Source organism: Lactuca saligna, chromosome 4 (genome assembly GCF_052625555.1).
Source record: "Lactuca saligna cultivar CGN05327 chromosome 4, ASM5262555v1, whole genome shotgun sequence".
Lineage (NCBI taxonomy): Eukaryota > Viridiplantae > Streptophyta > Magnoliopsida > Asterales > Asteraceae > Lactuca > Lactuca saligna.
The window spans coordinates 125,788,126-125,860,214 of NC_136420.1; positions in this window are offsets into that span (position 1 = coordinate 125,788,126).

Genomic DNA, 72,089 nt, shown 5'->3' on the forward strand with positions numbered 1-72,089 from the left:
AAACCTATGGCCCGACATGGGCCAAAACCTCCACAATGGTCCTTGGTGAGTATGCCCAGCATACTACCTATGTACGCCTGACATAGGCTCAATCCCTATACACACGACATATTTAGAAGTATGCCTAGCGTACTGGTTAGTTCCTCATTCTCATTCTCATGGCTCAATCCCTTAAGACCTTAACATCTAAATCTACTTCAAGATAAGGTCTTAATCCATAAAGTTGGAAGATTTAAACCCTTGTATGACTTCAATAGGTTCAATCCTTATATATAACATTCTACTTTCATCAAATAAGCATTAGCTCATGTAAGGTTGATCTACAACCATCAAGATGCAAACTTTATGAACTAGTAAGCTCAAAAACACCAAAAGGAACAACTCAAACCTTCTGGAGTAGCATTTACTCACAAGAACTCATTAATGGGACATAAGATGCTTAAATCTCAAGAAATCCTATATCTAAGCATAGAATAATCATGGTAAAGACATTATACCTCCAAGAAGCCGAGAAGGATGAATAAACGCGAGATCTAGTGCCTTGGATCTAGTGGCTATAACTAGATTAATGCTCCTTCACCATGATTCTTCTTATTCAAGATGTTCCAAACACACACACCATAACACACACAAGGGTCAACTCTCTCTAAAATGATTTAGTTTTTCGAAATAATTCTTTTGGGGACAATGAAGGATGATAATAAGAGAACCTTGGGGCATAAGGTTGCTTAAATAGGGTCTAAAACCTAAAATTTTATGGTTCTCATTATCTATAGTTACACCCTATGTAGTATATATACACCCATCATAATAAGATGAATCTCCCCGATCACTTAAGCTCAGTACGCCCAACATACACCCTAGATGCCCAATGTGCTGGACTAAATCCATATTCTTCTTATCTTCTGATAGTCATAACCCTTCATCTTAAATCCATTTTCGTCGTTCATTATATCCAGGAAAGGTCTCAAAGAGTTATACAACTCTATCTGGTTAAATTTGGCTTAACGAAAGTTGATCTCAAAACCATAATCCTTGCGTGTAGTTTAACACCTATCCTTTGCCAGTTCACCCTTGGTTCCCACTCACGATTCAATTTCTTAGATTTGACAACCAAACTTGAAAACCTTCAATAATGCCTAAAATTTACTTTCTCGAAGCCACAAATTATTTACATGATTGATTTATGGCCCACGAGTCCCAAATCAAAGATAAATCTAAAACAGGTTGTTACGACTCTCCCTCACTTAAAGTAGATTTCGTCCTCTAAATCGTTCCTTATTGCTTCTGCTGTCTTAATTGTCAAATCTCTTCCTACCTCTATCAGAGCCCGTTCTTAACAAAAATCACACCTCTTGGAAAAGAAATGAACCTTATCACTTTGTCTTTAGCAATCAAAAGAAAACACAACTTCTCTTCAGAAAAAAACGTGGAACCCTAAATAATGCATATCTTCTTAACATGAAAAAATTATCACATCCTACATCCATAAAAACATAAATTCACAATTGAAGTCAAACGGAATTCTTCCGACCCTGAATTATTTTGCTGACGACTAGAAAGATAGAGTCCTTATCTTTTCATCACAACCAGATCATTTCATTTAAAATCAAGGCAACTTCTCAATGCAAGTATCACCACCCCTAGGTTCCAGACCAAAATATAACACACATTCTAATAACCAAGGGTTTGTATATTCGATCTACCTGAGATCTCATGACTCCATGCTGATATTCTACTAAAATGGATTGTTGAATTCCTAACATGGTACTAAGACTGACAACCTGATGCATGGTTATGAATCGAGACTCCACCCGAGAGTCTAACTGATAAAAGTTACCTTAGTCTATTCACCAATATGGTTCCAAAAGTCCTCAAGGGATGACATAATTGACCTACATAGGAACAAAAGCTATTCCACTGCATTCTAGGTGAATGCGACCATCCCAATTGTGGTCTCACATCATGACCGACCATAAATCAGCCTACATCCTCTGTTGATCTCCTGAATTTTGCAGTCCTCCCACAGTCTCTCAACTTATCTTGTCATGGTCTAATCTGTGACATCCCCAATTTCTCGGCCAGAAAAGACCGATTTGTTTATGCATTGTTTTATAAATCAGAGTAATCGTTTAAAGAAAACCGTTGCGGAATTTGTTCTCAAAACAAGATATGATAAATAATTATCAAAACATTTCTCAAAGAGAATGTATTTTCATTAAATAATAAAACCTCGGGATGTCATGTTCCGATATAGACACATAAGCATAAAAAAAACATATATTCATTTACTCTAGTGATTTACATCTCCTTTAATCTGTCAGTGCAAAGCAGCTTCGTATTGATACCTGTGATACAATTAAACGGAGTGGGTCAGGCTTGGGAGCCTGGTGAGTATATAGGATTTTCAACCCACAATAATATAATTGTTATATTCAATCATCAAACAATCAACCCAATTACCCATCCCTATTATATTCTTTTAATCTTCCCTAAAGCTATTATCCTAAGGGTCATCTCCTAAATCATATTTACCGCTCATCTCCTTACATCTTATATCCTTATATGCTTGTTCCTAAGAACTTTTCCTAAGGATCATCGCCTACATTGCATAGACAATACTAATTCGGGGATCACTCCCTCAATATATGTCAAGTAAGGGTTAGGGTATCGTCGCATGATTACGCAGCCACAACATCGCCTGGACTCGTAAATCATAATAAGGGTTCGATTATCATCGCATGAATACGTAGCCACAACATCGCCTGGACTCGTAATTCATAGTAAGGGTTAGTCTATCATCGGATGAATACGTAGCCACAATATCGCCTGGACTCGTAATTCATAGTAAGGGTTAGAGTATCATCGCATGAATAAGTAGCCACAACATCGCCTGGACTCGTAATTCATAGTTAGGGTTAGAGTATCATCGAATGAATACGTACCCGCAACATCGCTTGGACTCGTAATTCATCACCTACAGGTTATGAGCCTGCTGGTGTTTCCACAGGGTCATCTAGAATAGTCCGTGGTCGCCATCTATACTCTGGTAGACGACTACATCACCAAATTGCCACATCACCGATCAAGCTTGTAACAACCCGAAATTTCCATATCATCTCTTGTAACTCTTTCGTAGTACAATTTACGCAACCAAACGTCATTTCCAAATTCGATTTCCGATCTTCCGTTTAATTAATTCATTAACTAGTATGTATTTAAAATGACTTAATGGGTGTCTTAATACATTTAGAAATCATTTTTACACCCAACTTTAGTGATCGGAATATTTCTAGAATTTACCGTATCGGGTTACGACAACTCAATCGGGTACGACCAAAAGCCTCGTCTAACGCCGGTATCGGGTAGAATTCCACCGTGTCCAAAACATAGACACTATATAAAGTGTTTTAAGACTCCATTTGAAGCCTTTGACCAATTTCTCATTAAACACTCCCAACCTCTCTCCTCATCCATAATCAAAGGTCCAAAACAAAGATTTAAGGCTTCCAATCAAAGAGGTAACACCCCTAACTTGTTATTCAACCTCTTTAGCCTTCAAATTGATGTTTAAATTATGTTTTGGGACCAAGAACATGAGTTTACGGCCAAGGATCAAGCTTGGGCCGTAAACTCCTAAAAATGGGGTTTTTGAGCCAAATTACCCTTCCAAATCATAGTTGGGACTTAGATATGACTTTAAGGCTTGCTAATTGGAAATTGAAACACATTAAACATGAATTATATGGGAAAAACAAGAATTTATGGCCAAGACACCTTCTTGGGCCGTAAACTCCTCTTAAATGAGGATTAAGTGCTTTAAACATGTCCAAATGCCTTGAAACTCAACCAATGGCCTTGTGGTAAAATCTAGATGCATCTAAAAATAGTTTAAGGGTTTGAAACACATCAAAAATGTCATTTATAGGAGTTTACGGCCTAGGAACATACCCTTGGCCATAAACTCATAAAACTTGTTAAATGATGCATCAAATTCACTCTAATGGCTTGCGTAAATTTCTAGAATCACATGTGATTGTTTTAAGCATCAAAAACTAAGTTTTCATGAGTATAGGAGAGTTTACGGCCATAGAACATGCCTTTAGGCCGTAAACTCCTAAAGGTATGTTTAATGGTGTTCTAAATTCATAACAAGGCTTGGAAAATTAACTAGAATCACATGTGATTGTCCTTTGTAGTTTAAAACCATTTTTCTTGGCCATGGGTGAGTTTACGGCTGTAAACCCCAAGTGGGTGGCTGTAAACTCCCTTTTAAGTGTTATAATTCCATGCAATCCATTCCAAGGAATTTTAGAAATCCATTCCAACTATCCCCAGGTCCATTTAAGCCATTAAACACTCAAAATCACACCCACATGAGTTTATGGCCGTAAACTCATGTATGTGTGTGTTTTCTGGCTGTAAACTCCTTAAAATGTTTACTCTTGGGGAGTAAACTCAAGTCCCAAGTCCCTAGTGCCATTTCACGTCCGAAGATGTCACCCGGGTCACTCCAAACGCTCGTTTTGAGGTGTTTAACCTTGTTGGAGTGTAATGTTCCATATGATTAGTGAATGTATCCCTAATTGAATATACATGGACATTATTTCATTTTACATAGGGACATCATGAGTAATCAAACCCCAAACCAACCTCTAGTATCCGAAACTTACGCATTCCCGAGTCCGGTGAGTTCATACCCCTACCCTTTTTCACTGTTTTCACTGTTTTCAGGGGGGAACACAAGCAAAGTACAAGGGAATTCTTGTACTCAAAACATGCTTTCAAATGTGTGTCTCATATTTATTATGCTTTTACTACTGATTACCACAACTGATAATCATTTGAACATGCAGATCACGTAACATATATTTGTGAAATAGGTCTTTAAACTGTTATGTTTTACATATATTTCACAAATGGTTTTTTCCACATTTTATCAGTTAAAGCATGACATTAGACATTTGAATATAATACCTGTACACTGTTTTGTCCCCGGTAACACTCCACACATATACGCGAGTGGAGGACTATCATATTATTACTAGTAAATTTGTTAATCCTGTATGATTGGAGACACGTCCTCGGCGAACACTCCACAGAGATACGCAATTGGAGGACTACACCCGTAACCAGAATCTCTGGTATTTAGAGAGCATGACTTGAGTGTATAGATCTATACGGGGCTGACTACCCCACACCTGGCTGCTAGCTACAGCCGAACCGAAATGGTTCAAGGGTGACGAAAGTCATAAGTGTGTGGACTACTTATTGCCACATGTGGACTACTTATTGCCACATGTTTCAGTCTATCGTATGGTTATGGAACTCGCAATTAGGATAACAGAGATTTACTTATAGTAATAATGAACCACTTTATACATATTTTACATCTTTCACCTACGGTAACTAACATTCAGGAAAGTATGGGACTTTCCTGCGGAAAACATGGAACCTAACCACGTTTACATCTTGTACATCTTTTACATCATTCACATTAGAAACCAACATGCAGGAAAGCATGGGGCTTTCCTGGGTAACACCTACATAACTAGAAAGTGTAACAAACTGTGTAACATTACATCATTTACATTTGGTAATATACAATAAGGAAAGTATGGGACTTTCCTGGGAATACACGATAGGTAAACAGAACAGTTTAACAAGCCGGAGAATCAAACTATACATTTTCACATGAGCAGACATGTTTTCAGTGTACAAACTTACTATGCATTACATTTGTGAAACAATAACCAACTTTTAAGAAAATACGGGATTTTCTTGGTAAACATAACATTTCAGAAACAGAAAGGAAAATTGAAACATTTTCACAAACAAAAACCGCTTATGAACTCACCAGCTTTATGCTGATTTTCAAATCGCTTGTGTTCTCAGGTCAGCGTTAGAACAGGTACCCGAAGACCCTTTTTGCTTGAAGACAGAGTACATGAAGACCCGTTTCATTTTGTTTATATATATACTATGTATCACAACTGTACAAACTTTACTTTTGAAACAACTGTAAAACTTTTCTTATGTAATGTAATGGTTGTTTTACTTTACTTACTATGTGCATTGGAATTGATACTCAACGTGGAGTCAACCCTAAAAATGTTTCCACCTTCGGTTTTCAGGGTGTGACAGATTGGTATCAGAGCCCTTGTTTATAGTGAATGATGTATACCAAACCTTACATGGTATAAAACTATAAACACCAAAGGGCCTAAGTGCTCTGAATTAAAAGTATCTTCAAACTACAAGTATTTTCAAAAGTATACAAGTATACCGAACCGTCGTCATCCGTAACCGCAAGTGGAACAGAACATAAGTAATTGGGTGTTGTGTACTATGGTTAAACCTGGGTAGTTATGTAGTCGTGTCTAGGGTCAATATAGCCTGGCCAACTATATTCATTCGAGACACGACCAACATGTGCTTGGGAGTGACTGTGGTATGCGGCATGCCTAAAACTTACCCTAATATTCCAAACATCGAACCATTGTCATAATTAATTCATGAAATACTATGGGAGTATTTCCCGATCCAATCCTCTATAGAAATCCTTATTCGAGTAGCTATCTTTGATTATTATTAGCGATAAATTATCTGTTTTGATAACTCTTTCCTGCTTTATCGCTTATTCGAATCATATAACTGCCATATCTATCAATTCAATGTAGAGGACTTACCATCCTCTCTTTCTTGATCTTATTACATCAAGATGCCTCCCCGAAAGAGACCCAGCTCAAAGAACAACAACAATCCTTCTTCGCCACGACCTCCTCCCCAATTTGACCTAGCATCACTCCAGACGGTCATGACAGCTGCAATGGTGGCAGCCATGTCACAAATGAACCCTAGTGGTTCAGGAAGTGGTCCTCAATCTCAAAACCCCGAGGTTAGCCAGGGACACCAAAGAGGGGGTTCCTATAAGGATTTCATGAACGCAAAACCAACATCCTTCAATGGCGCTGGGGGTGTCATTTCCTTATCGCGATGGTTCGAGAAAATCGAGTCCATCTTCAAAATCTGTGCTTGCGCGGAATCTGATAAGGTTAAATTCGCGGCCTGTACCTTCGTTGATAAAGCCTTGACTTGGTGGAATGGCCGAGTCAAATCTCTAACCTTACCCGTAGCCAATGCCATGGACTGGGAAACCATGATGGAACTCCTTATAGCCGAGTACTGCCCCATTGGGGTGAAATGCAGAAACTAGAGCACGAGCTCTGGAACCTGAAGATGAAAAGTTCTGACATTGCTGCATACACTTCCCGATTTGATGATCTCGCACTTCTCTGCCCGGGATTAGTCACTCCTGAGAAAAAAAAGATCGAAAGGTTCGTTTGGGGGCTATCCCAACCGACAAAGAGTCATGTTTTGGCTGCTCGTCCGGATACCTATGATAGTGCCAAGACTTTAGCTCAAACTTTGATTGATCACAGCGACGACGTTAAAGAAATCACTACCATTTCTGAGCCGACTCAAAAGAGTGGTGAAAAGAGAAAACTCTGGAAGAAGAAGAAGGGTCAATCTTCTCAAGGATCTTCCAAGAAACAGCAGACGATAGCAGTCCATGCTGCTACTACTCCTGTTGCTGCTGCTTCTGTCGTGGGATCCACAGCTCCAATTCCTACCAGTAAATATGCTGGTAACCTTCCTCTGTGTGACAAGTGTAAATACATCATCATCCTGGTCCCTGCCGAGAACTATCCTGTACCAACTGTGGTAAGAAAGGGCACACAGTACGATTCTGCAAAACTCCTACCCAATCAGCCAACCAATCATCTGGAGCAGGTGTTAGTCAAGCATGCTACAACTATGGAGAAGTTGGACACTTTAAAAGGAACTGTCCCAAGAAGTCAACTGCTGATAATACCGGAAGGGTTCTAACCATGGGACGGGAGGAAGCAGTTGCTGATCCCACTGTTGTTTCGGGTACGTTCCTTCTCGACAACTCATATGCTAGTATTCTTTTTGATTCGGGTGTTGAAAGGAGTTTTGTTAGTCATGCATTCAAACATAATCTAAAACGTAATCCCCAACCACTAACTGAAACGTTTACCGTCGAGATGGCTAACGGTGAGAAACAAAGCGCTAACGATGTATTCATAGGCTGTACGCTTACCCTAAACGACCACTCATTTCCTATAGATCTCATGCCCGTTTACATTAAGAGCTTTGATGTTATCATTGGCATGGATTGGTTGAGTCCCAATCATGCTGATATCCTTTGTTACAAAAAAGCCATCCGTCTCAACCTTCCTTCGGATCAAACTCTCATAATCTATGGCGATAAACCCAGTTCCAATCTTCGTATCATTTCTTGCATCAAAGCTCGAAAGCTCCTTCGAAAGGAGTGCATTGCATTCTTAGCTCATGTGATCAACGAGAAACAAGAAGTTAGAGACCTCGCGAGCATCCCCGAAGTCTGTAACTTTCCTGATGTGTTTCCCGAAGAGCTTCCAGGAATCCCTCCCGAACGTCAGGTCGAGTTCCGTATTGACCTATTTCCTGGAGCTACCCCTATAGCAAAGTCTCCGTATCGATTAGCTCCAGCAGAAATGCAGGAGTTATCCAGTCAACTCAATGAGTTGCTTAGTAAAGGATTCATTAGACCGAGTTCCTCACCTTGGGGAGCTCCGATACTGTTTATCAAGAAGAAAGATGGATCCTTTCGAATGTGTATTGACTACCGCAAGCTCAACAAGCTGACCGTTAAGAACCGATATCCTCTTCCACGAATTGATGACCTCTTCGATCAACTCTAGGGAGCCATCTACTTTTCAAAGATAGACCTACGATCAGGGTAGCATCAGTTACGAGTCCAGGAAAATGATGTTTCCAAAACAGCTTTTAGGACTCGGTATGGACACTACGAGTTCGTAGTGATGCCCTTTGGTCTAACCAATGCTCCGGCTGTGTTCGTGAACCTGATGAACCAGGTGTGCCGTCCCTTCTTAGATAAGTTCGTCATCGTTTTCATTGATGACATCCTCGTCTACTCCCGAAGCGAAGAAGACCACAAGCAACACTTGAGGTTAGTGTTCGAGACCCTTAAATCCGAAAAGCTATACGCGAAATTCTCCAAGTATGAATTCTGGATACGGAAGGTAACTTTCCTCGGTCACGTAGTAAGCGAGGAGGGTATTCACGTAGATCCTTCCAAGATTAAAGCGATAGAGAATTGGTCGGCACCGAAGACACCCACAAAAATTCGTCAATTTTTGGGTCTCGCTGGCTACTATCGGAGATTCATTCATAATTTTTCCAAAATCGCCAAACCTTTAACCACTCTAACACAGAAAGGTGTACCCTTTTGTTGGAGTGATAAACAAGAAACTGCATTCCAAACGTTGAAGAAAGCCTTATGCAGCGCGCCTGTTCTGTCTTTGCTCGAAGGAACAGAGGACTTCGTTGTCTACTGCGATGCGTCTAATCAAGGTTTAGGATGTGTGCTTATGCAAAGAGGAAAGGTGATTGCCTATGCCTCAAGACAACTGAAAGCACACGAGGTAAACTATGCCACACATGATTTGGAACTAGGAGCCGTAGTCTTTGCATTGAAAATTTGGAGACATTATCTTTACGGAACCAAGTGCACGATCTTCACTGATCACAAGAGGCTGCAGCACATCTTTAATCAGAAAGACTTGAACATGAGGCAACGAAGATGGGTAGAACTACTTAGTGATTATGAGTGTGAAATCCGTTACCACCCCGGCAAGGCCAATGTGGTAGCAGATGCCCTTAGCCGAAAGGATAGTGCAGACCACAAAGTGAAGAACCAGACGATGTCCATCCATTCCAACTTACCCATGCAAATCCGAGAAGCCCAGTTAATAGCCCTCAAACCCGAGAACATGTCAAATGAAACCTTGAGAGGAATGGAAAAGAAACTTGAGATCAGAGGTGACAGAGTTTACTGTTTCATGGATCGAATCTGGATTCCCAAATCCGGAGGATTCAGGGAAATAGTCATGGAGGAAGCACACAGAACAAAATACTCTATTCACCCAGGTTCGGACAAGATGTATCTGGATCTCAAGAAGCAATACTGGTGGCCAAACATGAAAGCTGAAATAGCTACCTTCGTGGGCAAGTGTCTTACTTGCACCAAAGTCAAAGTTGAACATCAGAAACCCTCAGGTCTGCTCCAACAGCCCGAGATCCCCGAGTGGAAATGGGAGATGATTACCATGGACTTCATCACCAAACTGCCCAAGTGTTCTAGTGGGTACGATACCATTTGGGTAATCGTCGATTGTTTGACAAAATCCGCTCACTTCATTCCGATCAAAGAATCATACAAGATGGAAAGACTCGCGCGAATCTACATCCAGGAGGTAGTACGGATACACGGTGTACCTGTATCCATTATCTCTGATCGAGATAGTAGATTTACCTCCAGATTCTGGCAATCTCTTCAGAAATCCCTCGGAACGAAACTAGATATGAGCACGGCGTATCATCCTCAAACCGATGAACAGAGTGAGAGAACAATCCAAATCCTGGAGGACATGCTTAGGGCATGTGTCATTGACTTTGGAAAGTCGTGGGGCACACATCTATCCTTGATCGAATTCTCATACAACAACAGTTACCACACCAGCATTAGGGCTGCTCTATTTGAGGCCCTATATGGTCGTAAGTGCAGATCCCCTCTGTGCTGGGCCGAGGTGGGGGACACACAGTTAGCCAGGAGTCGAGTCCCCGACAATGCTCTCACTGGTCTTGAAATCATCCGCAAAACCACCGAAAAGATCATTCAAATCCGTAACCGACTGAAAGCCTCACGAGATCGCCAAAAGAGTTACACTGATAATCGTCGGAAACCACTAGAATTCCAGGTTGGAGACCGTGTACTGTTGAAGGTCTCGCCCTGGAAAGGCACTGTACGCTTTGGTAATCGTGGGAAACTTAATCCAAGGTACATTGGACCATTCGAGATCCTCTCCAGGATCGGTCCAGTTGCCTATAAACTTAGTTTACCTCGCGAACTCAGTAACATTCATCCTGTCTTCCATGTTTCAAATCTCAAAAAGTGTCTATCCGATGAAACCCTAATGATTCCCATAGACGAGATCGAGATCAATGAAAACCTCAACTTTGTGGAGGAACCAATCGAAATCATGGACCGAGAAGTCAAACGTACAAAACAAAGTCGCATCCCGTTAGTGAAGGTTTGATGGAATGCCATGCGGGGACCGGAATTCACGTGGGAATGAGAAGATTCAATGAAACAGAAGTATCCACAACTCTTTCCAGATCCATGATTTGTATCTTGTCTTGTGTTTTAAACTTTGAATTTCGGGACGGAATTCCCTTTAACGGGGGGATAATGTAACAACCCGAAATTTCCGTATCATCTCTTGTAACTCTTTCGTAGTACAATTTACGCAACCAAACGTCATTTCCAAATTCGATTTCCGATCTTCCGTTTAATTAATTCATTAACTGGTATGTATTTAAAATGACTTAATGGGCGTCTTAATACATTTAGAAATCATTTTAACACCCAACTTTAGTGATCGGAATATTTCTAGAATTTACCGTATCGGGTTACGACAACTCAATCGGGTACGACCAAAAGCCTCGTCTAACGTCGGTATCGGGTAGAATTCCACCGTGTCCAAAACTTAGACACTATATAAAGTGTTTTAAGACTCCATTTGAAGCCTTTGGCCAATTTCTCATTAAACACTCCCAACCTCTCTCCTCATCCATAATCAAAGGTCCAAAACAAAGATTTAAGGCTTCCAATCAAAGAGGTAGCACCCCTAACTTGTTATTCAACCTCTTTAGCCTTCAAATTGATGTTTAAATTATGTTTTGGGACCAAGAACATGAGTTTACGGCCAAGGATCAAGCTTGGGCCGTAAACTCCTAAAAATGGGGTTTTGAGCCAAATTACCCTTCCAAATCATAGTTGGGACTTAGATATGACTTTAAGGCTTGCTAATTAGGACTTGAAACACATTAAACATGAATTATATGGGACAAACAAGAGTTTACGGCCAAGACACCTTCTTGGGCCGTAAACTCCTCTTAAATGAGGATTAAGTGCCTTTAAACATATCCACATGCCTTGAAACTCAACCAATGGCCTTGTGGTAAAATCTAGATGCATCTAAAAATAGTTTAAGGGTTTGAAACACATCAAAAATGTCATTTATAGGAGTTTACGGCCTAGGAACATACCCTTGGCCGTACACTCATAAAACTTGTTAAATGATGCATCAAATTCACTCTAATGGCTTGCATAAATTTCTAGAATCACATGTGATTGTTTGAAGCATCAAAAACTAAGTTTTCATGAGTATAGGAGAGTTTACGGCCATAAAACATGCCTCTAGGCCGTAAACTCCTAAAAGTATGTTTAATGGTGTTCTAAATTCATAACAAGGCTTGGAAAATTAACTAGAATCACATGTGATTGTCCTTTTTAGTTTAAAACAATATTTCTTGGCCATGGGTGAGTTTACGGCCGTAAACTCCAAGTGGGTGGCCGTAAACTCCCTTTTAAGTGTTATAATTCCATTTAATCCATTCGAAGGCATTTTAGAAATCCATTCCAACTATCCCCATGTCCATTTAAGCCATTAAACACTCAAAATCACACCCACATGAGTTTACGGCCGTAAACTCATGTATGTGTGTGTTTTCTGGCTGTAAACTCCTTAAAATGTTTACTCTTGGGGAGTAAACTCAAGTCCCAAGTCCCTAGTGCCATTTCACGTCCGAAGATGTCACCCGGGTCACTCCAAACGTTCGTTTTGAGGTGTTTAACCTCGTTGGAGTGTAATGTTCCATATGATTAGTGAATGTATCCCTAATTGAATATATATGGACATTATTTCATTTTACATTGGGACATCGTGAGTAATCAAACCCCAAACCAACGTCTAGTATCCGAAACTTACGCATTCCCGAGTCCGGGGAGTTCATACCCCTACCCTTTTTCACTGTTTTCACTGTTTTCTGGGGGGGAACACAAGCAAAGTACAAGGGAATTCTTGTACTCAAAACATGTTTTCAAATGTGTGTTTCATATTTATTATGATTTTATTACTTATTACCACAACTAATAATCATTTGAACATGCAGATCACGTAACATATATTTGTGAAATAGGTCTTTAAACTGTTATGTTTTACATATATTTCACAAATGGTTTTTTCCACATTTTGTCACACCCCGAAAACCGAAGGCGGAAACGTCTCCGGGGTGGACTACCACGTTGTGTATCAAATCCAATGTACATAGTAATCACAGTAAACAAACATCACATTACATATATATGAAAGTTTACATTTGTTTCAAAAGTAAAGTTATACAAGTTATACACATGCATCATATTAACAAAAGTTGAGACGAGTCTTCCACGCACTCCGTCTTCACCAAAAGGAGATCGCTGGGTACCTGTCTAACTTGGACCTGAAAATACAAGCGGTTTGAAAATCAGCATAAAGCTAGTGGGTTCATAAGCGGTTTTGTTTTATGAAAATGTATCGATTTCCTTTGGTTTCCGAAAAGATATGTTATCCAAGAAAATCCCATATTTTCTTATGTAAAGTTGGTTAAGTTATCATTGGTTACCAATTCGGTTATGTATTGTATTCTACCCCAGGAAAATCCCATATTTTCCTAATTATAAGATCGTTGTATAACACAAAGTATAGTTTAACATCCAAAACTATATAATGAAAATCTTGGGATCACTATCCCGAAAGACATATAAGATAGTTTGACACATTTGAAAGTACAGGTTTAAGAATCATGGGACTATCATCCCGGACTAAACACGGGATAAGTTGATGTATATATATGTAAATGTAGATTGAAATCATGGGATCACTATCCCGAATAAGATACAGATTAAGAAAACCATGGGATCACTATCCCGTATAAGATATAGTTAAAGACGCAAAACCTTGGGATCATTATCCCGTATAAGATATAGATTTAGAAAGCCATGGGATCACTATCCCGTATAAGTTATAGATACAAAACCATGGGATCACTATCCCGTAAAATATAGTTAAAGACCATGGGGAAAGACATCCCATACAAGTTGTAAATACAAAACCATGGGATCACTATCCCGAACTAGATACAAAATAGTTAGGTTAATACCATAGGATCACTATCCCGAAAGAGATATAGGAATAAACCATGGGATCACTATCCCGTATGGAACATCGATATAAAATAGTTTGATAATACCATGGGATCACTATCCCGAAAGAGATATGGAAACAAACCATGGGACCACTATCTTGTATAAGACATAGATATGAAACCATGGGATCACTATCCCGAAAGATATAAATATAAAACCCAAACTGTGAATAAACTGATATTAATACATATTGTGAGTCGGGTAACCATACTAATACGCCAACGTGACCTCCTTGACGTTTGTCAGACGTCGAACGATATACAGAAATTTGTCACCCTAGGCGTGCCCGCCTAACTGTAGCTAGCAGTTAAGGTGTGGGATTGTCAGTCCCGAATAGATCTATTCACAAATTCCGCGCTCTCCCTCTAGGAGACTCTGGTTACACTTCCAGGGAGGATTTACTGATCATCCATAAAGGGTAGTGACTATCTCACAAACTAGTACTAAACTATTCACAGGGTTATTGTAAGATATCGATATGTAGAAGATTATGAAACATAGTACGGTAAAGTATAGATACATACATGAAATTATCTGACAATATATTCAAATGATACGGAGATAAACTGAAACAGACATAGTTTATCTAGTAACTTGATATAGATATCTGTATACGATAGAAAGAACAGTAAAGATCCCCAAATTATTCCCATAATAATTTGATTAGTTTGATTGTTTCCTTAACTAAAATCCATTTAGTTGAAATCGAATAGTCATTCCTTATGCTCAGCATAATACATAAGGAGTAAAAGAGTTTATAAGTTTGTCAGATATTGTTTGAAACATATCAATGTTGTGATTGGAAAACAGTTATAGTTTGCTTGTATTCCCCCCTGAAAACATTGAAAAACAGTGAAAAAGCCGTAGGGGTATGAACTCACCGGACGAGATACGAGACAGTTTGGATGCTAAGAGTTGATCCGAAACTTGTAAACACATGAGGTTCCTAATTATGATGTAAAGATACACATTTGTATCTAATTAGGACTTAGTTTATTCATATGATAGGGACACTTGCTTCAAGTCGCGATAACACTCCGATACAAGTGTTTGGAGTGACCCGGGTGGCGTTTAGGGACATGAGTGACACAAGGGACTTGGGAAATGAGTTGGGACATCAAAGGAACACTCCCCTTATGGGAGTTTACGGCCTAAACACCCATCCCCATGAGTTTACGGCCGTAAACTCATGATGGGTGGTTTATGGTGCAAATTGGACTTCCAACACTTAGGAGATAATTTCTAGGCTTGGTTTAAGGACTTGGAATGATTATAAAACATCAATTAGACTACTTTTATGTGAGTTTACGGCCTAGCATAGCTCCATGGCCGTAAACCCCTATTTTTCCAAGAAAATGATGTTAAATGGTGCTAGAACAAATAACATGTGATTGGTAGAATTAATCTAAGGCCTAACATGAGTTTGCATGTGACATTTGAGGTGTTTGTGGAGTTTACGGCCCATGAAACCCCCTTCATGGCTGTAAACTCTAATATATGGCATTCCAAGGTGTTTCAAGGTCTAGAACTTGCATGAAAGGACTTCTAAAATTCATCTAAGGGCCTTAGGGGTGTTTAGTTTGCATTCTAACACCAAAGATTTTGGAGTTTACGGCCCAAGAACAAGCCTTGGCCGTAAACTCTTAGAAATCCCATGAATGATGTGTTTAAGGTCCTTAAAGTATTTTTGGTTGGTCCCTTGATTTATTCCAAGGCTTTTGGTGGTGTTGGATGGCTTTCTAACACTTTAGAATTGGATTTATGCCAAGTTTTGGGGAGTTTACGGCCCAAGAACTCTCCTTGGCCGTAAACTCATCTAAATCCCCCAAAATTCATGTTTCAAGTGTCCAAATGCTAGAATCAAGGTCCTATAATTCATATCTAAGCCATAGAAGTGATTTGGAAGGGTTTGAGGGCTTAAAAACCCTAATTATATGAGTTTACGGCCCAAGAATGATCCTTGGCCGTAAACTCCTTCAAACATCACAAAAATTATGTTTTACATGTTTAGAGTCCATATCTTGAAGTCCCATAGCCATATCTAAGGTCCAAACTAGTCAAGGAGGGGTTTAAGAGCTTAAAAACCCACTTAATATGAGTTTACGGCCCATGAATGTTCCATGGCCGTAAACTCATGAGTATGGTCACAAAGCATGTTTAATTCTCGAATTTGAAGGCTAAAGATGCTATAGATTAAGGCTAGGAAGGTACCTTAAGGATTTGAAGCCTTAAAATTGAGTTTTGGACCCTTAATCTTTGGATTTTGGAGAGAGGTTAGAGAGAGAGAGTAGTGAGAGAAGGAAAAGCTTCAAATTAAAGCTGAAACACGTTTATATAGTTCCTAAAATTTGCACGCGGTGGAATTCTACCCGATACCGACGTTAAACGCGGCTTTTGGTCGCACCCGATTTAGTTTCCATCACCCGACGGGAACATTTTTAAAACTTATGAAATAATGATTTTTGGGCTAATAACATAAGTTCCTGAGTGATTTAGACACTCATTAGAATAAAATAAACATATAAGTTTATACAATTAATTCCAAAGAGAAGACGGAACGAATCCGATAACGGCGACCTTTCGGGTAAAACGGGTTTTGGCGACGAACAAATTTCGGGTTGTTACATTATCCCCCCGTTAGAGGGAATTTCGTCCTGAAATTCAAAGAATAAGATATGGATCATAAGTTTGAAATGAGACTCAAATGGATTTGCTACCTCAGATCATCACTCTCTCAAGTGGAATCGAGTCTCTACTGGGTGTTTTAGTGAATTCTCGCTATCGGGACGTGTCCTCTATGTTATCAATCGGTTTTCTCATGGAAGTTCCAACCCTGGACGACTTCGGTTTCCTCAAGGAATTACTAGGGTTTTGTTGTGTAGGAGTTTCTAAGGATTCGAGACATGATGTACTGGATAGATGTTAACAAGCTCTACGAGCATCTGAACTCTGAAGATTGTAGAATCAATCTCTACAAGATTTCGAAAAGTATGGCGTGGAACTAAACTTTAAACGTTCGAATGAAATTCCCGGAAACTCTTCGGGACAGACCTTTAGTAGAAAGAGCTACTAACTTCTAGTTTCCAAATGATCACAGAAACGAGGAACGTGGTAATTCGTACCAGGAAAACTCTTGGGTTTTAAAGCATGACACACTACGAAAGTTGATGCTGTAGATCATGAGAGTTAGGTTGAGGAAAAGATATAGACAGGCGACCCTCTCGAAACCAAGATAACAACATGAATGAGACTCCGTCATTCCATGTTAAACGTAGCATCAAAGTATTATCGCGAAAGGTTTCCCATTTAACCGAATGGAATAGAATAGTCCTCTGGACCGAGGATTTCAATCTATAGGTACAAAGTTAGTGTTCTCCATCTCATTGGTTAGTCGTCTCGATGATGCACATTTCGATCACATACGAGGAATTGAGCTTAGAAAACATTCAAATAGATAGATAACAGGTTTTTCCTTCAAACACGGGAATCGAAAAGAGTTGCAGGTATAAGAGTTATCAAAGAGAGGATTACCTGCGGCGACAGAGGGATCAGTGGTGGTAGTTGCTTTGGGGCAATTCCTTTTGAAGTGCCCTGCTTCACCACAATTGTAGCAGGCCGGACTGATTCCTGCCCCCGATGATTGGTTCGTTGGTTTGACTGGCTTTCTACAGGTTCGAGACAGATGGCCCTTCTTGCCACAGTTGTCGCAGCTCCTTTCGCAACATGGACCAGGGATGCGGTGATGGTAGTTGCACTTACCACACCAAGGAAGGGTACCAGTGTATCCACTGGTGGGAGTTTGGGCTGTAGATCCAACAGCTGAGACAGCAATAGGGTTAGTAGCAGCATGGACTGCTATCGTTTGTTGTTTCTTCAAAGACCCTCTCGTACTCTGGGCCTTTCGCTTGTTCCGAGATTTCTTTTTACTTTCACATCCACTTGTGTCCGACTCAGGAGTGGTAGTTTCCTCATCATAGTTGTCTTCGTGATCGATCAAGATTTTCGCAAGGCATTTAGCGCTATCGTACGTGTCTGGCTTCGCAGCCAAGACATTCCCCTTTGTTGGCTGGGTCAATCCCCAGATGAATCTCTCGATCTTTTTACTCTCCGGGGTAACCATTCCCGGACAGAGTAATGCCAGGTCATCGAATCTTGAAGTATAAGCTGTTATGTTGGAACCCTTCATCTTAAGGTTCCAGAGTTCGTGCTCCAGTTTCTGAATTTCGCCCCGAGGGCAGTACTCTGCAAGCAGAAGCTCCTTCATAGCTTCCCAACCCATGGCATTCGCTACAGGTAAGGTTAAGGATTTGAATCGACCGTTCCACCAAGTCAGGGCTTTGTCAAGGAAGGTGCAGGCGGCAAACTTGACTTTGTCAGACTCCGAACAGGCACATATTTCGAAGATTGACTCGATTTTCTCGAACCATCGTGTCAGGGAAATGACACCTCCAGTGCCATCAAAGGTTGTGGGTTTCGCGTTCATGAAGTCTTTGTAGGAACCCCCTCTTCGGTGTTCCTAGTTGCCTTCTGGGTTTTGTGGTTGGGGACCACCTCCGGAGCCACCGGAATTCATTTGAGACATAGCTGCCACCATTGCAGCAGTCAGAACTGTTTGGAGTGATGCGAGATCAAATTGAGGAGGAGGTGGTGGCGGAGGAGGATTATCGTTGTTCTTCGAGCTGGGTCTCTTTCTCGGAGGCATCTTGATGTAAAAGATCAGGAAAGAGAGGATTATAAGTCCTCCGAATTGAATCAAGAGATATGGAACAGGGGATATCTCATCAAGACAGATATAGAATCATACTAAGCGATAAAGTAGGAATGAGTTATCAAGACAGAACATTTTATCGCTAGCGGAATGATTAAGTAACATCGCGTATACGAGGATTTTCTACGAAGGATTTGCTCGAGAAATACTCCCATAGTATTTCATGGTTCGCTGCAGCGACGATTTGTTGTTTGAGATATTAGGTAAGTTTTAGGCATGCTGCGTACCACAGCCACTCCTAAGCACATGTTGGCCGTGTCTCGAATGAATATAGTTGGCCAGGCTATATTGACCCTAGACACGACTACATAACTGCCCAGGTTCAACCGCAGTGTACAACACCCATTTACTTATGTTTTGTTCTACTTGTGGTTACGGATTCCGACGGTTCGATATACTTGTATACTTTTGAAAATACTTATAGTTTTGAAGATACTTTTAATTCAGAGCACTGAGGCCCTTTAGTGTTTATAGTTTTATACCATGTAAGGTTTGGTATACTCTGTTCACTATAAACAAGGGCTCTGATACCAATCTGTCACACCCCAAAAACCGAAGGCAGAAACGTCTCCGGGGTGGACTACCACGTTGTGTATCAAATCCAATGTACATAGTAATCACAGTAAACAAACATCACATTACATATATATGAAAGTTTACATTTGTTTCAAAAGTAAAGTTATACAAGTTATACATATGCATCATATTAACAAAAGTTGAGACGAGTCTTCCACGCACTCCTTCTTCACCAAAAGGAGATCGCCGGGTACCTGTCTAACTTGGACCTGAGAATACAAGCGATTTGAAAATCAGCATAAAGCTGGTGAGTTCATAAGCGGTTTTGTTTTATGAAAATGTATCGATTTCTTTTGGTTTCCGAAAAGATATGTTATCCAAGAAAATCCCATATTTTCTTATGTAAAGTTGGTTAAGTTATCATTGGTTACCAATTCGGTTATGTATTGTATTCTACCCCAGGAAAATCCCATATTTTCCTAATTATAAGATCGGTTGTATAACACAAAGTATAGTTTAACATCCAAAACTATATAATGAAAATCTTGGGATCACTATCTCGAAAGACATATAAGATAGTTTGACACATTTGAAAGTACAGGTTTAAGAATCATGGGACTATCATCCCGGACTAAACACGGGATAAGTTGATGTATATATATGTGAATGTAGATTGAAATCATGGGATCACTATCCGGAATAAGATACAGATTAAGAAAACCATGGGATCACTATCCCGTATAAGATATAGTTAAAGACGCAAAACCTTGGGATCATTATCCCGTATAAGATCTAGATTTAGAAAGCCATGGGATCACTATCCCATATAAGTTATAGATACAAAACCATGGGATCACTATCCCGTAAAATATAGTTAAAGACCATGGGGAAAGACATCCCATACAAGTTGTAAATACAAAACCATGGGATCACTATCCCGAACTAGATACAAAATAGTTAGGTTAATACCATGGGATCACTATCCCGAAAGAGATATAGGAATAAACCATGGGATCACTATCCCGTATGGAACATCGATATAAAATAGTTTGATAATACCATGGGATCACTATCCCGAAAGAGATATGGAAACAAACCATGGGACCACTATCCCGTATAAGACATAGATATGAAACCATGGGATCACTATCCCGAAAGATATAGATATAAAACACAAACTGTGAATAAACTGATATTAATACATATTGTGAGTCGGGTAACCATACTAATACGACAACATGACCTCCTTGACGTTTGTCAGACGTCGAACGATATCCAGATATTTGTCACCCTAGGCGTGCCCGCCTAACTGTAGCTAGCAGTTAAGGTGTGGGATTGTCAGTCCCGAATAGATCTATTCACAAATTCCGCGCTCTCCCTCCAGGAGACTCTGGTTACACTTCCGGGGAGGATTTACTGATCATCCATAAAGGGTAGTGACTATCTCACAAACTAGTACTAAACTATTCATAGGGTTATTGTAAGATATCGATATGTAGAAGATTATGAAACATAGTACGGTAAAGTATAGATACATACATGAAATTATCTGACAATACATTCAAATGATACGGAGATAAACTGAAACAGACATAGTTTATCTAGTAACTTGATATAGATATCTGTATACGATAGAAAGAACAGTAAAGACCCCCAAATTATTCCCATAATAATTTGATTAGTTTGATTGTTTCCTTAACTAAAATCCATTTAGTTGAAATCGAATAGTCATTCCTTATGCTCAGCATAATACATAAGGAGTAAAAGAGTTTATAAGTTTGTCAGATATTGTTTGAAACATATCAATGTTGTGATTGGAAAACAGTTATAGTTTGCTTGTATTCCCCCCCTGAAAACATTGAAAAACAGTGAAAAAGCCGTAGGGGTATGAACTCACCGGACGAGATACGAGACAGTTTGGATGCTAAGAGTTGATCCGAAACTTGTAAACACACGAGGTTCCTAATTATGATGTAAAGATACACATTTGTATGTAATTAGGACTTAGTTTATTCATATGATAGGGACACTTGCTTCAAGTCGCGATAACACTCCGATACAAGTGTTTGGAGTGACCCGGGTGGCGTTTAGGGACATGAGTGACACAAGGGACTTGGGAAATGAGTTGGGACATCAAAGGAACACTCCCCTTATGGGAGTTTACGGCCTAAACACCCATCCCCACGAGTTTACGTCCGTAAACTCATGATGGGTGGTTTATGGTGCAAATTGGACTTCCAACACTTAGGGGATAATTTCTAGGCTTGGTTTAAGGACTTTGAATGATTATAAAACATCAATTAGACTCCTTTTATGGGATTTTATGGCCTAGCATAGCTCCATGGACGTAAACCCCTATTTTTCCAAGAAAATGATGTTAAATGGTGCTAGAACAAATCACATGTGATTGGTAGAATTAATCTAAGGCCTAACATGAGTTTGCATGTGACATTTGAGGTGTTTGTGGAGTTTACGGCCCATGAAACCCCCTTCATGGCCGTAAACTCTAATATATGGCATTCCAAGGTGTTTCAAGGTCTAGAACTTGCATGAAAGGACTTCTAAAATTCATCTAAGGGCCTTAGGGGTGTTTAGTTTGCATTCTAACACCAAAGATTTTGGAGTTTACGGCCCAAGAACAAGCCTTGGCCGTAAACTCTTAAAAATCCCATGAATGATGTGTTTAAGGTCCTTAAAGTATTTTTGGTTGGTCCCTTGATTTATTCCAAGGCTTTTGGTGGTGTTGGATGGCTTTCTAACACTTTAGAATTGGATTTATGCCAAGTTTTGGGGAGTTTACGGCCCAAGAACTCTCCTTGGCCGTAAACTCATCTAAATCCCCCAAAATTCATGTTTCAAGTGTCCAAATGCTAGAATCAAGGTCCTATAATTCATATCTAAGCCATAGAAGTGATTTGGAAGGGTTTAAGGGCTTAAAAACCCGAATTATATGAGTTTACCGCCCAAGAATGATACTTGGCCGTAAACTCCTTCAAACATCACAAAAATTATGTTTTACATGTTTAGAGTCCATATCTTGAAGTCCCATAGCCATATCTAAGGTCCAAACTAGTCAAGGAGGGGTTTAAGAGCTTAAAAACCCACTTAATATGAGTTTACGGCCCATGAATGTTCCATGGCCGTAAACTCATGAGTATGGTCACAAATCATGTTTAATTCTCGAATTTGAAGGCTAAAGATGCTATAAATTAAGGCTAGGAAGGTACCTTAAGGATTTGAAGCCTTAAAATTGAGTTTTGGACCCTTAATCTTTGGATTTTGGAGAGAGGTTAGAGAGAGAGTATTGAGAGAAGGAAAAGCTTCAAATGAAAGCTGAAACACGTTTATATAGTTCCTAAAATTTGCACGCGGTGGAATTCTACCCGATACCGACGTTAAACGCGGCTTTTGGTCGCACCCGATTTAGTTTCCGTCACCCGACGGGAACATTTTTAAAACTTATGAAATAATGATTTTTGGGCTAATAACATAAGTTCCTGAGTGATTTAGACACTCATTAGAATAAAAGAAACATATAATTTATAAAATTAATTCCAAAGAGAAGACGGAACGAATCCGATAACGGCGACCTTTCGGGTAAAACGGGTTTTGGCGACGAACAAATTTCGGGTTGTTACACATTTTATCAGTTAAAAGCATGAAATTAGACATTTGAATATAATACCTGTACACTGTTTTGTCCTCGGTAACACTCCACACATATACGCGAGTGGAGGACTATCATATTATTACTTGTAAATTTGTTAATCCTGTATGATTAGAGACACGTCCTCGGCGAACACTCCACAGAGATACGCGAGTGGAGGACTACACCCGTAACCAGAATCTCTGGTATTTAGAGAGCATGACTTGAGTGTATAGATCTATACGGGGCTGACTACCCCACACCTGACTGCTAGCTACAGCCGAACCGAAATGGTTCAAGGGTGACGAAAGTCATAAGTATGTGGACTACTTATTGCCACATGTGGACTACTTATTGCCACAGGTTTCAGTCTATCGTATGGTTATGGAACTCGCAATTAGGATAACAGAGATTTACTTATAGTAATAATGAACCACTTTATACATCTTTTACATCTTTTACATATTTTACATCTTTCACGTACAGTAACTAACATTCAAGAAAGTATGGGACTTTCCTGGGGAAAACATGGAACCTAACCACGTTTACATCTTTTACATCTTTTACATCATTCACATTAGAAACGAACATGCAAGAAAGCATGGGGCTTTCCTAGGTAACACCTACATAACTAGAAAGTGTAACAAACTGTGTAACATTACATCATTTACATTTGGTAATATAAAATAAGGAAACTATAGGACTTTCCTGGGAATACACGATAGGTAAACAGAACAGTTTAACAAGCCGGAAAATCAAACTATACATTTTCACATGAGCAGACATGTTTTCAGTGTACAAACTTACTATACTTTACATTTGTGAAACAATAACCAACTTTTAAGAAAATACGGGATTTTCTTGGTATACATAACATTTCAGAAACAGAAAGGAAACTTGAAACATTTTCACAAACAAAAACCGCTTATGAAGTCACCAGCTTTATGCTGATTTTCAAACCGCTTGTGTTCTCAGGTCAGCGTTAGAACAGGTACCCGGAGACCCTTTTTGCTTGAAGACGGAGTACATGAAGACCCGTTTCATTTTGTTTATATATATACTATGTATCACAACTGTACAAACTTTACTTTTGAAACAACTGTAAAACTTTTCTTATGTAATGTAATTGTTGTTTTACTTTACTTACTATGTGCATTGGAATTGATACTCAACGTGGAGTCAACCCCGGAAATGTTTCCGCCTTCGGTTTTCGGTGTGTGACAAAGGTTATGGTATCTCCTCTCATCTCACATCACCTATTTATCATCACCTATCTATCATCACCTATTTCTCATCACCTAATCATCGTCACCTATTTCTCATCACCTAATTATCATCACACATCATCTAATTTATCTACCCATGTTCTACCCAACATATTTGCAGATATAAAATACATATACATATTAATTTATTTAATACCTATATAAAACATCCATTCCACACTCATCTTAAATAAACAACAATATATAAACACATAGCACGTATTTCATAGCAAACACTTAATATATATATATATATATATATATATATATATATATATGTTAGAAGAAAGTGATCACATACTCACACGTATAAACTATATATATATATATATATATATATATATATATGTTAGAAGAAAGTGATCACATACTCACACGTATAAACAACAATATATATACACATAGCACGTATTTTATAAAATACTTCATATCTATGTGTAAGATGAAAGTGACTATACACTCACTTGATCAAAAGATGATCGGACAGCACTACGACTTGTAGAAATAGTATTCTTCGGTGAAACCGGGATCACTTCACATACCGGGTTTCTCACGGGCAGAGTTTCGACTCGGAAACTCTTTTCTTCTCGGGATCTTCAGACTTCGGGTCTCGGGATTGATACTGGGGCTTCGGTGGTACTTCTTTGCATGTAAATGGATGTAATATGGGAGAGAGATGAGAGAATGAGCTACCAAACTCGGCTGGCTCTTCAAATCTATTTATAGGGCAAAACTGACCCTTGCCACGTCGTGGAACCTTTTGCCATGTCGTGGGCTTGGTCGTCACTGCATACGTCATTGTAGGTTGCATCTGGGGGACTCCCGGAGGTGTCAGGAGACTTGTCACGTCGTGGCACTACTTGCCATGTCGTGGTCTCTGACACAGCTTTGGGGTTCGCGCCCCGAACTTCAAAAATTCATAACTTTCGCATATGAACTCCATTTTCAATGTTCTCTATATCGACGCGAAGGTGAGATTATGATCTACAACTCTCGTTTAGACTCCAGTGGCTAATTTTGACTTTATTTTTAATATATTATAAGTATATTACTTATATATTATCTTTAGTAGGCTGGGATAGGAAAACTCCGTTCGAAATTCATAACTCCTTCATCTGAACTCCGTTTTCGTTTGTCTTTTTATCGTTGGACTACTATCGAAGACATATTTGACTCTCGTTTAGATCACTAAGGATAAATACCTATCTACCTTAGATTCACTATTTACGTCGAGTTAGGTCGCGCTGGGTCATGCCGGTTCTGTCGCGAAACTTCGACAAGTCATAACTTCTTCGTTATAACTCGGATTTTGGCGTTCTTTATATGCACGGAAACCTTGTGACATATAATAAAACTTGGTTAAGATTAATCCTTCTAAATAATCTTCCATCAAAAATTCATTTTTGATGCTTATCGTCTCTAAATTGACTAGCCCGGATCTGCGGGCGTTACATAATCCTACCTTGAGGAAATCACAAGTCAAACCAATGATTTGCTATACACTTGCAAACTATTCATTGATCAGGTGAATACTACGGGTAACCCCATAGTCTTACAACACTACTACCACTACCTGCAACCAAGTGAATGCATAGACCACCCTACAGTCTGACAACACTTTCACAACATCTTAGTAGCCTGTCATATGTTATGGCCACCCTATAGTCTTACGATGCCTCTACCTTAACCAAGATATCATGGCCTTTTTGTTCCTCTACCATACCATAATCAACCATGAATCGAAACCTCAATCGGTGCTCAGGTCATGCTTTGAACCCTAAGGCCTTTATCAGACAATTACAGACAGAGAGGCTCTAACACAACCCTCAACTTTAATCAAATCACATATTCTTCATGTTCCACTACTGATGTGTTTTACCCTCATTCGAAAAGCCTAAACACAAATTCTTGTGCAACCTCAGTTCACACCACAACTAGAAATGACACTCCATTTGACTGGGGTATGAAATTCCTCCTCGTTTCACTCCAGGAAAAAATCCTAATAATCGAAACAGTTCTCCTCCACTTGGATTCAACTACGCTATGTCAAAATCAAAATCATTGGTTTCCGAACTATCTCACAACAATACTACTCCATTACTATCCTTTTGTGTTGACAAGGGCTAAAATTCCACTACTAACCACCTAGGGTATCCACTTCTCGAATTGGCTCGATGTAACTCCCGTAGTTTCAGTCTAGTCAATTTAGAGGCAATAAGCATAAAAAGTGACTTTTTGATAGAATATTATTTAGAATAAATAACCTTAACCAAGTTATATTATTTTTCATAAGGATTCCGCACATATAAAGAACGCTGAAATCCGAGATGGAATGAAGAAGTCATGAATCGTCGAAGTTTTGTGACAAAACCGACACAACGTTGTACGTCGTAAAAACTGAGTTTGTAATAAAATAGTTTTTATCCTTATCAATCTAAATGAGATTTGTAGTATATGTTAAACCAAGAACGTACACAAAAAGAACATCCAAATCTGACTTCGTATGAGCAAGTTATGATTTTCTTTAAAGATTTGGTATAAAAGTGCGTAGCTCAAAATTCAAATTTTAGATCGATCAATTTTTAGACGACACAATCTAAACGAGAATTGAAGATCTCATTAATTGGAGCTTAAGGATATAAAGATAGTAAAAAAAGGACGTAGGATGACAAAGTTATGAAATTTTAACGGACTTTATCTGTCTAATCCTGTTAAAATAAAACTTTAAAAATAAAATAAAAAATAGCCGACCGAGTCCAAAAGAAAGTTATAGATCACGTCGCTACCTACGCGTGGATATGAAGAACGTAAAAAACGGAGCTCGTATACAAAAGTTACGAAATTCAGAACTTTATTAATTTATGAGAGAATGCGAGGGTGACATGTGGCCAAATTCGGACCATCCTTCCTCTTTACGACTTTGCATGTGATGGTGACACCTTCCCCATTGTACACGTATCATAGGCTGCATACTCCTCTTGTACTGAGTACACCCAACATACTCCAGACTTGCGCCCTGCATACTCGCACTTCACAAGTTATAAATATATGCGAGGTTCTTCCATTTTTCTCACAACTTTCTCATTCTTTCTCTCTCAATTACCTCTCTTAACCCATACCATTCCCTAGTATGTCACAAGTGCTAGAGGCAAGTCCCTGAGTGCTATAAGGCTCCGAGAAAAAGAGCTTTTGGCTCAAAAGTTTTGCTCGTGTAGAGCCCGGTTCTTCGCTAAACTCCATTGTTAGTGAGTTATGCTTACCCTTCTTTAAGTAGAGCTTATATTTAAGTTCACTATCGTTATGATGGACCTATAAACAATATATGAGCTAAGTATTATAAATTATACAAGTGTTATTATAATACCTTAAAACTGCTCATGGTTTGGGGAATATGGTTTGATGGGTCGCATAGGGTTGTTGGATTTCAAAACAACTTAAATGCGGAAATGGTCCTACCCTCCGGTGTTTCATGTCTGGCCTATGTCTGTACATAGTAGTTGAAAAGCATTGTTTAACATTTATAAAACAATATAGCTCGTAGACCTTGAGTTGATAATTAGTCACAATAAATATTAGACTAAAGTCTAGTGATAATGATATTAGGTTTCGTCAAAGGAAAAAAAATTGTTAGAAACGAAGCGCTGCTCGAGTTTGGAATTATCACTTTAACAAGTGAGTGCATAGTTACTTTCATCTTACATATAGATATGAAGTATTTAATATAAATTACATTTTATATGTGCATATTATCTGTGTTCTTGATATGTATGCTGGATGAACAAAATATACACGAGTTACTTGATTTAAACAATATATGTATTTTATGCTTATAAATATGTATTGGGTAACGATGGGTAATGAGAGATAAGTGATGTGAGAAAGGTGATGATAGATATCTGATGATCAATAGGTTATGCAAGATAAGATATGATTAGGTGATTCCATACCCTTAACCTATGATGTTGCGATGTTGTTATGTAGTCATCTACCAGAGTATAGATGGCGATCACTAACTAATCTAAACAATTCATGTGGAAACACCGACAGGCTCATCACATGTAGGTGATGAATTATGAGTTTAGGTGATATAGTAACTACGTATTCACAAGATGACACTCTAACCCTTACTCGACACATATTGGGGGAGTAATCCCGAATCGGTATGCGATGTAGGTGATGATTGTAACACCAGTCAAAATAGGTAAAAACCAATCATATGTGATTATGGCAATCATGTAATGTGATTTTTGTTAAACTAGTAACATGATAAACTTTTTATGTAATTCATGTTAAATAATGAACTTTCATGATACAACTCAAAGAATACGTTCATACGATTACAAAAATGTAGAGAACGTCGTAACCTGGCTTCGCGTGAAGAAATTATGATAAACCGAACACTATAAAATATTTATAACAAGAGGAATTTGACATAGGCTTAGATTTAGCTATTGTAATGTATTTGAGAGTTGTAGTACTTAGAATTACCTACGTGTGCATATAAAGAACGTCAAAAACGGAGTTCGTATGCAAATATTATGGCCTTCCGACGATGTCGCTGTCAGAAACCCTAACTTGACTGAACTCACGAGGTGAGCATAAAAACTCACGACGTGAGGAGTCAAGCTGCCATATTTCGGATCTATAAGGTGTGACGAGGCTGCGGGGGGATAAGATCTAAACTCACGACATGAAGAAGGCATTTTTCATGTCGTGAGGAGTCATTTTGCCACCTTCGGAAGCTAGAAGACGGATGGAAAGTCTACGAAGAGATAAGATCCAAACTCACGATGTGAACAATGAGTTTTTCACGTCGTGAGGGCCAAATATCTTACTTTAAATAGCAAGATCGACCCCAACCATTCTTACACCTGATCTCCTTCCTCCTCTCTCCTTTGATGAAGCCGTTTCACTTCCCGAACCCCAACGACCTCGTACCGCTGACCGTTACTGCTTAGATTACATAAAATCACGCTGCTAAGGTGAGTTTCACGGCCCCAATTTCTATTATTTAAGGGGAAAACGCATGCTAAATATTATATATATGTTATTATTATATCTATATGATAGTATAGTAGTATCAACGTAGATAGTTATAATATCTGGGATATAGTTATTTCGTATTTGAAAGTATACAACTATCGTAAAGTTGTTAGCACGTTATTGTTATAGTAGTATAGTAATGTAGATCTTGAGTTATACTTAGGACTCTATATATATTTCGTGTGCGATATAGTTCCGAACTGGTATTCGGAAGTTCTATATATAATGTATGTTGTTATTATTGGTTTTATGTCAAGATAAAACTTGATATGCTATATGTTGTTATTTTTAGTTTTATGACAAGATAAAACTTGGTATGTTATATGTTTTTGTTGTTATTGGTTTTATGTCAAGATAAAACCTGGTTTTACGTCAAGTTATAGCTGTTATACTGCCTAAATGTTATGAAGTTATGAGTACTGTTTAAAAGCATAGTCTAGTAATTTAGGGTTTTAGACATGAAAATGCTTTGGTTGTTAGAGCTATAGGAAGCCGTCAAAGTCTACATGAGCTACCTCATTCATCAACTAAGATTGGGGATCTTAGTGGAAGTCCTCTGACCTGTAACCGTTAATCTCGTGTGAGTGAGGAAGTCGTGTATGAATAAGATACGATTTGACAACCCCACTCGTGGTTGTTAATTACAACCCAGGACAAGCGAGTGATGATTCGTTCCTTTTATTTTTATTCCGGTGTCGATGAAGCGTGCGGTGTTGTTCTCATGGTAAATCACGAGTGTATTTTTCTCATGGTAAATCATGAGTGTATTGTTTCTCATGGTAAAGCATGAGTGTATTGTTTTGTCAGAGGTTTTGTTGTCAAGCAGCGGTTACAGACTCATGGTAGCAGGTTGTTAGAAGCATTATACTTTATCGTTATACAAGTATTAATGTTAAGTATAAGTTTCCCCTACTTATACCCTAGGTACTACTTATATTAAGTAGACCACTATACCTATCCTACTTACTCATATAGAATTGAAATAAGATTTATACGTAGCAACTTTTGTTTGTATGGAATTACAAACACTTATATATATAGTATATGAGACTTATATACTTATTTGGTAAGTAAACTTTTATACCCAGGATATATATACTAAACGTTGGAGAGTTAAAATAATACTTTCAAAACTATACTTTAGAAAATCGAAAATGTGTTATTTTTATATGGTGTCAAAACTTGTGAACTCACCAACTTTATTCTGACGTATTTTAAATTGAATGTGCTTTCAGGAAGTTGATAACTATGATACGAGAAATGACGTTACACTGCCCGGTGTTTCCGCCGATGGTCGGGGTGTGACAGATTGGTAACAGAGCTATTAATTATAGTGAATTAGTACTTTCTTAGGAAAGAACGACTATAGTTTAGGGCTTACTCTGTTAGGTTTAGGTATCCCATAACCTACAAATAAAAAGTTTTATTAAATTATACTACTAAAGGACTACTTACGGGAGCGGTGACAAGGATAGACATGTCGATTTGGGTTGTTGGATTTCAGAACGGCTATATGCTAAAATGATCCTACCCTTTCGACTATCCTGACTGGCCAGTGCCTTATCAGCTAGACCTGAGGTAACAAACAATAATTAATAATACCCATGAATACAACAAACACAAAGATATAGAGTTATATATAAACTCAGTCCCATGATGAGAACACATGTATATAAACCAAAAATATAGAAAACCCAAACCCTCGATAAAAATTCAACGCAAGGTTTTAGGTCAAACTACTTAGTCGACTTTTATTGTACATGTGACGAATCATAACTAAACGTAGACTGATCACCTATGTTTAATTATGGTTAGACCGATGCACAACTAAAATTGGATATGGTGTTTGATAGACTAAAACACATGAAGATTCTAGAAGATTGAAGATAGATCTCAGATCATGATACCATCAACTCAGAGTACGAGAAGATGAAGTTCCGAAAACAACATTTAGGACTCGGTATGGTCATTCAGAGTTCTTACTTATGCCTTTGGATTGACCAACGATCCAAAAATGTTCCAGGACCACATGAATAATGTTTGCAAACCGTACTTGGATAAATTTGCGATAGTAGTTATCAATGATATATTGATATATTCATAAACCAAGAAAGAACACAATCAACACTTGAAAATAATCTTGTAACTACTAACAAAAGTTGTACGCCAAATGTGAATTTTGGATTAGAGAAATACAATTTTTAGAACATGTAGTTAGCAACAAATGGATTCATGTCCAACCCACCAAGATTAAAGCAATTAAGAATTGGAAGCACCAAAGACGATAATAGAAGTGTGTCAATTCTTAGGACTTTCTGGATATTACTGTAAATTCATATAGAATTTCACCAAAATAGCCAAGCCACTTACAACACTAACCTAGAAGGATATGAAGTTCAACTCGGAAGATAAACAAGAAGCAGCTTTTCAGAAACCGAAGCAAATGTTGTATAAACAAGAAGCAGCTTTTCAGAAACTGAAGCAAATGTTGTGTAGTGCACCAATCTTATCCCTTCCAAAGTGGACAGAAGATTTCGTCGTATACTGCGACACATCAAATCAAGGATTGGGATGTGTGTTGATGCAAAGAGGAAAAGTTATCGCCTATGCATCACGAAAACTTAAGGTGCATAAAAATAATTACACTACCCATGACCTTAAATTGGGAGCTTTAGTTTTTGCACTGTGAAGTTGGAGACACACAATTGGCCAGAGAACATATATAACTTATGTGCCGAGCCATAAATAACCCATGAGACAACTCGGAAGACTACAAATTAAGGATCGATCAGAAGAGCTATGCTGACGTAAGACGTAAGCCTTTAGAATTCCAAGTTGGATGTAAAGTAATATTGAAGGTCTCTCCTTGGAAAGCCGTAATTCGATTCAGGAAATGAAGCAAACTAAACCCATAATATATCAGACCTTTTTCTAGCAAGAATTGGTTCTGACGCGTACCAACTCAAGTTACCTCAAGAGATAAGCCTTATACATGATATTTTACCCAACTAATTAACTGTTCCCCATCCACAAGATAAATTCCGGGATGAAACTATTCTAACGGAGGGAGAATGTAACACGAGTCAAAATAGGTCAAAAACAATCACATGTGATTATGCCAATCATGTAATGTGATTTTTGTTAAACTAGTAACGTGATAAACTTTTTATTTAATTCATGTTAAAATATGAACTTTCATGATACAACTCCAAGAATACGTTCATACGATTACAAATATGTAGAGAACGTCGAAATCTGGCTTCGCGTGAAGAAGTTATGATAAACCGAACACTATAAAATCTTTATAACAAGATGAATTTCAAATAGGCTTATATTTAGCTATTGTAATGTATTAGAGAGTTGTAGTACTCAGAATTACCTACACGTGCATATGAAGAACATCAAAAACGGAGTTCGTATGCAAAAGTTATGGCCTTCCGAAGATGTCGCTGTCAGAAACCCTAACTTGACTGAACTCACGAGGTAAGCATAAAAACTCACGACGTAAGGAGTCAAACTGCCATATTTCGGATCTAGAAGATGTGACGAGGCTACGGCGTGATAAGATCTAAACTCACGACATGAACAAGGCATTTTTCACATCGTGAGGAGTCATTTTGCCACCATCGGAAGCTAGAAGATGGATGTTAGAAGCATTATACTTTGTCGTTATACATGTATTAATGTTAAGTATAAGTTTCCCCCTAATTATACCCTAGGTACTACTTATATTAAGTAGGCCACTATACCTATCCTACTTACTCGTATAGAATTGAAATAAGATTTATACGTAGTAACTTTTGTTTGTATGGAATTACAAACACTTATATTTATAGTATATGAGACTTATATACTTATTTGGTAAGTAAACTTTTATACCTAGGATATATATACTAAACGTTGGAGATTCAAAATAATAGTTTCCAAAATTATACTTTTGAACATGGAAAATGTGTTATTTTTATATGGAGTCAAAACCTGTGAACTCACCAACTTTATGTTGACGTATTTTAAATTGCATGTGATTTCAGGAAGTTGATAACTATGATACAAGAAATGGCGTTACGCTGCCCGGTGTTTCCGCCGATGGTCGGGGTGTGAAATGATCCTTAGGAAAAGTCCTTATAAACAAACACATAAGGAAATGTGATGCAAGGTAGATGATAGGTAAACACGATGTAGGAGATAACCTTGAGGATAAATCTTAAGGGAAGAGTAAATGAAGAAAATAGGGATGGGTAATCGAGTTAATTATTTGACATGAAATACGTGAAGAAAGAAATTAACTATATTATTGTGGATTGAAAACCCTATGTACTCACTTGGTATTCCAACCTGACCCACTCAGTTTATTTGTATCATATGTATCGATAAGAAGACACATTACACTGAGAGATTAAAGGAGATGTAAATCGTTAGTGAAAATAAGTGAAATGTCTATTTATACTTATGTTTCTGTATTGACAATGACATCTCAATGTTTTAATATAAACAAAATACATTTCTTCGGAAATGCTTTAATAAGAACCAGAAGTACCTCAAACACCTAAAAAATTGTACGCAAATGCTTACTGAGTTCCCAACATACACAAACATATATCCACGTAACACCATGAAACACGTACATATATAGAATTACCATAGACTCCATTGATGGTCTTCGCCTAGAATACTGTCACACCCCCAAACCAAGGATGGCGGAAAAGTCCGGGGGTGGAGGAGTTCATGTACAGTATCACAACAACGTGTATAATAGTGCTCAAAGTAAATACAACCATCATAAATATAATTGAAAAAGTTACACCAAAGTATATGTTTACATGATTCAAAATCAATTACATTATGATGACAAAAATAAATTGTTGACGGTTTAACGTCCCATCCTCAAAGCAATGAAGTTTTCCTATTTCACTAATTTCCTGAGAATACAAGTAGTTTTGAAAAAGTGTCAACAATTAAGTTGGTGAGTTCATAAGAGTTTTGTTTGTAGTAGAAACCGTTTTCCTTGTAAAATCGATATAGTTTGATTTCCAGAAAATCCAATATTTTCTTAGTTAAGTGTGAATAGAAATATTCTTATATGATGCATTAATGAACCCTAGAATGACCCGTAGAGTTCCTCTATAATCTTCCAGCGTATATAAGTTATATAAGGTATAAATTAGATAAAACGTTGAATATAGTGGGTCTGCCCTAGGTCCACAACCCAACGAGGAACAGGGGATGAGGCGGGCACCACCAATTCTAGGCCAATCAAGATTAAATTCTTATATGACTCAAACATGTACGCTCAACGATTATAGTTGAAGTCTAACAATTCTAGATGAAATATAGTTTTAATATCATAGTAACTATTTTAAGCGAACCTGGTACTTTGTATCGATACCCCCTTTTGGTATAAAGACCCGGCACTTTGTATTTGTACCCCTTTTTGTATAAAAACCGGCACTTTGTATTTGTACCCCTTTTTGTATATAAACCCGACACTTTGTATTTGTACCCCTTTTTTTATAAAAACCGGAACTTTGTATTTGTACCCCTTTTTGTATATAAAACCGGCACTTTGTATTTGTACCCCTTTTTGTATATAAAACCGACACTTTGTATTTGTACCCCTTTTTGTATATAAACCCGACACTTTGTATTTGTACCCTTTTTATATAAAAACGGCACTTTGTATTTGTACCCCTTTTTGTATATAAACCGGACACTTTGTATTTGTACCCCTTTTTGTATAAAAACCGGCACTTTGTATTTGTACCCCTTTTTATATATAAACCCGGCACTTTGTATTTGTACCCTCTTTTGTGTATAAACCCGACACTTTGTATTTGTACCCCTTTTCGTATAAAAACCCGGTACGTTGTATTTGTACCCCCTTTTGTACGAGTATGTTATGTAAATGATCATAAACTATACCTATTATAGTTTATTAAAATGTTTGAAATGTATATGTACCCTAACTATACCTATTATCGGTTAGTATATTTCTTTGTGGTGTTTAAGAATCCCATTCTATATAAGTCAAATGTATAGTACAATATAGCTATGTTTAACTTGCCTTGTTTTGTACTAATGATTATGATGGAGGATTCTTATAAATTCAGTAAGTAATTTCCTATTATACAAATATATGATAACAAGAAATACATGAAATATATGAAGTCATCAAAGACTTAACACTTTGCTCAACATGTTACAAAGTGTTTTGATAGTTAGAAGCTGTTAACTAATTCTTAATCTTTCTGCACTGTTTTAGAAAACTCATAGAAAAATCATACGAAGTAAAAAACTAGATCCGTAAATTCTGAGAGTTCCTAAAATGAGTCTAGTTTACTCATAATTTTTATCACGATTTTTAATGACTTCCAACTTGGGTGAATAAGTCCAGAATCACAGACTGGTCCGGATTTGTGTTTGAAAAGACAGACTGTTTTGTAAAAATCATCATAAATTGTAGAAAAATTGTGTGGGGATGTCCAAGTAGTCATTTTAAAGCTAGGAAGTGGAACTACTTGCACCTAAAACAGTTTTGAAAACAAAAATGTTTAAGATGCCAAAACAGTCCGTGAATGGAGTTGAAATTTTCCGATGAAGGCTGTTAGAAAAATTTAGTTATGTTCTTGGTGTTTTAACTTGTATTCCGCCCTTAAAAACTTGAGAAAACATTAAAATGTAGGGGTATGAACTCACCTTGAGTGATTTCAGTAGATAACTGTTGAAGAAGAGAAGTGTTCAACCTAAGAACACTTGAAGAATCACTTGAAGATTCGAAGCTCTAACACAAATATGATGGAGTTTGTGTAAGATATCCATGATTTGAGTGGAAATAATTGAGATAATCATAAGGATAATGGATTATGCTTACCAAATGTGGAAGAACACTTGATAATCAGCCTTGGAGACTTGAAATGGACAGAAGAAGTTTGAGAGAAAAGTGGTGCTTGATTCTTGGTGAAATGAGAGCAAATGAGAGAAGTGAGGAGAGAGGATGAATATTTAGCTCTCAAAAACGTGGGAATGGGTGGTAATTGAGTGTCAGGGACATTGATGTGACCTAGGTAAGGTGGGGAGGTGTGGCTGGTCATAGAGTAGGTGTGGGAGTGGTTGCTTGTGTCATAAGGTAAAGCAAAGTCAACACTACACCTCTTTGTACTTTACCCACTTGCTTTTATTATTTAAATAAAGATTTCTATGAAAATATGATTAAATTGTGAATATTTAGGGTTTATTATGTTAAAATATGATTTTGGGTGAAAATCCCGCGTTAAAATAATTAAAAACGTGCCTTAAACGCAAAATTAGTCGAAAACCGGGAGAAAAAGAGTTTCCAGCGAGACCTCTCCGTCCTAGGTCGAGGTTTGGTCCCTAGGCCGAGATTCGGTCCTTGCTGATGCCGAGCAGGAGCAGGAAGTGAAAGGAGCGAACCGGAAGTGAGAGGCGAAGGCGAAAGGTTCGGTCCGAAGTCATGAAACGAAATAGGCCGAAGGGGATCAGACCCGAAATGGACCGAAATGAACAGTACCTTCGGGTTCGGGAGGTGCGCGAGGTTCGGTCCTAAGAGGACCTTTCGGGTTCGGTTCTTCCTGGGCGAGGTTCGGTTCCTCCTGGGCTCGGGTTCAGTTCCTCCTGGGCTCGGGTTTGTTTCCTCCTGGGCTCGGGTTCGGTTCCTCCTGGGCTAGGGTTCGGGTCTTCTTGTTTTCGGTCCCTAAGAGGACTTTCGGGTGCTAAGAGGCTTCGGCCCCAAGGGAAGGGTTTCGGGTCCTTAAGCCTATTTTTCTCCTTTTTACCCCGTTTCAAGCCGTTTTTGACCCGGTTAAAGGTCGGAATGACCTGAATGACATAAAAAAGTTACGGAAACTTTTGAGAGAGATTTGGGAGAGATTTCACATACTTGGAGAGATTTGGGAGAGATTTGACATTCTTGGAGAGATTTCTCATACAAAGAGATATTTGAGAGAGATTTTACATACTTGGAGAGATTTGGGAGAGATTTGACATTCTTGGAGAGATTTCTCATACAGAGAGATATTTCGGAGAGATTTCACATACTTGGAGAGATTTGGGAGAGATTTGACATAGAGAGAGATAGAGTGAAAACGATTGAGAAAGGTTTCATTTGTGACCTTTTTAAGTGTCTGGCTTCGTAATGCAGGGTCCGTAAACCCCATTAAGCCTTTTTTAAGGATCTTACACACTCCCGATGAGTATGCAACATTGTTTTATCGGTTTGGCTTGTCACTTACCATAGATTTGGGTTAAGGAGATCTAGATGTACGTACTTTTCGATTTGTGATCTCTCATCAGAATAGCGAGTTGTTTAGTAAATACATAACGTAAGCCCTAGTACACAAGGCTTAGTTGAGTTGATCGGTTTGACTTTTTGACTTTATTTGACTTTGAATTGACCAGAATTTGACGGTTGTCACAAATACCATGGGCTCCCCCCATAGTATGATAACCAAGAGCCATGGGCTCCCTCATGGTATTTACTTTGAATGTCTTCGGCTCCCCCCATGTTCTAAAAACCAAGTGCCATGGGCTCCCCCCATGGTATTCATATAATTTATTACATGCCAACTAACAAAGCATTACAAATCAACTATTAAGACCACATATCAAGTACTGGGCCAGCATTGGTGCCTTCGACCCATTGGTATAATATGAAAACTCACCTCAGTCTTCGAAAAAAATAGATGCTCGATCACCAAGCCAAAATCTCACACTGTATATAAATACAAATAACCCTAATTACGATTATGATACAACCTAGACAATGGCCTAAAATCCTAAGTCCAAAACCCTCCATTATGGCCCAAAACAGTTTCATTATAATGGGACCAACCAAAACTTACCCATTTACACTAATAGGTCGACGAACCAAAAGGACCAACTCATAACCCTAAAGGCCCAAAATGGAAATTGACTCGTCTAAATTTAACCAGGCCACAACCCATGATGCATCTCTAAACTCTCTAAGTCCACATGCGAAGCCCACACCAAAGTCCAAAAATACTGAAACCCTCTACTGAGTATGCAAGGCGTACACAGCTTGTACACTAAGCCTACATGCTTAAGTGTCTGTAAGTTGTGCGTATGAGCTTGTACGCCCATCGTACTCCTCTGAGTTTCCGTTTATGCCATTAAGCTCCTATTTGGCTCCGATACTTGCTCAAATACATAGATTTTACGTCTTTGAGGTGGCTAATCATGTAAAGTTGCAAACTTTACGTGTATGCATGGCTTAATAAAGCCTAAAAGCCCAAAAGAATATAATACATGACTTAATGCTTGCATGGAGGTCAAGAACACCATAAAGTTTGCACCTTTAAGATAGGAGGGGCCACTACACCGCTAGATCTATAGTTTTGGTACAACAATTGGTCTTGACACATCAAGACCCTCAAAACAGGACCAAAGAGACCAAAACAAGTCGAAAAAGTAGATTTAAATAGTAGATGAGCAAGGTGTGGACTTTATGTAACATCCTATTATTTTCTACGTGTAAAGTCAAACTTGGGTACACTAAATTCCTCTTTATTGTTTGGATTTTCATTAAGGTTAGAATAATAACCTTTGCATCTTAAAACCCTAAAAATATTAGGTGTTAAGAAGGGATTAAGTTGGATCCGAGAAACTTCGCACCCACCTTTCTTCTCCTTTCCATTCGGACCGCAAACCTCGTATGGCTGTGAACCTCGGACCGTGAACTATTTACTGCCCTCGGCCGTTAACCGAGGTCATCACCAATTCGGGCCGTGAATATTGAACCGCCTTCTGACTATGAACCGAGGTTGTGAACACTTCGTCCGTGATCTCTTCCCCACATATATAATAGATACTGATTTATTCCTCATTCAACACTTCTGGCCATGAAAATCAAGAAATCTCTCTTAAGTATCATCCATAAATCCTCGATTTTTTTGGAATATTTCTTGAGTCTTTAAGGCATTTCATCATTTCATCTTCATTCGAGTGATTTCTAGCCCTCATGCGCTTGTTTCACCTACAAATCTGCAAAGATCTTTAAGATCATTGGGTTGTGAACTCAAGAACATCGAGTGTTCTTGGGCCATGAACACCCCCTCCTGTAACAACGCAAATTTTCAAATAAAATTTTCATTTAAAATAAAGTGATTTCATTCAACCAATAGTATTTATTCCATGTTTCATATCAAATACATATATAAAATCCCCAAGATCTCAAATAGCAGCAGTGTGTATGCATCATGCCGGCGCCTTCCCACGGTCCTCGCTAGTACCTGAAACACATACATAACAACTTGTAAGCATAAATGCTTAGTGAGTTCCCCAGTATACTACTTACGCATATACGCCTTTCCAGGCCTTGAGATAATTGCCTTCCGGCCCATAACATATTGCCTTCCGGCCCATAACATAACGCCTTCCGGCCCATAACATATTGCCTTCCGGCCCATAACATATTGCCTTCCGGCCCATAACATATTGCCTTCTGGCCCATAAACATACACAACAATTTATACATTAATCTTAACACATATAGCACATATATCATATATCATATCCGACCTTTCAGTCACATAACATATTGCCTTCCGGCCCGTATAAACATACATAGCACGCATAGCAAATACCTTACCATTTATAGCACGTATAACACAAATCATATCCGACCTTCTGGTCACACAGTCAAACCCTTCCGTGTACAGTATAGTGAGAAGACTTACCTCGTGGTGATGAAACTATCAACTCTTGAAATCACTCGCACTCGATCCGCCGATCTGCAGACTCCCTATAATACCATATACCCTTATTAATACTCTTATCATTCAAGACAACTGACCCTAAGAAATTATATGCAGGTCAACTCCGGTCAACTGGACCGGACTCGTCGAGTGCAAAGGTGACTCGACGAGTCGAGACGTCCTCTCCAACTTTCCCTGATGTTCCCTTTCTACTCGTCGAGTATCCCCCTTGACTCGACGAGATCCACGTGGAAGAATCGCGGGGCCAACCCCGACTCCCCTCGCCGAGTCTGAAGAACAACTCGGCGAGTCCCAGTGAATCTTCAAGCTACTCGCCGAGTCTGTTCATTGGACTCGGCGAGTCCATGCCATGCAGTCGATCAACTGCTTCCTGAAATACGTATGGTCCCGAAATACACAATCATGGGACTTTCTGGACCTCTAAACATCCTATTACTGGGGTATAAACGTTTGGGTAACAACATAATAATCCATCTAATCACCAAATGGGTTTCATAAACCCTAAATCCGTGTACACATCAAAATAACAGGAATGATCCGAAGTATTACCTGAAAAACGTACTCTCTGTGTCCCCAAACCTCAGAACTCGATCCCCTTGATCTTCCTTTGGCCAAAACCCTTCCTCTTCTTGCCTAACAAATTCTTCAAGGTTCCAATAGCCTTCACTCCTGCTCTAGATGTCCACAGACGCTTAGGTTCTTCTCAATCGGCCAAAAGGACGGACAATGATGGCCTAAAAGGCGTTATATACGATCCAAAACCAAACGGATAGGGTTTCTGCTGAACAGCATCGACTCGCTGAGTCCATATCTGGACTCGTCGAGTCCAGTCGCGAACCCGCGACCAAGTCTGTGGTCCTACTCGGCGAGTCTGGCTCCAACTCGCCGAGTCCCTTCCAAAAATGCCCCAAAAATAGTTTTAAAGCAATACCTGAAATTCCGGGCTGTTACAACTCTCCCCCACTAGGACTGGACTTCGCCCTCAAAGTCTCACTCTGCAAATAACTCCGGATGTTGCTCCCGCATCTCACGCTCCGGCTCCCAAGTCATCTCCGATCCTTTCCGGTGTTGCCACTGAACCAACACCAGAGGTACCTCCTTGTTCCTCAGAACCTTGATCTTTCGATCCCTGATAGCTACTGGTCTCTCGGCGTAATTCAGGCTCGCATCCACCTGAATATCCTCTAGTGGAACCACCGCCGATTCATCGGCTATACACTTCCTCAACTGCGATACGTGAAAGGTATTGTGGATCTGTCCCAACTCTGCTGGCAACTCCAACCGATAAGCTACCCGGCCTACCCTTGCAATCACACGAAATGGACCTATGAACTGGGGCCCCAACTTGCCCCTCTTCCTGAACCGGATCACTCCTTTCCAAGGAGAAACCTTCAAGAGGACGAAGTCGCCAACCTGAAATTCAAGCTCGAACCGTCGTCTGTCCGCATAACTCTTCTGTCGGCTCTGGGCGGTCAATAACCTCTGTCTAACCTACTGAATCTGTTCTGTCGTCTGGAGTACGATCTCTGTACTGCCCATCACTCTCTGTCCCACCTCTCCCCAGCAAATGGGGGTCCGACACCTCTTACCATACAACAACTCAAAAGGTGGCATACCAATGCTCGAATGATGGCTGTTGTTGTAGGAAAACTCAGCCAAAGGCAAATGCGCATCCCAGCTACCCCCGAAGATTAACACACACGCTCTAAGCATGTCTTCCAATGTCTGAATCGTCCGCTCGCTCTGACCGTCTGTCTGGGGATGGTATGCGGTACTAAAATGCAGTTTAGTACCCAGCTCCTCATGGAATTTCTTCCAGAACCTGGAAGTGAAGCGTACATCACGGTCTGAAACAATCGAGATCGGCACTCCATGCCGAGATACTACCTCTCTCACATATAACTCCGCCAACTTCTCCGCTGATGAACTCTCGCTAATGGCAAGGAAGTGTGCACTCTTCGTCAATCTATCCACAATCACCCAAATTGCATCGACTCCCCTGGCAGTTCTCGGCAATTTGGTGATGAAATCCATAGTAATCTGTTCTCACTTCCACTCAGGAATCTCCAAGGGCTGCAACTTACCATGCGGTCTCTGGTGCTCGGCCTTAACCCTACGGCAGGTCAAACACCTCTCAACGAACCATGCGACGTCTCTCTTCATACAAGGCCACCAATATTCCTTCCTCAAGTCCAAATACATCTTCGTAGCACCGGGATGGATCGAGAATTTCGATCTATGAGCCTCCTCCATCAAAGTAGCACGCGTACCACCCACGAATGGTACCCAAATCCGACCCTGAAACGTTAGAAGTCCTCGTCCATCCTTAACGAACTCTGAAATTAACCCAACGACCCGCTCTTTCTTCTGCCTATCGGATCTCACAACCTCGGCCTGTGCCCCACGAATAGCATCTAATACTGGAGACATCATCGTCAGTCTCAGACATACATCTCACAATGGAGTGCTCTCCGCCCTACGACTCAATGCATCGGCTACCACGTTAGCCTTGCCTGGGTGGTATAGGATCTCACAGTCATAATCCTTAACCACGTCCAACCATCTCCTCTGACGCATATTTAGGTTGGGTTGATCCATCAAATACTTCAAACTCTTATGGTCCGTGTATATAGTACAACGAACCCCGTACAGGTAGTGACGCCAAATCTTGAGAGCGAACACTACTGCCCCCAACTCTAAGTCATGCGTGGGATATCTCGCCTCGTGAGGCTTTAGCTGCCTCGATGCATAAGCTATCACATGACCTCTCTGCATCAACACTGCACCCAGTCCTGAAATCGATGCGTTGCAATATACGACAAAATCTTCCATCCCTTCCGGGAGAGCTAATACCGGGGCTTCGCACAATCTCTGGCGAAGTGTCTCGAAAGAAGTCTGTTGCTCGGGTCCTCATGAGAATGCAACACCCTTCCGGGTCAGTCTGGTGAGCGGTACTGCGATCTTGGAGAAGTCTCTAATAAACCTCCGATAGTACCCCGCCAACCCAAGGAAACTCCTGATCTCGGAAGGTGACTTCGGTACCTCCCAACTCATCACTGCCGCGACCTTGGCCGGATCGACCAATATCCCTGCCTGATTAACAACATGTCCAAGAAATTGGACCTCCCGCAACCAGAAGTCACATTTGGAGAATTTTGCATATAGCTTCTCCGACCTCAGTACCCCAAGGACCTCCCTTAAATGTCCCTCATGCTGCTCTCTAGATCGCGAATACACCAAGATATCATCGATAAATACAATCACAGACCGATCCAGCATCGGCCTGCATACCCTGTTCATGAGGTCCATGAACACTGCGGGGGCATTGTTGAGCCCGAAAGGCATCACCACGAACTCATAATGCCCATATCGCGTCCTAAATGCTGTCTTCTGGACGTCCTCATCCCGCACTCTTACCTGATGGTACCCTGATCTCAGATCGATCTTGGAAAACCAAGATGCCCCTTGCAACTGATCAAATAAATCATCGATCCTCGGTAACGGATAGCGGTTCTTGACCGTCACCTTGTTTAACTCCCGGTAGTCAATGCACATCCGGTGTGAACCATCCTTCTTCTTGACGAACAGAATCGGTGCTCCCCACGGCGAGCTACTCGGCCAAATAAATCCCTTCCCCAGCAACTCCTGGAGTTGCGAGGACAACTCTTGCATCTCTGGAGGTGCAAGACGATAAGGCACCTTCGCAATAGGCGCAGCCCCCGGAATCAGATCGATACCAAACTCTACTTGCCTCGCAGGAGGTACTCCCGGCAACTCCTCAGGAAAAACATCTGGAAACTCGCGCACCACTGGAACCTCCTCCACTGTCCTCGGTCTCTCGGAAGCCTCCCGCGTATCCATCACATACGCCACAAAACCTCTACATCCCTGCTGTAGGCATTGCCTCGCCCTAGCGGCCGAACAAAAAGCTGATCCCGTACGGGTACTCTCGCCGTATACCGTAGGAACTCCCCCACTAGGGTCTCGTATAGTCACCAGCTGGCGCTCACAGTCGATGACAGAGCTGAATCGGCTCAACCAGTCCATGCCCACGATGACACAGACATCCCACATCGCAATAGGAATTAGGTCAATCGGAAACGCAACCCCGAAAATCTCTAGTACGCATCCCCGAAGAACCTCCGTGGCACAAACCACCCTCTCGGCCGCTATAGAAACGCTCAGAGGCCGACTTAACGGCTCACGACTAATGCTGATATGCTGACTAAAAGCTAAAGATACAAAGGATCTACTCGCACCCGAATCAAATAACACCAGAGCAGGCATAGAGTTCACAAGAAAAGTACCTACACATACATTAACATAAGCATAACATTTCGACTTTAAAGTAACTACGTGAATTACAGCATACCTGCCACAACATCGGGCACAGCACGGACCTCCTCCGCAGTCAGCTGAAAGGCTCTCCCGCGAGCCCTCGGGGCCTCGACCTTCGCCGGTCGGGTTTCAGTAGTCCTGGTAGTAGGTGTAGATCCCTGATGAAGCTGCGGGTACTCGGCCTTCCGATGGCCTGTCTGGTTGCAGTGAAAGCAAACCATGAACCCCTTAGGACAATCCCTGGCAATGTGTCCTTCCTTGCCACACTTGTAGCAACCACCAGCTCGGCACGCCCCCTCATGACCTTTGCCGCACTTCCCGCAAGTGCGGCCCTTCTGACCTCCCATCCTCGAATCAGCGGACTTGATCCGCTTGGCTGCCGGCTGAGACTGAGCCGGCCACCGGTCCACCTGCCGAGACTCGGCCTCCTCCCTGGCCTGGGTCTCCAACTCGATCTCGTGCTTCCTGGCATTCGCCTGAAGCTCAGTGAAAGTACGATAGGTGGAGTTTGACACAAACTCCCGGATATCCCTCCTCAAAACGCCTAAATACCGGCTCATCCGTGACTGCTCTGTAGACACCAGCTCGGGGCAGAACATCGCCCTCTCGTGAAACTTCTGTGTGACCACCGCAACGGAATCAGTACCCTGCTTAAGGGTCCAGAACTCCTGAATCAATCGTTCCCTCTCCACTGGGGGAACGTACTCGTCCCTGAACATCTCAGTAAACCTCTCCCATGTCACCGTTGTAATCTCTGCCAGAGTGAAGTTCGTCGTCACGAACTTCCACCAATCCTTCGCTCCCAGACGAAGCTGGTTCAAGGCGAACCGTACCCTCAGGTGCTCCGGGCATGAACAAGTGTAGAAGTACCCCTCAATGTCGGCGATCCACCTCATCGCAGCAATCGGATCCTGCGTCCCATCGAACTTAGGGGGTTTCGTGTTGCTGAATTCCCGGAACAGCAACGAATCGCCCCCTTGCGGCCTGGCAGCGGCCACAGCTGCGGTAGCGGCAGCGGCTACAGCCTCAGTCAGTGCGGCGTACCGCTCCTCAAACGTCTCCATCAGTGTGGTCTTAATAGACCCAAACACATCCGGGATCTCAGCCCGGATCGCTGCAGCTACCTCCTCCTAAATCATCTGACGAATATCCTCGTCGCTCACACTGCTCGAACTCGCCCCATGACGTGTGGTAACCATGATGTCTCTGAAATACAACATAAAGTTATCAGAGACTCCATCAAGTACAATTGTACTCGATAACGCAACCCTACTCAGTCTCCGATATCCAGGGATTCTTACTTGGGTCTTTCTGACCCGGTGTCTTCGGTAGTACGGGCCCAATACTACCGACCACACCGTGTCAGTATTCGTCCCAAATCTTCCTCCCCAAACCCCGAATAGTGAGTAGTCTACCTCTAGTATGCATATCTACCTGCACGCTATCGAATATCTCATATAAGCAAACTCCCTAGACTAAGGCATCACAAAACAGGCCATTCTAGTCCTATCATGAATACCTAGTCTTCTAGCATGCATAACAATTCATAATTCAGTGCATAACATAACATTGTAAGGTATTCTGGGGATCTTTACCGTTCGGGCGCTGGCTGATCGTACACACTGCTCCGTTCTTGTTTACCACTTTACCATTTATAAAAATTTATGTCTTTATTATTTTTAAAAGATTTTTCCTCAAATCCTCGGTTTGAGTTCAGTTACACCCGAAGGTACACCCGAATCCCTCAAACCAAGGCTCTGATACCAATTGTAACAACGCAAATTTTCAAATAAAATTTTCATTTAAAATAAAGTGATTTCATTCAACCAATAGTATTTATTCCATGTTTCATATCAAATACATATTTAAAATCCCCAAGATCTCAAATAGCAGCAGTGTGTATGCATCATGCCGGCGCCTTCCCACGGTCCTCGCTAGTACCTGAAACACATACATAACAACTTGTAAGCATAAATGCTTAGTGAGTTCCCCAGTATACTACTTACGCATATACGCCTTTCCAGGCCTTGAGATAATCGCCTTCCAGCCCATAACATATTGCCTTCCGGCCCATAACATAACGCCTTCCGGCCCATAACATATTGCCTTCCGGCCCATAACATATTGCCTTCCGGCCCATAAACATACACATCAATTTATACATTAATCTTAACACATATAGCACATATATCATATATCATATCTGACCTTTCAGTCACATAACATATTGCTTTCCGGCCCGTATAAACATACATAGCACGCATAGCAAATACCTTACCATTTATAGCACGTATAACACAAATCATATCCGACCTTCCGGTCACACAGTCAAACCCTTCCGGGTACAGTATAATGAGAAGACTCACCGCGTGGTGATGAAACTATCAACTCTTGAAATCACTCGCACTCGATCCGCCGATCTGCAGACTTCCTATAATACCATATACCCTTATTAATACTCTTATCATTCAAGACAACTGACCCTAAGAAATTATATGCAGGTCAACTCTGGTCAACGGTCAACTGGACCGGACTCGTCGAGTGCAAAGGTGACTCGACGAGTCGAGACGTCCTCTCCAACTTTCCCTGATGTTCCCTTTCTACTCGTCAAGTATCCCCCTTGACTCGACGAGATCCACGTGGAAGAATCGCGGGGCCACCTCGACTCCCCTCGCCGAGTCTGAAGAACAACTCGGCGAGTCCCAGTGAATCTTCAAGCTACTCGCCGAGTCTGTTCATTGGACTCGGCGAGTCCATGCCATGCAGTCGATCAACTGCTTCCTGAAATACGTATGGTCCCGAAATACACAATCATGGGACTTTCTGGACCTCTAAACATCCTATTACTGGGGTATAAACGTTTGGGTAACAACATAATAATCCATCTAATCACCAAATGGGTTTCATAAACCCTAAATCCGTGTACACATCAAAATAACAGGAATGATCCGAAGTATTACCTGAAAAACGTACTCTCTGTGTCCCCAAACCTCAGAACTTGATCCCCTTGATCTTCCTTTGGCCAAAACCCTTCCTCTTCTTGCCTAACAAATTCTTCAAGGTTCCAATAGCCTTCACTCCTGCTCTAGATGTCCACAGACGCTTAGGTTCTTCTCAATCGGCCAAAAGGACGGACAATGACGGCCTAAAAGGCGTTATATACGATCCAAAACCAAACGGCTAGGGTTTCTGCTGAACAGCGTCGACTCGCCGAGTCCAGTCGCGAACCCGCGACCAAGTCTGTGGTCCTACTCGGCGAGTCTGGCTCCAACTCGCCGAGTCCCTTCCAAAAATGCCCCAAAAATAGTTTTAAAGCAATACCTGAAATTCCGGGCTGTTACACCTCCTGGCCGTGAACTTGTTGTGGCCTCCATTTTAGCTTTTAACACTCTTATTTGTAAGTTATACTTACAAGTTAATCCAAATTCCAATCATTCCTATGATTATATTCGCTAATTGGTTGCATATACACTATACAAATTCCTATATCAGACTTGTTTTACTACGGGATTTCACTTGTGGAAAAAAATATCCTATATCAAATCATCAAACGAATCAACCTCTAAATGGTGAGTTCATACCCCCGTATTTTCATAGTTTTTACAGGTTTAAGATGTAACAACCCGAAATTTGTTCGTCGCCAAAACCCGTTTTACCCGAAAGGTCGCCGTTATCGGATTCGTTCCGTCTTCTCTTTGGAATTAATTGTATAAACTTATATGTTTATTTTATTCTAATGAGTGTCTAAATCACTCAGGAACTTATGTTATTAGCCCAAAAATCATTATTTCATAAGTTTTAAAAATGTTCCCGTCGGGTGACGGAAACTAAATCGGGTGCGACCAAAAGCCGCGTTTAACGTCGGTATCGGGTAGAATTCCACCGCGTGCAAATTTTAGGAACTATATAAACGTGTTTCAGCTTTCATTTGAAGCTTTTCCTTCTCTCACTACTCTCTCTCTCTAACCTCTCTCCAAAATCGAAAGATTAAGGGTCCAAAACTCAATTTTAAGGCTTCAAATCCTTAAGGTACCTTCCTAGCCTTAATCTATAGCATCTTTAGCCTTCAAATTCGAGAATTAAACATGATTTGTGACCATACTCATGAGTTTACGGCCATGGAACATTCATGGGCCGTAAACTCATATTAAGTGGGTTTTTAAGCTCTTAAACCCCTCCTTGACTAGTTTGGACCTTAGATATGGCTATGGGACTTCAAGATATGGACTCTAAACATGTAAAACATAATTTTTGTGATGTTTGAAGGAGTTTACGGCCAAGGATCATTCTTGGCCGTAAACTCATATAATTAGGGTTTTTAAGCCCTTAAACCCTTCCAAATCACTTCTATGGCTTAGATATGAATTATAGGACCTTGATTCTAGCATTTGGACACTTGAAACATGAATTTTGGGGGATTTAGATGATTTTACGGCCAAGGAGAGTTCTTGGGCCGTAAACTCCCCAAAACTTGGCATAAATACAATTCTAAAGTGTTAGAAAGCCATCCAACACCACCAAAAGCCTTGGAATAAATCAAGGGACCAACCAAAAATACTTTAAGGACCTTAAACACATCATTCATGGGATTTCTAAGAGTTTACGGCCAAGGCTTGTTCTTGGGCCGTAAACTCCAAAATCTTTGGTGTTAGAATGCAAACTAAACACCCCTAAGGCCCTTAGATGAATTTTAGAAGTCCTTTCATGCAAGTTCTAGACCTTGAAACACCTTGGAATGCCATATATTAGAGTTTACGGCCATGAAGGGGGTTTCATGGGCCGTTAACTCCACAAACACCTCAAATGTCACATGCAAACTCATGTTAGGCCTTAGATTAATTCTACCAATCACATGTGATTTGTTCTAGCACCATTTAACATCATTTTCTTGGAAAAATAGGGGTTTACGGCCATGGAGCTATGCTAGGCCGTAAACTCCCATAAAAGGAGTCTAATTGATGTTTTATAATCATTCCAAGTCCTTAAACCAAGCCTAGAAATTATCCCCTAAGTGTTGGAAGTCCAATTTGCACCATAAACCTCCCATCATGAGTTTACGGCCTTAAACTCATGGGGATGGGTGTTTAGGCCGTAAACTCCCATAAGGGGAGTGTTCCTTTGATGTCCCAACTCATTTCCCAAGTCCCTTGTGTCACTCATGTCCCTAAACGCCACCCGGGTCACTCCAAACACTTGTATCGGAGTGTTATCGCGACTTGAAGCAAGTGTCCCTATCATATGAATAAACTAAGTCCTAATTAGATACAAATGTGTATCTTTACATCATAATTAGGAACCTCGTGTGTTTACAAGTTTCGGATCAACTCTTAGCATCCAAACTGTCTCGTATCTCGTCCGGTGAGTTCATACCCCTACAGCTTTTTCACTGTTTTTCAATGTTTTCAGGGGGGAATACAAGCAAACTATAATTGTTTTCCAATCACAACATTGATATGTTTCAAACAATATCTGACAAAATTATAAACTCTTTTACTCCTTATGTATTATGCTGAGCATAAGGAATGACTATTCGATTTCAACTAAATGGATTTTAGTTAAGGAAACAATCAAACTAATCAAATTATTATGGGAATAATTTGGGGGTCTTTACTGTTCTTTCTATCGTATACAGATATCTATATCAAGTTACTAGATAAACTATGTCTGTTTCAGTTTATCTCCGTATCATTTGAATGTATTGTCAGATAATTTCATGTATGTATCTATACTTTACCGTACTATGTTTCATAATCTTCTGCATATCAATATCTTACAATAACCCTGTGAATAGTTTAGTACTAGTTTGTGAGATAGTCACTACCCTTTATGGATGATCAGTAAATCCTCCCCGGAAGTGTAACCAGAGTCTCCTGGAGGGAGAGCGTGGAATTTGTGAATAGATCTATTCGGGACTAACAATCCCACACCTTAACTGCTAGCTACAGTTAGGCGGGCACGCCTAGGGTGACAAATTTCTGGATATCGTTCGACGTCTGACAAACGTCAAGGAGGTCACGTTGTCGTATTAGTATGGTTACCCGACTCACAATATGTATTAATATCAGTTTATTCACAGTTTGGGTTTTATATCTATATCTTTCGGGATAGTGATCCCATGGTTTCATATCTATGTCTTATACGGGATAGTGGTCCCATGGTTTGTTTCCACATATCTTTCGGGATAGTGATCCCATGGTATTATCAAACTATTTTATATCGATGTTCCATACGGGATAGTGATCCCATGGTTTATTCCTATATCTCTTTTAGGATAGTGATCCCATGGTATTAACCTAACTATTTTGTATCTAGTTCGGGATAGTGATCCCGTGGTTTTGTATTTACAACTTGTATGGGATGTCTTTCCCCATGGTCTTTAACTATATTTTACGGGATAGTGATCCCATGGTTTTGTATCTATAACTTATACGGGATACTGATCCCATAGCTTTCTAAATCTATATCTTATATGGGATAATGATCCCAAGGTTTTGCGTCTTTAACTATATCTTATACGGGATAGTGATCCCATGGTTTTCTTAATCTGTATCTTATTCGGGATAGTGATCCCATGATTTCAATCTACATTCACATATATATACATCAACTTATCCCGTGTTTAGTCTGGGATGATAGTCCCATGATTCTTAAACCTGTACTTTCAAATGTGTCAAACTATCATATATGTCTTTCGGGATAGTGATCCCAAGATTTTCATTATATAGTTTTGGATGTTAAACTATACTTTGTGTTATACAACCGATCTTATAATTAGGAAAATATGGGATTTTTCTGGGGTAGAATACAATACATAACCGAATTGGTAACCAATGATAACTTAACCATCTTTACATAAGAAAATATGGGATTTTCTTGGATAACATATCTTTTCGGAAACCAAAGGAAATCGATACATTTTCATAAAACAAAACCGCTTATGAACTCACCAGCTTTATGCTGATTTTCAAACCGCTTGTATTCTCAGGTCCAAGTTAGACAGGTACCCGGTGATCTCCTTTTGGTGAAGACGGAGTGCGTGGAAGACTCGTCTCAACTTTTGTTAATATGATGCATATGTATAACTTGTATAACTTTACTTTTGAAACAAATGTAAACTTTCATATATATATGTATGTGATGTTTGTTTATTGTGATTACTATGTACATTGGATTTGATACACAACGTGGTAGTCCACCCCGGAGACGTTTCCGCCTTCGGTTTTCGGGGTGTGACATAAGAGGGGGGAGGATACAAGTTTAACACAAGGATTTTGTGCTATCAACAAATGGTTTCAAAATATTGCGCAAAATGGATTTCAATTTGTCTTCAAATCAAATGGTTTCAAATTGTGTTAAAATGACATCAACTCATCAAAAGTATTTAAAAATATTAAACTCTTTAAAATATTTTGTAAACTTATATTTTTCCCCAAAGTCATATATATATATATATATATATATATATATATATATATATATATATATATATATATATATATATATATATAGATATATATATATAAGATTTAAATGGCTTAGTACTGATAACTCGCTTTATTTTCTTTTCCTTGTTTGGATATGGACTTAGGGTATCTGTTATTTGTCCGAATGTCTTTTAAATTTTAGTTATATATATATATATATATATATATATATATATATATATATATATATATATATATATATATATATATATAAATATAAAGGATATTTTATTTAGTTTCAATACCCTTTGTAACAGGTCAAGGAAGGGGTTGCATTCACGAAAGTTAGTATCAATACAGAAAGTACATATAAATTCTAATAGGTATAATTTATGATTTAAGAACACTAACTCATGAGTCTAGTATACTAGAGTACACTATTTTACAAGAACAAGGGTTTGCAGTTTTTTACAAGAACATGGGTTTGATTCAAAACTAAACAAGGGTAGAGAAATTACAAATACATTTCAAGTATACTAAACAAGGAACATACTATAAATCATTTATTTCAGAATGATTGGGTTTTCATTACTATTATACACTTAACGTCTATATGCTTTTCTATTAGACAATATATTCAGGTTGTTTATTCATTTAAACAACATAGTTAAAGCCCTGATATTATAGCCAAAATGTCTAGCCACGGATCGAAACAAATGTGTATAAATCTATATTTGGATTGACAACCCCCGTTCGTTTAGGGGCTTCACCCCTAAATGACAGTGTACTTTGAAAACTTGATTAAACTTAAACAAGTGTGTACTCCACACCTTCCTTACTTGTTTAATATTTATCAAGATCACCTTTGGTCAAGAAAGTAATCCCCTTACACTTAAATAATATCGATGACAACAAATCACCAACAGAAATGGCCAACGGGAAATCCGAATACACTAACGATATATACATGGGATGTACCCTTACCTTGAATGACTTTTCTTTCCCAATTGACCTTATTCCAGTCTCTATCAAAAGTTTTGACATCATTATTGGTATGGATTGGTTGTGTTCTCACCATGCCGACATCCTATGTTACGAAAGAGCCATTCGCCTGAACTTGCCGAATAACGAAACTCTTATCATCTACAGTGACAAACCGAAACGAATCTTCAAATCAACTCTTGTATCAAAGCACAAAAGTATCTTCGCAAGGAGTACTGTTCTTTCTTAGCTCACATGGTAGAAAAAAAGCAAGAAGTGAAAGACATCGTGATCATTCCTGAGGTTTGCAACTTTCCTGACATATTTCCGGACGATCTCCTAGGAGTGCCACCGGAACGACAAGTCGAATTCAGAATCGACTTAATCCCTATGGCTACCCCTGTAGCCAAATCCTTGTATCATCTTGCATTAATAGCAATGTAGGAATTGTCCAGCTAACTGAACGAACTCCTTATTAAACGCTTCATAAGGTCAAGCGTCTCACCATGGGGAGCACATATCTTGTTCGTGAAAAAAAAGGATGGATCATTCTGTATGTGCATAGACTATCGTGGGCTGAATAAACGTACCTTTAAGAACCGATATCCTCTACCTCGCATTGACGATCTGTCGACCAACTTCAAGGTGTGAGCTACTTCTCAAAAATAGACTTAAGAATTGGGTATCACCAGTTATGAATTCTGTAGGAGGACGTTCCTAAAACATCGTTTAGAACTCGTTATGGTCATTACAAGTTTGTAGTGATGCCTTTCGGATTAACGAATGCACCTGCTATGTTCATGGACTTAATGAACAGAGTGTGTCGTCCATACCTAGACAAATTCATCATAGTCTTCATTGACAGCATCCCTATCTACTCAAGAAGCAAAGAGGAGCGGACAAAATCTTCGTCAAGTATTAAAAACTCTGAGAACATAGAAACTTTATGCGAAGTCCTCAAAATGTGAATTTTGGATCAGGAAGGTAGATTTCCTGGGCCACGTGGTTAGTCAAGAGGGAATACACGTGGACCCTTCCAAAATAAAGACAATTGAGAACTGGTTAACACCCAAAACACCTATAGAAATCTGACAATTCTTAGGTCTTGCTGGCTACTATCACAGATTTATCTAGAATTTCTCCCGAGTTGCTAAATCACTTACCACCCTGACACAAAAAGGGTTTAACTTTTAGATGGGGAAAGAAACAAGAAACAACATTCCAAATGCTGAAGCGAGCCCTGTGCAGTGCACTGATATTGTCTCTTCCTGAAGGGACAGAGGACTTCATAGTGTACTGTGACACTTCTAATGAAGGGCTTGGATGTGTTCTTATGCAACGAGTAAATGTTATATCCTATGCCCCGAGAGAGCTCAAGATACATGAGGTCAAATATACAACACATGACCTTGAACTGGGAGCAGTGATATTTGCTCTGATGATCTGGAGACATTAATTATATGGCACGAAATGCATGATTATAACGGACCATAAAAGTGTCCAGAATATCTTCGACCAAAAGGAGTTGAACATGAGACAATGACAATGGGTGGAGCTACTGAATGATTACAAATGCGAGATTCGTTATCACCCTGGTAAAGCCAATATAGTAGCTGACGCCATTAGCAGAAAAAAATACTCAGGGTGCCGAGTAAAGTCGTTTAGCATGACAATCCATTCACATATGTATACACATATCAACGAGGCTCAACTTAAGGCATTAAAACCTGAAAACATGGCAGGTGAAACCCTGAGAGGAATGGATAAGAACTTTGAAGTCAGAGGTGATGGAGTCTATTATTTCATGAATCAGATCTAGACACCAAAGTTCGGTGGGTACAGTGACGTGGTTATGAATGAAGCTCACAAAAACCGATACTCCATTCATCCAGGTTTAGACAAGATGTATCTGGACCGCAAGAAACTGTACTGGTGGCCTAACATGAAAGCCAAGATTGCTACCTTTGTGTGCAAGTGCCTTACTTGTGCCAAAGTCAAGGTAGAGTACGAGAATCCTTTAGGTCTATTACAAAAACCTGAAAACCCTGAATGGAAGTGGGAGCGGATTACGACGGATTTCATAACTAAGTTACCCAAGACAATAGGTGGTTATGTTACTATTTGGGTAATCGTCGAAACATTGACCGAATCCGCACACTTCTTGCCAATAAAAGAAACCGACAAGATGGAGAAGATAATAAGAACTTACATAAGAGAAATAGTTAGACTGCATGGTGTGCAAATATCTATTATTTCTAACCGAGATAGTAGATTCACCTACCGTTTCTAGCAGTCTTTACAATAATCTCTGGGAACTAGGTTGGACATTAGTACAACCTACCATCCACAAACAGACGGAGAAAATGAGAGGACAATTCAAACTTTAGAAGATATGTTGTGAGGCTGCTCCATTCGAAGCCCTTGACGGCCGCAAGTGAAGATCACCTCTATGTTGGGCTGAAGTGGGTGATATGCAACTAGCTAGAGGTCAAGTTCCAGACAGTACTCTCACTGGTTTTGAAATCATTCGAGAAACCATGAATAAAATCATATAAATTTGTGAGCGACTTAAAGCTTCTAGAGATAGACAGAAAAGCTATGTTGATAAAAGGAGAAAAGACTTGGAATTCCAGGTTGGTGACCACGTCTTGTTGAAGGTCTCACCCTGGAAGGGCATCATATACTTTGGAAACCATGAAAAAATGAACCCAGGGCAAATAAGACCATTTGAGATTCTTGCTAGAATCGGTCTAGTATCTTACAAACTCTGACTACCTCAAGAACTAAGTAACATACATCCTACCTTCCATGTCTTTAACTCCAAAAAGTGCTTATCCAATGACACTCTTGTGATCCCACTCAAGGAGATTGAGTTAAAAGAGAGCATCAACCATGTGGAAGAACTCTTAGAAATCCTATACAAGGAAGTCAAGAGAACCAAACAAAGCTGTATCCCGATAATGAAGTTTCGCTGGAATGGAAAGTGGGGACCTGAATTCACTTGGGAGCGGGAGGATCAAATGCAACAGAAGTATCCGCATCTTTTTCCCTAGTCTTTTTGTAACGCTATAGTCCTAATTTCAGGATGAAATTCTCTCTAACATGGGATAATGTAACATCCCATTATTTTCTACATGTAAAGCCAAACATGGGTCAATTAATGTCCTCTTTATTGTTTGGAATTTTATTATGGTTAGAATAATAACCTTTTCATGTTAAAACACTAAAAATATTAGGTGTTTAAGAAGGGATTAAGTTGGATCCAAGAAACTTTGCACCACCTTTCTTCTCCTTTCCATTCGGACCGCAAACCTCGCATGGTCGTGAACCGCCTTCTATCGTGAACCTCGGACCGTGAGCTGTTTACTGCTTTCGGCCATGAACCGAGGTCCTGAACACTTCTGGCCATGAAACATGAACCGAACATGTGAACCCTTCAGCCGTGATCCCTTTCCTACATATATAAGAGATACTAATTTATTAATCATTCTACACTTCTGGCCATGAACATCAAGAATCCTCTCTTATGTATCATCCTTCAATCTTCGATATTCTTGGAATATTTCTTGAATATTCAAGGTATTTCATCATTTTATCTTCATTCGAGTGATTTCTAGCCCTCACATGCTTGTTTCACCTTCAAATCTGTAAGATCTTCAAGATCATTGGGTCGTGAACTCAAGAACATCGAGTCTTCTTGGGCCGTGAACACCCCCTCCTGGCCGTGAACTCATTGCAGCCTCCATTTTAGCTTCTAACACTATTATTTGTAAGTTATACTTACAAATTAGTCCAATTTCCAATCATTCCTATGATTATATTCGCTACTTGGTTGCATATATAGTATACAAATTCCGATATTGGACTTGTTTTACAATGGGATTTCACTTGTGGAAATGAACGTCCTATATCAAATCATCAAATGAATCACCCTCTAAATGGTGAGTTCAAACCCCCGTATTTTCATAGTTTTTACAGTTTTAAGAGGGGGGGGGGGGATACAAGTCTAACTCAAGGATTTTGTGCTATCAACAATTGGTTTCAAAATATCGCGCAAAATGGATTTCAATTGTCTTCAAATCAAATGGTTTCAAATTGTGTTAAAATGACATCAATCATCAAAAGTATTTCAAAATGCTAAACTCTTTAAAATATTTTATAAACTTATATTTTTCCCCAAAAATCATATATATACATACATACATATATATATATATATATATATATATATATATATATATATATATGTATATATAAGATTTAAATGGCTTAGTGCTGATAACTCGTTTTATTTCCTTTTCCTTGTTTGGATGTAGACTTAGGGTATCGGTTATTTTTCTGAATGTCGTTTAAATTATATATATATATATATATATATATATATATATATATATATATATATATATTTGTATATGTATAAAAATATAAAGGTTATTTCATTCAGTTTTATTACCCTTTGTAACATGTCGAGCAAAGTGTTGCATTCATGAAAGTTAGTATCAATACAGAAAGTACATATAAATTATAATAGGTATAATTTATGTTTTAAGAACACTAACTCATGAGTCAAGCATACTAGACTACACTATTTTACAAGGACAAGGGTTTGTAGTATTTTACAAGAACATGGGTTTGATTCAAAACTAAACAAGGGTATAGAACTTACAAATACATTTCAAGTATACGAAACAATGAACATACTGTTAATCATTTTGATTAGAATGATTGGGTTTTCATTACTATTATACATGTAACATCTATATTCTTTTTATGAGACAATAGATTCAGGTTGTTTATTCATTTAAATAACATAGTTAAAGCCCTGCTATTATAACCAAAATCTCTAGCCGGGGATCGAAACAAATGTGTATAGATCTATATTTGGATTGATAACCCCACATAATTTGAATGACACAACCGAGCCGCTGGTTGGATGCATCGCAACAAACCACGAATGCTTTTATCCCTTCTAGGAGGGATAGTATTGGTGCAGTGCATAGGACTCGCTTCAGCGTTTGGAATGCTTTCTCTTGCTTCTCTTCCCAGTCAAAAGCCACGCACTTCTGGGTCAATGTAGCAAGAGGTTTCGCAATCCGCGAGAAGTTCTGAATGAATCTACGATAGTAGCCAAAGAGGCCTAGAAATTGACGAATTTCCGTAGGCGTCATCGGTGCTAACCAATTCTTAATGGCCTTGATTTTGGAAGGGTCCACGTGGATTCCTTCTTCGCTAACCACGTGACCTAAGAATTCGACTCTTTGGATCCAAAATTCGCACTTTGTGAACTTCGTGTAAAGTTTTTCTGACCTTAGTGTTTCTAAGATCAGTCGCAGTTGTTTACTGGCTCTTCCTTACTACGAGAGTAGATAAGTATGTCATCAATGAACATAATGACGAACTAATCCAAGTAAGGATGGCATACCCTATTCATTAAGTCTATGAATTTTGTGGGCACATTAGTTAATCCGAATGACATCACTACAAACTCGTAGTGTGCATAACGAGTTCGGAAGGTTGTGTTCAGAACTACTCCTCTAACACTCATAATTGGTGATACCCGGATCTCAAATCAATCTTTGAAAAGTAGCTCTCCCCTTGCATTTTTTCGAAAAAATTGTCTATACGGGGAAGGGGGTAACAATTCTTTACGGTTAACTTGTTCAGTTCTCTATAATCAATACATATTCGAAACGATCTATCTTTCTTCTTCATATACATATACACCACAACAAAATGGTGTTGGTGAACGAAGAAATAGATCTCTATGGGAAGCCGCAAGAACTATGTTGGCATATGCGAATCTTCCACAATACCTTTGGGCTGAAGCTATATCTACTGCATGTTTTACTCAAAACAGATCTTTCATCCATCCTCGTTTTAATATCACTCTATATGAAATAATCAATAATAGAAAACCTAATGTGAAATTTTTCCATGTTTTCGGATGCAGGTGCTTTATTATGAATCTTAAGGACAACCTTTCGAAATTTCAAGCAAAAGCTGATGAAGGGATTTTACTTGGATATTTGCATAATTTAGTCGCCTATCGTGTGCTAAACAAAAGAACATGAAAAGTGGAAGAAACATTCAATCTTATATTTGATGATTATTATATCAAACAAAATGAAATTTTTTATGAAAATCATCCTATTTTGAAAGAAATTCATGAAGAATTTGAACCTTCACAACCATTGGATATTGATTATGATTTGATTTTTGGAGTTTCAGATCATGCTGTTGATGTTGAAGTTAATGTCAATGACAATCATATCCTTGAATCAACGAAGTTCAATAATAGTTCAACATCACATCATCAAGCAATGGAGGAAAGTATGCATATTAATCCAGTGGAGGGGGAGCACTTGAATTCGAACACTATTGTTGAGGGGGAGCATTCTTTCGAGGGGGAGAATGAGAGAGTGAATGTTGATGTTGAGGGGGAGCAACTTGAACAAAATGAAGATTTTCATGATATTAATGATGCATGTTCAATTGAAGGTTCAGAACATGATGATTTATACGAAGGTGCACCTTTGGAATTTTATTCAACTTATCCACCAATAGAAAAATGGACAAAGGATCATCCGAAGGAGCAAATAATTGGTAATCCACAAGAGGAAGTCTTAACAAGAGCTCAAACTCATGTGAAGAATAAGGTAATAAATACTCATCAAGAAATTTCCATGTTAAATGTTTTTATCTCTAAAATTTAACCAAAGACAGTTAAGATTGCAATGGAACACTCAGATTGGGTTGTTGCAATGCAATCTGAATTTGAACGAAATAAGGTTTGGAGATTAATTCCTAAGCTAAATGATGTTTCGATTGTCGGGTTAAAATGGATTTTCAAAAATAAAACCAACAAATATGGAAACATTTTTCGAAACAAAGCCAGGCTTGTTGTTAAAGGTTATTCTCAACAAGAAAGAATAGATTACGAAGAAATGTTTTCCCCTGTTGCAAGACTCGATGTTGTTCGTATATTTCTGGCTTATGCAGCTCACAAAGACTTTGATGTTTTTTAAATAGATGGGAAGTGTGAATTTTTAAATGGAGAGCTTGAAGAAAATTGTTTATGTTGAACAACCCCCAGGTTTTATTAGCGAAGAACATCCTGATCATGTTTATATCTTAGATATGGCAGTTTATGGTTTAAAACAAGCACCACGAGCATGGTATGCAACACTTACTTCATTTTCTAAACAATCTAAATTCAAACAAGAATCAGTTGATCCCACATTTATTTCGAAAGAAAGTTGGGAGTCATCTAATGCTTGTTTAAATTTATGTTGATGATATAATTTTTCGATCAATTGAACACGCCTTGTCTAGTGAATTCGAAAATTTGTTGAAAAGCAAGTTTGAAATGAGCATGATGGGGAAAATTAATAATTTTCTTGGATTGAATATTCGTCAAAATAGAGAATGTATTTTTATCAATCGAGAAACATATACAAAGAATTTGCTAGAGAAGTTTGGATTGACGAATAGTACAAAATTACGAGTACCGATGGAAACTGGCATAAACTGACACCTTCGTTTGATAAACCTGCAGTTGATCTAACTCTTTATAGAAGCATGATAGGTTCGTTACTTTATCTTACTGCTAGTAGACCTTACATCATGTTTTCTGTATGTAATTATGCTAGGTATCAGTCAAATCCACTAGAACCACATCTCACTGCTGTGAAGAATATATTTCGTTATCTTAAAGGAACAATTTCGTTAGGATTGTGGTATCCTTCGAAAATTGGGTTCTTTGTTCAAGCTTATTCGGATGTAGACTTGGGAGGTTGTAGTCTTGATAGGAAAAGTACAAGTGGTGGCTGTCAATTGTTTTATGGCAAATTAGTGAGCTGGCAGTTGAAGAAGCAAATATGTGTATCAATTTCAACCGCTGAAGCAGAATATGTGGCTGCTGCTGCTTGTACTTCACAAATCATTTGGATTCAAAGCCAGTTGCGGGATTATGCAATAAATATGAAAAATATTCCATTATATTGTGATTCTCAAAGTACCATAAGAATTTGTCATAATCCTGTGCAACATTCAAAGACTAAACATATTACTCTTCGTTATCATTTCATCAAGGATCATGTAGAAGATGGAAATATTGAAGTGCATTTTGTGAAAACAACACATCAGTTAGCTGATATTTTCACAAAACCTTTAGATGAAAAGTCTTTTGTACGAATTTTGGAAGGACTTAGAATGATCGATGGAAATTATCTTCCATACGAAAAAGAAGAAAAAGATTACTGTTCATAGATACATCATCAAAGAAAAAGGAATGTCATTTAGTATTCAAAGGTTACTGTTCATATTCAACTCTTCGAATCCTTCGAATTCGTATATTTGTCATTTTTTTTCAATGAGTGTCTAAATTTCGTATGTTTGCAACAACTATATTTTTTTATTTTCGAAAAATCAAAAATTACAAAACTATTTTTTTTTCTTTTGTTTTTCAAAAATTAAAAACAACAAAAACATTTTGTTTCTTCTTTCTTTTTCGTTAATTGTTGCAGATTTTCGTGTTGAATCGTTTGGAGTAGTGCTTGCAGTTCTAGGGTCAAGTATTTTTCACACACTTTGAACTAGTTAAGTTGTCCCTAGAAGCATGCTGCAGCATGTTGACCAAAGCCTCTAATTAACTCAATGTTCGAAAGCCTGAATGAAAATTTTCATACAAAGATTTCTTCCCAATCATGCTTGTATTCAAATTAGTCTTCTAAGCTACCTGAATCTTCTCACATGAGTTAAGAGTTTACTGTTTGGTCCAAATATAACAGAGGTACATTTTGTTTCATATACCAATCTTTTTCATCTCCAAATTCTTACACAAACACACACAAAGACATATGTCCAAGAGGTTTCTGATCAAATCAATCGAAACCTAGATATATCATAAATGTGTGTTTATGATCAGACATCATGAGACCGTGATGAAAGTGAAAGCCAAATCTATCAACATTTAAGGAATTGATGGGGAACTATGATCCAGACTTTAACGAAACATTTGTTTCTGTACCTACATTTGAAACTCCAAATCATATTCATTTCTTATGAGTGGTCTTGATCAAACATTTGAAACCCACGATGTTTGTTACCCAATAGGATCCAATACACAATTTTTTTTCTTGAATATGATTTCAGTGTGAGTTTTATCCGAAATTCAATGTCAGTTAAAAGTTTTCCAATGCAAACTTGTCACTGACTACACTCGTCAAACAAGTAATTTTTGTTACATTTGCTCACCTTATGTTTAGGTTGATATGTAACGAAATTCATTAAACCACCTCAAAAGCCTTTTAAAAGAAGCCCTTCGATACTTCTTTACAAGTATTAGATTGTAATTCACGGGAACATACACAAGCTGTTGATTATCTTTATTGATAATTAACGAACCAATCTTTTCCTGGGGTTTTATCTGCCTTCGTGTCAAACTCAATTTTTGACATCACTGAATATCCAAATTTTTTTTTTTATTTCTTCTCATTTACATTCTTTGACACACTACACACACGAAACCCTTAAGGTTCTGAGTAGTACCAACTAAGGCTGATGATTTCAGAAATCTGGCAAATAACTTTATTTCGAAACCCTAGAGTAAAAGAGCCATTCTTCTATACGAAGTAATGAAGCAATCTTTGCCTGGGGATTACTCTACTCAATTGTGGAAAGAATTCTTGAAGAGTATTAAAAACACGAATGCTCTTCATGGCATTTCGTGTGCGAGATACTGGAGCTTGATCATGTAGTATTTCTATGAGAAGGAGGGGAATATGGTTCCTAATGATGAAGAAAAAGTTGTTTTCCATGTGTATACTTGTCCAAAGTATGCAATTGATGATGCTGAGGAGTTTCCAATTGTAGCCCGTATTCCAGATGCCATGCTCAAACGAGTCGATCTTACGAACACAGTCTTAATAACTTACATACATACAATTGATACAACTGTTGAAAGTGGAATTCTTTTGGAAACAGAAGAGATGAAGTCTAAACATATGAAGAAGAGTGGTACTGGGTCTTCTGAGAAACAAGTCAAGGAGTCTAAATCTACGAAGGTTCTGAAGAAGTTACCAGTTACTAAAACAGAGCCAACAATACCCGAAGTTACAGTTGCTGATACACCCATAACTCAAAATGAGATTATTCTTTCGAAGACCGGTGTATTTCGAATAATCAAAATGAAATCTGAACACAAGAGCCGATATCCACTCATGAATGTTGTCCAAAAGCCACATGTTACTCAGCAAGGACTTCTATTTTGTAAAGCTCCAGCACCTGCTTCAAGCATCGTCAAAGAAATGAAGGGCTGCTGATATGGCTAAACACATTTCCAAGAAGAAGAAGAAGAAAAGCAAGATGATTATCTCTTCTGAGTCCACAACTAATGATGATGAAACAATTCTAGAAACTCCTGAGGCCAATCTTCACAAAGAAATTTCTACTCATGCACAAACAAATATTATACCAACCGAAGATTCGGTTGCCAAGTCATTATCTGAGGAGGCCCAAACTTCTGACATTATTGTAAACGTATCTAATACGGATACAAATGTCATCATGGGTGAGGATGATTCGAAGAATGAAACCCAAGGTAAACTTTAGACTGTTACCTCAGAAATATTTGTTTCTTTTCCTCCACAAATCACACCTATCATACCCACTACTTCCACCACTGATTCTCCTACTTTTGAAAACATTATCAAACAACCAATTACTTCTCTTTTTTCTTCACAATCCACTGATCCACCCACAACCACTTCACGAATTCAAGACTCTATTTTTATGGAAATTGAGCATGAATCGGAAGGTTTTGGAGGCACGTTTCAAAACTTGGAGTTTGATGAAGAAGAAACGGATTTCCCAAATCACATGCTAATGACAATGAAGCAGTTCAAGATCTTGAATACAAAGCTTAATTCAATTCTTAAATCACAAGCAAATCTTGGGGGAGGTAATTCAGTAACCAGTTTAGAAGTTGATAGTTTGTTAAAACTATTAGAAATAAGAATCACATCAAAAGTTTCGAGCATGATTAAAGACTCTAAGTCTCGTCTTTTAGAGAAAATTAATATCTGTGATCACAACAATGAAATGAGGGTGAATTCTCAGAAGTCTACATTTGAAGGAGATTTGAAAGAGTTGAAAATGGTGGCAAAGGAACGTCATGTATTATTCGTTCAAGATGTTAAAAAGGTAAGAAAGGATGTGAATTTTAAACGTGAAGAGATTCGCTAAGACATGGAAAAAGAGATTGCAGTTGTTCGCACAGAATTTACATCTCTCAATCAGAAGGTGGATATAATTTGTGATGTTATTTCAAAGTTTTCTAAGTTGTATGAAAGTTTGAGTCCTTAAATAGCTCAACTTTCTACAACTGAAAACAAAAATTTTATGGAAGTCCTCATATTGTTAAAGGAGCTCAAACCCTTATCTTCAAAACCAACTTCGTATTCTTAACTATCTTCGGATGATCTCTTCCAGAAGTTTTCTTAATTCGAAGCCTTACTTCTCCAACAACTGGCTCCTCTTTCCTACATATCCAACCTTCTTCCCACAACAAATGCCCCACCTGTTTTTATAGGGGTGCAAGGGGGAGAAAGGAAGAGTGAAGGTTCGAATGCTGGAGATGATGATGGGAAGGTGGTGGGAAAGGTTTTTCCTTCAAAGATTCCAACAACAAAATCAGTTATAGCATATGTTGGTCCTGTTTCTTTGACAATAGTAACAACTATGCTAATTACAAGACCAATTTCGAAAGTAATTGTGATTGGTAAATCTACTGATATTAGTGGGAGTGATTCAAAGGTGAAAGCAGTTTTAGAAGACTCAGCTTCGAAGGCAAGAGGAAAATCAATTTTGATAGAAAAGTCTAAGGAAGAAAAGAAGGATGAGGCCGAGGCTGAACTGGAGAGGATGAGATTACTACATAGTATAATGACTCAAACAGCAAGTGATCCTCCTGGCATGAACAAATGTGATCCATCAAAGCAATACAACTATGAAATAATTGAAGCAAAGGTTGCATTTAATCACATGCATTCATTCGAAAAGCAGCCAAAACAGAGCTATATTGTCACGAATACTGATGCAAGCCAATTGGACTTTCCAATTAATGAGATGATGTTCATCATGCCCCAGTTTAAAGCCAAAATCAAGTTCAAAGAGGAGGATGAAGGAACTCATATGAAAATCAGGTTTCATGTAGTTCTTGCAAAACCAGATGAAGAAGTGTGGCCGTTGATAAAGATAAAGAAAGTCATCAACATAAAGAAGGATGTTGTTTTCGAAAACACAGTCCAAAATATGAAGTATGTGGTGACCAGGGAGAATGGGAATGTTTGTGAGTTTACAATTGTTGATTTTCCTTTAATGAACTTTTATGCACTTATACAAGTTGCATTACTGCTGAAGGAAAGATGTTTCTTATATCTTCAGAATACCGATCCAGATGAGTACAAGCTTGGAGTTACTCACATCAAGATTTTTATTGAAAATTATTATGAATGCTTAGCATTAACTGATGTGGAGTTGGCTATAGCTAAAGGATTGGAAATTACAACTCATATGGCTCCTTCAAAGACTCAAGTAGATTTAAAGAAGTATGCTGATGGTGAAATTTGCTTGAAGCCTTTTGGGTTAGTCTTCTCTGGCAAGGACAAGTCTGGGAAGTCGAAACGATTTTTGTTCCAGGCTGGTGAGGTGGAAAGGTACTCAACGTCGCAATATACGAACTTAATCATTTGTATGAATCACTGTAAGATGAATAATGAAGGAGTTAAAAAGGAACTTAAGAAGATTATCTCATGGTACACTGAGATACGAAGAGTGATGTTGTATTCAATTCAATTGCTTACAAACTGAAGTCTTCGAATATGATTACAAAGGGGGAGATTGTAAGGGTTGTTTTGTTCTAATTAGTCGAAGCATACTTTGTACTCTTCGTATGAATTGTAATGTATATTACTAGGGCTCTTTAGTTTGAAGCTTAAGTGTTAATGCCTTAGTATATTTTTTGTACGCTTTGTGTATCCTATAAATAGGATCATTTACTAGAGTTAGATAACGTGAATAGCCTGATCTATTTTTCTCTGTAAAACACTCAAAGCGTAATAGAGCTGAAGCGAAATTTTATTTACATCTTGTGTTCAATTACTCATTTCTTCTATCATATATACTCTGAGTAATTTCATACTCGATTCTTTGATTCATCAACACCCTATAAGGCTTATAGGTCTAAAGTCAACCGTAAATTGAGGGTTGTTTACTTTAGGAATAAGAACAATAAAAGATGGAATGCATCCTTTAGGAATACCCTTAGTCATTTGAAAACTCCACACCAAGTTAAAAACATCTTCTTTAATCACCTCCCAATATCTTTTAGAAAAACTCAAATGTAAAACCATCAGGTCCCAGGATTTATCACTACCACAATTGCACACCGCTTCTTTTATCTCCTCCGTAGAATATTTAGCATCAAGGATAGCTACCTGATCGCCAGATGATTTTTTAAAGGTATCTAAAATAATCTGAGGTAGAACCCCTTGAATTTAATCAAACCAATTCTTAAAATGCTACAAGAATTCTTCCTTTACCACCTTCGGATCGGCCGCCCACTTGATTGAAGAATTTAGAATTTTGATCTTCTTATATTCTCCACTAGATTTTAGCTTTTTGAGTTAAATCCAGAATTAGCTTACGAACAATTAAATAGATTTTTTTTTATAAATAGTGAATTTATATATATATATATATATATATATATATATATATATATATATATATATATATATATATATATATATATATATATATATATATATATATATTCAATACTATCACATTTAGTCTCTATAGCTTTGTAAATTGCAGAAAACGTTCTATGAGGTTTAATTTACAGAAACAATCTTTATATTAAGATTTCTGTTTGGTTGCAACTTTGATCCCTACATAGAAAATAAATTACAAAAATAGTTGGTATCTAATTGAAAATTTAAAGATTATTTTCCCCTAAACGTCCCCGTAATATATTTCCATGTTTCATACACGAATTTTGTATATTTACAGGTTTGCTCCCTACACTTTCCTAGTTACGTAATTTCAACCCTCTGCGAAATGGGCATACTAACTTACTAGCTGCAATTTCACAGTTAAGGTTATATTCACTTTATTATTACACTAACTTATTGGCTCCTATGAATTCAGGCTCGATGATATTGATTTATTAAATAGAATTAAATTGTACTCAACTATAATAGAAATATTCACGTTTATTCGTTAGAGAAATGCATAACTGTGAAAGTTAAATGCTATAACTACAAAAAAGAATAATTATACTAAAACGTTAAAATCAACATTAAAATGAAAGTTTAACACTATAATCAACATTAAAATGAAAGTTAATAAATTGGATGTAGTAAAAATTAAGGATTTTTAAAATGATATTATCTAGTAGAATATGATTAAGATGGGGAATAAATAGGTACTTAAAATAATAAAACAATATTATTCAAAAGTTACACATTCGTGATTCTTTTAAGTAAATTTTTCGAAATAAATCGTCTTAACGTGTAAAAGTAAAAATATGTTACTACTATAGACAAGTATATATCAGTATAACAAGTATATATAAGTATATTTCTATTACTTTTCAGTTATTGGTTTATTGAAAATTGAATTTTTTTTTGATGGATGTAGGTATCGGTAACACATAACAACATGAATCTTACAATCGATAATATAATAAATACATCAAAATGGTTTTTCCAAATGTTAAATCTTACATACAGATAAAGTTATTTCATTTGTGAGATTGCATAATGCTGTAACTAAGGGATGAGACCGTAAGTACATGCTCCTAAAATTTAACTAATCCATTGACTAATATGTATATATGAATCTTGCCTTTGTACTCAAACTTATGTCATCATAGTTAACTTTACAATTTTGTTGTATCTTCATTTTCATTTTACCAATGATTCATATAACCATCAATTCAACTGATAACGCTCGTTCATAAATTTAGTAACTTGTGATAAATAGTCATGCATGAGTTTTATGCCATATGAACATCAGTTGTAGTCACTTGCAACAAAATAAGAACAAATTAGTATTTGGCAATATATATTCCACATAATCTCTTATAAACTAAAAAAACTTTACTAGCTCATCAATTATCCAAATGTACTTGCAACTCATGAAGTTAGATTGGTGAAAACTGATGCATCAACACAATAGTAATATGATAATCTCAATTTTGGTTTTTGAAACTATAAAAACCTTGGAACCGAGGGTGCTTCATCGTTACATGAACTCGTAATTTTCATTGTCACAAATATAGGTTATTAGTAAAAAACTCCCTTATTTGTTTTTTTTTTTTTTTTTTGTTATAAATGGGTAGTTCAATAAACATAATGAACTATAAAGTCCTAATAAGCGAAAAGTCAAAAATAGAATCGTCTAATACAAAGAAAGGAAGGTAGGATGCTATAACACACCAAATGGAAGTATGTTCCTAATTTTTTGTTTTAGCCCTTAAGAAAATATAAGTTTCCAAAAATGCAATGATTTGCTTCTTAAATAAATACTATGTTATTTCTGGATATTAGGGAGAGTTGTAAACGAACTAAAGGAATATAAATAAGGGCTTGTTTATGTTCGTTCGTTTAAGTTAGCCGAACAAACGAACGTACATGAACAGATAAAAGAACAATTTATCTTGTTCATGTTCGTTCATTTAATAAATTACGTTGTTCATCTTCGTTTATTTATGACCATGAACATGCTAAACAAACATAAATGAACAAAAGTAAATAAACACAATTGAACGTATATGAACACAAACAAAGATATTGTATATTAATATAAGAAAAAACGATTGAACATATATGATAAATTGATATCTTAGTTATAAAAATTGATATCTTACTATCTTCATATTTGATTTTCTTAAAGTATAATTTTTTAATAGAAAGTTGTAATAAGAAATAATTAAAAGAAAGATTAAATGGTTTTTATATAATTAAGAGTAGATAGTTGTAATAATAAATAGTTAAAAGGAAGATAAAATGGTTCTAAATTACTTAGTATTTTATTACCAAATTTATAGTAATTATTGTATTTGTTAGGATTAAGATGCTCTTGATGAAACACCTAGTTTCTGGTAATTTGGTTGACATTTGATCTTCTTTAAGTTAAGTACTAATTAGCGTTTTGGGAGGGTCGTGACGCGGCTACTTGATGGTCGCGACATGAGTCACATCATTAAGTATCGATGCAACCTTATTTGGGTCATGACACAGAGCCGCAATCTGTCCAAATCTAATCTCGAGCCTTGGGGCCTATATAATGGCACTACATCCTAGAGCTTTTGTGTCATTATCATCCTCCATATCATGTAAAAAAACCCTTGACTTGAACCTCCATTAAAGAAAGTGTTTGGTGTATTTTTGTGAGCCTTGAAGAAGAAGCGAACTTATGGTGCATGGAGAGGTTCTTTTTAGCTCAAGATTCCACCTTCTAGTGAGTTCTTAATAGTTTTTAGACCTAAAGTTCCTTGCTAAATCCTTGTTTAGTTATAGGACACGTTTTAAAAAATGCACGACGTTACCTAGTCGATGGACTACGGTTAAGGGATTAATCAGCTAGGCAGGATACATCAGGGGATTTAACGAGAACCATAAATTGCTAATTTGTCGAATTAAAAAAAACTAAATATGACTTATATTATAACAAAGTTCATAAATATCACTAATTTCCTAACAAATTATGTTAATATGATTAGTAAAACAATAATCATTCATCAACTACTTTTTTATTGAGATATAACTTCTCCAAAAATAATAAAATTTCATTGTTTGCTACTGTATTCTCATTTTGTAGGAAGGGATTTATTTCTAGGTGCCTTCTAGTCAGTCGGGAAGCGCCTAAGTATTAATTGGAGATAAATCGGGACCTACCCGGGATTTTTATAACACTACTTATAGGGCGTGGATGTGTTTTTATCCCATATTTGTCCTTTTTGATTGGGTTCTTAGATTTTATGCAACTACATAACCATATAATGGATTTTTGGGATCTTCTAGTCACTGTCTAGTAAAAGAAGTTGTGTGCATAGGTTTACTTTGAACCATTTACATCTTCTTGAACTTTTTAAGCTTATAAGAAGTTCGGGTTTGAGTTAAGCTTTAGTAAGCGTTAATTAAGGATAAAGTTGGAAACTTTATCCATTAAGATAATTATGTGTTTTAAATATGACAGTTTGATCCTTGATTTGAAGGAATTAAGTGATTAACTCATAAAGTGGATTATGCCTAGTAGATCATGACATGACCCGTATCTAGGTCGTGGCACGGGGTTTGGATGGTTTACACGGCTGTACTATCATGACTTGGCCATTTCACAACCATTATCTAGGTTGCAACGTATTAATAGTTGGCTGTTAGCCATAAACTTTAACCACTTGACCATTGACTTTGACAAGTTTTACTATTGGTCAGAATTGGATGGCGTAAGTTGTAGAATAAGGTTTAACCTATAACCATTATTTGTTCATGAGAACTATTCCTGTGAGTTTACATATATAGCTATAATCTTTTAGCTTTCGGTTCAAATGAGTTATCTCGTTATATTATGTGTTCCTTTATATATCCTCTATATGCTATTATGTAATGGTATTATAGTATGCTGACTAGACAAGTATGCTAGTATAGTTTTTTTTACCTTTTTATTTTTGATTGATTGATTTTATCATATGTCGAGATATTATGCTTGAGGAGTTGATTGTAGATCAACACTTTGGAGGACATCCTAGAGTACTCATGTTATGGTTATACATGTACTAGAGTCGTTAACCGCTAGATAGTTAGACGTTTATTAGAGTTGTTAGTCATCGTTTTGACTAGATGTGCACCAGATCCATTGGTCATTGTTTTTTAGGTGGATAAACACTAGATCCGAGAGCATTGTTTGTATATGTTATATGTGTTTTCTGGTATTTGATATTTTGGGGAAGTCACTTAGTTTATGCTTATAGTTTTTGATGTGGCAGTTTTCTAGTAGTTCTTATGTTTAAGGCAAGGGTGCAACATAACTATACACTCAAATGAATAGACTTATATGATTTAGACATCTACTGATTCTTTATTATCATTATACTTTTGGAAACTATATTCTAATATGTTGAAAAAATGGGTTTTATGTTGCTTTTGGAAACAAAGTTTGACTTTATAATCTATTCTGAAAATGAAAACTTTGATTTGAGATTTAGGATGTTACACCAAACTGTAACACTGTAAATTTTCAAACAAATTTCTCATTTTAAAATCACATAATTCTCATAACACATTTCACAAAAATCCTAATTATTTAATTAACAAAATGCAACTCCATAATTGTTTGATTAATAATCCAGGATCCTCAAAACATAACTCTTTCTCTTGTGTGTACAATCAAGTCGGCGGCTTCCCGCGGTCCTGAGAAGAACCTGAAATACATATCACATAACACAGTAAGCACGAAGCTTAGTGAGTTCCCCAAAATACCACACATATCTCATTAACCTCTCATGTTTATACTCAGATAAGAGTCTCCAGTCAATGTGTCTCTGTGGAACCCGCTGGTCCCACAACTCGGGTGGACCCTCCGGTCTTAACTCAAGAAGCTCAGAATAATATCCAACATAAATCACAAAGATATAATGCAGGATATCACAATACTCAATATAAGCATATAAGACCCTCCAGTCACACAAAGGTTACCATTCTAGATAAAGTATAGTGAGAAGACTCACCACAGATGATGAACAACTCCTATAATACTACTGCTGCGCACCGACCTCTATCTCTGACCCAAACCCACAATTAACCCAATTAGGATCTAAGTATAACTCTCACTCATTAGGTCTAAAGGTATTCCAATAACCAACCTATCTATAACCCAAAACACATTGGGCCCACCAAGGCCCAATAATAAATAGGCTTTCCCGAGGCCCAACTCTCAGGTCTAAATGGCAAGCCCAACACAAGGGCCCAAGGCACATATATATGTATATATTCCTCTGATCAAATATATAGTGCAAGAAACCTAAACTCCAGGCCTAACACTTAAGGCCCAATATGGGATTTAGCCCAAAAAGCCCACAGTTAGGTCACGCAGGGAGAACCTCCTTTGGTACG